The sequence below is a fragment of the Drosophila hydei genome, unplaced genomic scaffold (assembly GCF_003285905.1).
Source record: "Drosophila hydei strain 15085-1641.00,03,60 unplaced genomic scaffold, DhydRS2 tig00000001-arrow-pilon, whole genome shotgun sequence".
Taxonomy (NCBI): Eukaryota; Metazoa; Arthropoda; class Insecta; order Diptera; family Drosophilidae; genus Drosophila; species Drosophila hydei.
This window is the reverse complement of record NW_022045643.1, coordinates 15,312,867-15,373,814: the sequence shown is the minus strand read 5'-3', so window position 1 is coordinate 15,373,814 and position 60,948 is coordinate 15,312,867. Positions and strand designations below refer to the sequence as shown.

At 33.9% G+C, this 60,948-nt stretch overlaps 4 protein-coding genes across 6 annotated transcripts; 2 read left to right on the top strand and 2 right to left on the bottom strand.

Annotated features, from left to right (window-relative positions):
* Positions 1–304: 304 nt before the first annotated feature.
* Positions 305–10,247, bottom strand: LOC111592343 (lachesin). Its single transcript, XM_023304472.2, has 8 exons — positions 10,040–10,247; positions 4,122–4,197; positions 1,861–2,199; positions 1,533–1,802; positions 1,250–1,347; positions 881–1,183; positions 640–810; positions 305–506 (listed from the first exon to the last, which is right to left on the bottom strand). The coding sequence occupies exons 1-8, from the start codon at positions 10,040–10,042 to the stop codon at positions 342–344; spliced, it is 1,425 nt and encodes a 474-aa protein (XP_023160240.1). The 5' UTR covers positions 10,043–10,247; the 3' UTR covers positions 305–341.
* Positions 10,248–11,845: 1,598 nt separating this feature from the next.
* Positions 11,846–13,721, top strand: LOC111592325 (membrane-bound transcription factor site-1 protease). Its single transcript, XM_023304450.2, has 3 exons — positions 11,846–12,063; positions 12,126–12,665; positions 13,650–13,721. The coding sequence occupies exons 1-3, from the start codon at positions 11,854–11,856 to the stop codon at positions 13,695–13,697; spliced, it is 798 nt and encodes a 265-aa protein (XP_023160218.1). The 5' UTR covers positions 11,846–11,853; the 3' UTR covers positions 13,698–13,721.
* Positions 13,722–16,818: 3,097 nt separating this feature from the next.
* LOC111592347 (fat-like cadherin-related tumor suppressor homolog) lies at positions 16,819–39,342 on the bottom strand. Of its 3 annotated transcripts, XM_023304482.2 has the most exons (23): positions 39,164–39,342; positions 35,400–36,266; positions 31,816–34,393; positions 31,658–31,764; positions 31,381–31,588; positions 31,245–31,306; positions 30,663–30,818; positions 30,156–30,528; positions 28,249–29,257; positions 27,985–28,170; positions 27,560–27,734; positions 27,159–27,421; positions 25,996–26,713; positions 25,736–25,919; positions 25,205–25,645; positions 24,683–25,083; positions 24,317–24,625; positions 18,897–24,186; positions 18,545–18,823; positions 18,285–18,467; positions 18,186–18,215; positions 17,230–17,361; positions 16,819–17,074 (listed from the first exon to the last, which is right to left on the bottom strand). In XM_023304482.2, the coding sequence occupies exons 2-23, from the start codon at positions 36,234–36,236 to the stop codon at positions 16,932–16,934; spliced, it is 14,064 nt and encodes a 4,687-aa protein (XP_023160250.2). In that variant the 5' UTR covers positions 36,237–36,266; positions 39,164–39,342; the 3' UTR covers positions 16,819–16,931. The 3 variants fall into 3 exon arrangements, with proteins under 3 accessions (XP_023160250.2, XP_023160249.2, XP_023160248.2); XM_023304481.2 differs by lacking the exon at positions 18,186–18,215 and having other exon boundaries at positions 18,285–18,464; XM_023304480.2 differs by lacking the exon at positions 18,186–18,215 and having other exon boundaries at positions 39,164–39,341.
* A 2,837-nt stretch (positions 39,343–42,179) lies between these two features.
* LOC111592327 (mitochondrial import receptor subunit TOM20 homolog B) lies at positions 42,180–48,997 on the top strand. The gene is made up of 3 exons (XM_023304452.2): positions 42,180–42,449; positions 42,553–42,628; positions 48,582–48,997. Exons 1-3 carry the CDS (start codon positions 42,320–42,322, stop codon positions 48,883–48,885), a joined length of 510 nt encoding a protein of 169 aa, XP_023160220.1. The 5' UTR covers positions 42,180–42,319; the 3' UTR covers positions 48,886–48,997.
* Positions 48,998–60,948: the final 11,951 nt, after the last annotated feature.

The window sequence follows — 60,948 nt, the reverse complement described above, 5'->3', positions numbered from 1 at the left end:
TATTACATTTAGAACATTTAATAACATGGTAATACTTATGATTTCTTATTCAAAACAAAAAGTGATGATGATATAGTAATAACCAATATAATATAAATTACATATATTTAAATTGCTATATATATACATAGGTTTATACTCTATTTTTTGCGATATTTTTGACTTAATATAAGAAACTAAGTTAGAATCATTAATACTCTAACAATTTAAATGTGTTACTGTATACATCTCTTATACCAACATAACTTTTAATATCTACTAAAGTTTATAAATATGTACAATTCTAAATACATAGTAAGGCACCTTTGAACTTAATTTTTTTTTAACATAACTGAATATTTTTAAATAATAATCTTAACCGATACACTTAAAATAATGTAAGGTAAAAGTAATAGGACCATGGCGATTTCTAATCGATTACAACTTGAAATTCCCATTTTGTATTCCATATCGATGTCGAGAAGAAGATCATGATTTCGAGTATAAAATTGATGAATGTCGCTTATCTAAATAATGAAAAACAAATTTAGTTATTAAAAATTACTTTGGCTATTTCTGTAATTGAATTGTTTGTCCACCCATAAAATATATATATTTATGATCCCCTTAAAGACAGAAATGTAAAGCTTGTTCATTAACCTCATTCCATCCATATTTATTTTTAGCTTGCACTATTGCCTCATAGACAGCATTATGTTCCAAGTTGCGTACAACGTATGACATTAAATAGTGTGTGCTGTCAGTCCGGATCGGAATTGGCTTTATGTGATATTCGTGCCATTTACCAGGATGCTGGTAAGTTTCGTTCATCTAAAATTGTCAACCAAATTTGATTACGAACATATGTTTGGCTTGGATTATTTTTGTAATTAGTACTTACAAGCAGCCTTCGATATAATAATTTAATTTCATCTAGGGGTGGTATCGACTCTATTGTCCAAGTCAAGTTATAATGATCTAGAAAACCACTTAAGGCTGGTGAGATAAAATCGGCTGGACCCGGTCTTCCAGAAACCTCAATGTATTTCTTCGTACGCCCTAGCGCATTGTCGGCAACACAGCTATAGTTCCCAAAATCAGTTTGTTGAAAATTTCGGATAATAAGACTGTATCTATCATCATGAGGATACATCGAGCGTCGATCAGTTGGATCCAATAGGAACGAGTTCTGGTACCACAGCATCTATTTCCGTAAAAAAAATTAATCATTTCGTATTTCCTTTTATTATAATGTGAAAGTTTAACTTACTTCAGAATTTACATCCCCATGAACAACACATACAAGCTCTATGTCGTATCCTTCTGCGGCGTGAACCCATGCTTTCTCCACAGTAATTTCCGGAGGAGCTACAATTTAAAAAGTTTATAAAATAATACAGAAAACCTATGTGTGATTCGAATCATTGTTGCTAGATCTGAGTTTGCAGATATATCTGTATATCTTCTAAGCTGTTACCTTCAGTGACCCACTGAACTCAACAGTTCGGACTACAAATTGCATTTTGTAGAAATATACATAGAATTAGACTTACATAAAATTGTTAGCTGAATATCCATTGATACTCGTTCTTTAACACCATTGTCGGCAGAACATTGATATGTGCCTGCATGATGTCTATCGACATTTTCTAAAATCAAGGTAGAGCTGTCTGACAAATGGGTTGGTCCAGAGTAAACGTCTTTTTTGAACCAGTATATTGTTGGGACTGGATTGCCCGATGCCTTACACTCGAGTGTAACTGTGCTTCCCTTTCGCGCAGTCACTTGACCATTATGTGGAAGGGCTCTCAGCGTTGGTGGAACTGGGAAGCCAATATATTATTAATTTTTAAAGAAAATATTAGTTTTAAAAAAAAATACCTAATATTTCAACCGTGTGAACCTGATCTCGATTCTCCTGGTCTCCAAGCTGGCAAATATAGTCGCCGGCATCTTGAGTTTTAACACCGTTTATCTGAAGATTGTAGTCTGTACCAATTTTAAATCTCTGATCTCTTGAAATTTTTAAGTGACCAGCAGTGAGAACGGAAGAGCCTTTTCTCCATAGCAATACGTATGAACCAAGATTTTGAACTTTACATGGCAATTCAATTGTTTCGCCAACAATTACTTTATAAAGGTGGCCCCTAGACAAAAATTTTGGTGCTGTAGTAGGAGCTTCATTTTCTGGCAGTATAAATGATCCCTCACAAATGGACACTGAAAAAAATTTAATTTAAATAAAATTGACTTACTGAATTAAATAATTGAAATATTATGTATTGTTTTTGTATCTGTAGAAGCATGTGGTCTCCCTTCAAAATAAGGCGACTAAAGTGCTTAAACTGTGAAAAGTCAATGAGATGTCACCAATTTATTTTGAACGCTTCAAGAACAAGATCGCAGCGTGCAAAGTGAATAACTGGATGACATAAAATATTGCTATAGAAAAATATATAAATATATATATTTCAGAAAGCACAGACCGAAGAATAAGCAACAAAAATTGTGCTTAGTATGACTTCTATAAGGATCGCCCATATTGGTTGAGTGTTCGGCAGTTCTGCCTTTTAAAAATACAGAACGCGTCAAAAACATAATCAATTAGCTGCTTGCGAAAATTATAGCTCTATTGAATCATCCAATGGTTATGTATTATTTTTAGCACTATTTGTAAAATTTCAAATTAGCATGATTTCCCAATTTCTCATCATCTATTTGACAATACTCAATGTTTACAGACAATTACCGTAAGTAAAATGAAGAAAATAACCGCCCTGATATGAGATTCTTAATTGAAAGAATGGCTATCAATTCCTGCCAAGGAACTATGTAATAAGCACTTTTTAATGTCAGCGCCTAAAACTGAAGAAGGATAAGTTTCTATAGTACCAAAATGATAATGGCAAAATTAAAATGATATAATTCATTATTGTGCTGAAGTTAGCAAATGTCTAGAAACGGCATCCACTAAACGTTTTTTGCCATTAGCATTAAAAAATGTTAATTTTGTAATTTAGAGAAATAAATCGCCCATGGCAAATATTGCCATGCTCCATAGAAGAAACTTTACATATAAATATACTTTACACATATATATATATCTATAACAATCAAAACAGTTGTTTTGGTTTTAAGATCATTTTTGTATTACTAATCAACTAATTTTTTAATATATATATTATATCTTGTATGTCTTTTGAGCGAAAGTCTGCAAGTAGTTTCAGGGTTAGTCGCATTTTTGACAATATATTAAAGTGCTTGCATGTGAACTAAACTGACACATGCTCAATAGAATAGGTAACCATTACGTTATTAAACACAACGTTTGGCCGATTGGCACAAACACGCGGCCTACAGAGATAAGCCTACGCATTTTTCTTATACATGTACACACATAAATTCAAATGCGTGCATACTTTTCTATTCGAAGAATCGAAATTGCGATTGGATTGTGTTTGATTAGTCAACTGCTACGTTTTGATAAAGTGACGCCGGTGGCAGGGGCAATGTGCATTATAGAAGAGTCTGTACCAGCCGTCCTCGATCTTCTTTTTAGTTTTGTTTTGCGTGCGACATTCGCTTCCCTTGAAGTCAAATATTCAAAATTTGAAACATAAATTCATTGGTAACCCCAATTTATAAATGTTTACGGCAAACCGTAAAATACTATAGCTTTTTACAATATTTTACAAATATTTAACTCATCAAAATTATAATATTCACTTGTGTAAACAACCCCATCAAGAAATACATTGAATATACATTTATGGCCATCAATGTTATATAGTGTAAATCGATAATAACAATTTTTTTTTTATATTTATATATTGCATTAAAATCTGACAACAAAATTGTTGACAACTCCTTTGTTGTTGACTCCTCCCATGTAAAACATAATTTAAATTTTAGATTTTAAAGTTTTTAAATTGGTTACTGTAGATTGCCTTGACCGATAGATTTTTAATTGATAGTTGGTCCGCTGAACGAGTCTTAAGCTATGCAAGTAGGTTTTTTTCACATTTAAATTTAAATTTAAATCATAAGGGATTATCTCATCGGATCTTATCGGGGTTGAGGGACGCTCACACTAGTGCTTAAAAATCAGTTACAAGCATTAATATTTATTTATTTGTACTTACCTCTAAACGTAATCGTAAAAGCCAAAATATAAATGAAGAATTGCATAGTCGCCCAATGATTGCAAACGAATGTTATCTGGAGGAAAAAATAAATAATATTTTGTATATTATTGATGGGATCCCAAGCATCACTGAGATAAGTATATTCAACAAAATAAGTAGATTTAAATTAAAGTTGATAAAGAATGCATCTTTACTAAGAGTAATTATTTAATTTGTTACCATTATGTTAAGTTCCAAAAAATTGTTTAAAAAAATGCATATTTATGGACAAGTATATAATCAATCTTTTGCCTACAACCCTGTTGTAAATATAAATATTTATAAATATATATATATATATATATATATATATATATATATATATGTATATGTAAATATAAATATATATATGTAAATATAAATATATATATATATATATAAATATATATATATATATATAAATATATATATATATATATATATCTCGAAGCTCAGACCTTTAAAATAAAATAACGCTATACGAGTGTCAAAAAAAGTTCAAAATACAATTAGTAATTATAATTATATATAAATATAGAGGAACGGATTCTCCAAAAGGTAATTGGTGATATTATTGAAACATGATTCACATAGAATGTGTTAATAAAAGCAAGATATTTGAAAATTATAATTAAAATTAAAAGAATTAAAGAAAATATAATTAAATTAAGAGGAAGGAAGAGTTAAATCCAAGGACTAAAGTAAAGTGACAAAAAGCGACAGAGAACAAGGAGATATCCTGATTTAAGTCCTATCGGCATTATTTAATATTTTCCATAGTTTGTATCGAGTATTTAAAAAAATGAAAACGACACTAAGATTTGAACCCACAATTTCTACACAACGCACATCAACTACTAATTACTCCATAATTCAAAAATAACAATTAAGAAAGTTCTAGTCAGGGTGCCCGACTAGGAGATAACCGGATCCCAATCCTATTTGCGTTTATTAATATTTTCCGTAGTTTGTATCGAGTATTCAAAAAAAAAAAAAAAGAAAACAAATAAAAAACGACATTACGAGACCAGGATTCGAACCCGGATTGTTTGCGCAACGTGCACCAACTCTACTAACACCGCCACTTCATAACTAAAAAAAAAAATAAAACAATAAAAAACACTTCATCTTCACCGGTCCCGAACCATGGGTCCAGCTGCATACGAGCGCCGCTTCTACCAACGCAGCCGCTGCACCTCTTGGAAGATGAGTTGCAAATTTGTAGTTGAGTAGCAGCTGATAATTCAGCACAATTTAAACGCAATTTCGATTCTTGAAATAGATAAAGAATACACGCATTTGAATGTAGTGTGCACACGCATAGGAAAAATTCGTGCGCGTGGCGCTGCTCACATGTGCTTTAGCAAATTGGTCAAACATTTTGTTTAATACCTTCTGTTTTACTTAATGGATTTTAATGAAAATTTCAGCATATCATTTACATATTTTATAGCAGCATATGATCTACATATCCTATTAGTTTGGTTGAGATGCAAACGCCTTCACATAATAGCCCTAATTCCAACTGAACTTGAATTTTAAGAATTTGGGGAAATTTGGAGCCGGTATCCAAAATCCAACAAAAACCAAATTATATAAAATATACATAAAACTAAATACAAAATTTGGAGGCTCTAGCTCTTGACATGTTCGAGATATAATTTATATACTGCATTTCAATAATGTTTTTATTCGATAACACTTAAATGCGAATAGTTATCGAATATTTTAAACAAACTTGACCCTCATGCTATACACAGACCTACGAAAAAAAATTCCAACTCTCTAGCTCTTATAGATGCTGAGACACGCGTTCACACATATGGACAGACGGACGGACAGACAGACGGACAGGGCTCAATCGACTCTGCTTGTCGTCCTGATCAAGAATATATATACTTTATGGGGTCTGCCACGCCTCCTTCTGCCTGTTACATACATTTGCACAAAATGATTATACCCTAATTTCTCATTTTCAATGGGATCAGGGTATAAAAAGCAATAAAAAAATCTTCTTACGCAGTCAGGATAGAACCCTGGGACTAACTACCTACAACGTCACTTTACCTCTTGCGAAAAGAGTTGCAAATTCGAACTTAAGCATCAGCTAATAATTCAGCACAATTCAATCGCAATTTCAATTCTTCGAATAGAAAAAAATACACGCATTGGAATGTAGTGTCCACACGCATAGGAAAAATTCGTTCGCGTGGCGCTGCTGACATGTGCTCTTGCAAATTGGCCAAACGTTTTGTTTAATACCTTCTGTTTCACTTAATGGATTTTAATGAAATTTTCAGCATATCATCTACATATTTTATTGGCTTGGTAAAGGTGCAAACGTCTTCACATAATGGCCCTATTTCCAACTAAACTTAAAATTGTTTTGGGGAAATTTGGAGCCAGTATCCAAAATCCAAATTGCGTAAAATATACACAAAATGAAATACAAAATTTGGAGGCTCTAGCTCTTGACACGTACGAGATATAATCTATTAACTGCATTTCGATCATGTTTTTATTCTATAACAATTAAATGGGAAGAGTTATCGAATGTATGAAACAAACTTGATATGCGCGTACTATACACGGAGCTACAAAAAAAATTCAAGTCTCTAGCTCTTATAGATGCTGAGATCGACTTGGCTTGTCGTCTTGATAGAGAATATATATACTTTATGGGGTTTGCCACGCCTTCTTCTGCCTGTGAATTCATTTGCACAAAACCATTATACCCTGATTTCACATTTTCAATGGGAATAGGATTGGGAAATCACAGTACATTTTAGTCAGTACAACATGCTATGTCCGTACTCACAGCTGGGAGCTGTTAAGATAATCTGAGAGCAGGAACTTTTTCAAAAAAAGACAGAGTTCTTAGGAGAATATATTGGAACATTTTTTTAAATTAACGCGTGAACCCTGAAACGAGTTGTGTGTGGTAATTAATTTAAGTATAAAAACAATCGCCGGTTGATTAACGATGGAAAATCAAAAATATGAAGCTTATTACAGTAAGACGGTAATCGAAGATTGCGATCCTTGTTCCGATCACGCAAGGTACAATTATTGCAAAGCTTATTGAACAAAATAACTAAAATAAATAAAAAAGTAGGAAAACAGATATAATAGAAAACTGGATCAACCAAGGAAAGCCTAATGCTTTCCATCTTTTATTAACGGAATATCTGCTTTTAAAACGCAAATCTCCTTGTGTCTCATTGGTTGGCATTCCAGCCACCAGCCGAGTCAAATGGTAAGTGCAAAATAAAGTTGAAAAGTTAGTTATTCACCTCTACTTGCTGAATCGGATAATTTGTAGGTCTGTCCAGCAGAGATGCCAGTGAAGAAACAAAAGTATGTAGAAGAAAAAAAATATTTCCCTAACAGAACAATAATAGAGAACAATAGTACTATAAGGTAGCACTTTACAAATGGATTGAAAAGGAGAATATAAGACTATTGCTGTATTCCCCCAGAAACCCCATGTTTACAAAGTTGACAATCCCTATAGAGTAGTAGTCGCCACTTAAAACAGAAGTATCTTTGTCATACAGTCTCATTGGAAATCGAAAACTAAAGCTTTATAATTTCTTCGAGACGTATGATGTTGATAAAGACGGTTCGTTACTTTTGTGTTATAATTGTTATCATGTCCTTATGGCATTTTTTTAATATAGCCTACGAATGTACATTTGTTGATCCAAAATTAGAAACCCAAGTCCAAAACCCTAATAGCCAGGAAAAGTGAAAGAGTTGGTGGGGAATAGACCAAAATAGCGTAAGGCGAATAATTGCCAAGAAGCATAAAATTCGCGTTTTAAAAAGTTCCTTACGTATTCAAATTATCATACAGGTGCTTTTTATTGGCATTGCAGTATGTACCCATGGAATATCTAAACACAATCATTTTAAGTTGGAAGAAAATTTATCTTTCCTTTTTTAATTATATGATCAAATCAATCAGCTTTGTGGCTAATCACATTTTATGCATCTAATTAGCCACCTATAATTTGGCTTTTGCATTCTTTGTTAACAATTAATTTATTATACAATTTATTTATTCAAAATTGAAGACATAATAAGAGCAAAGTTTGCAAAGTATAATGAACGACATAGCCTAAATTACCATTATTATTAATTATATTTGAAATAATTTGTTTATTTTTTATTATTTATTTTCAATACATAATTTGTGGTTCCGTATACATACAAACTAAGTTCAAGGTATTGCTTTCAAGTCAAGTTGCAACCCATAGCAACATTGCAACAATTGAAAAAACATATCATTCACTATATTTTAATGATATATTTTTAAATGGAACGGTTTTTTTCTGAACTATTGAAAGAGAAATTCTGGATATATTGGTTTTGTTAAAATGTATGGAACAGTCAGGAGGAATCGTGGCAGACCCGATAAAGTGCATATATTCTTGATCAGGATGACGAGCTGCGGCAGTCCATCCATTCGCTTATAGCACGCGCAGATTAAATAATCTATAGCTATTTCAGTTTCAAAGTTATATTCAGTTCTTAAGTCGTATCACGTATGCCTTTAAAGCTAGAGTATTAAATTTAGTTTTATATTGGGAATACCAGTCCCAAACTTTACGAAAATTATTTAAATTCCAATTCAGTTACATATAAATCTAAGATAAGAAATAGTTGCTTTTTTACATATTGCTACATATTCAATAGAACAAGTAATTGTATACATGTCCACAACCAGAGCAATTGCGGTGATGATGACATGACACATTCGAGTCTTTGCCATGCCCAGGTAAGCATTCTTTTTATTAAAGTTTATAACTATACAGTGTTGTATTATTAAATACATACATATAGGGACGTATGTACAAATATAACTACGTGTCTTTTGTGTATATATGCTTAAATACTGGCCAAGGTGGGCTATCACCTAATCTGGCACCCCAAAGTACATCTTCTTTATTATTATTGTTATTTTTTGATTATACACAAATGAGAAAATGATTATACGACATAATTTGCAAGTTTGTAGACAGCTGAAAATAATAGATTTAATTCCAAAGTTACCGTAATTACAATAATTACGGGGCATTCAAAAGAGGAGAATAGTTTACTGAGGTAGAAATAGTTAACAAACAATTTAAATTGATCAATTTTGAATGAAACTTGAACTATATAATTTAAACTTATTCAATGCCATAAAGGCCATTTTAAATTCTATACATATGTATACACACATATATATTCATATGTATGCAATCTTAACCGATCATAAGAACTTAACATAACTTTAAATTAATTTAAAATGTTAAAATATTTTATATATTTAAATATGTATATATTTTATGTAGCGCAAGCTACCAGAAAAATTACACAAGTTAATAATCCGAATATATAATGTGCATATATACATACATATAACGTAGATACATATACTTACATAACTATATATGTATTTATGCACTATATATATACCTAGATATGTATGGGGTTTCCCTATGATGTATACCACTTTTGCGTAAATCCGATGATTATAATTATAAAAGTTTATTTTAATTGAAGTTAGCTTGCGAAATATGAAAAGCTTCTGAAGTTCTCTTACAGCAGCATAGATAAACATGTACATACATACATACATTCATCGAGCAAAGTTATTTTCATCAAAAATGATGCATTGGAATAAATTGCGTATAAGTATTTAAGCCTTTAAGTATATATTAGATTTCCACAGTAAAAGGCTCAATGTGATTTAAGCATACATCAATGGCAAAATTATGAGTAAATGAATATGTATCTATATGTATAATTGCATAGAGCCTTTAAAAATCCACTTATACATACATACATACATACATATGTACATGCATGTAAGAACTTGCTAAATGTGTAACTGTTAGTTTATGACTTACCATGTTGCTTTTTTTGCCACAAACTGACTTTTATTCCATTCAAGGATCTTTCTCTCCTCGATTTTAAACAAATTATTAAATATTCTTAATATTAAGTAAACAACAATCTTTATCAGTTACAAAATAGACCAATGTTTCTGGCTGACAAGTATAGTTGTATTTATCCTTAACATTTTCATTTTACTCTGCGCACGCCCAACTTTTAGATGCTTTTGCCTCTAAAGCTCTGAGAGAACTTTAGGCGGATGACTTGTATTGTTGACTCCATGACTAAATTAAAATAAAAACTGTAAATTGTATATGAGATTACTCGACTACGACATATCCTGTGGTTTTTACAACTCATCCCTTTTTATATTCTAATCTATAATCTTAGGTCGAAATGTAAGATATAAGATAAGAAATAAGTACATGCTAGAGCGTAGTTTCAACAATATTAAGCAAGAACAGATATATTCTGCTTTGAAAACCTTTGCCAAAGGCCTGTTTGAAGTGAACTTATGTTCTTTAGAATTGCATATAATCACCAGAGAGGGCCAACTGATTAGTGATAAAACTCGTATTTAAAAAATCGTATTTTCTTTGGGACAATGCTCTCTGTTTTCTTACACAAGCTAAAAAACGCATGGTAAAAGATTCTATCATTAAACTTCAGTGAGCAACAAATTAAAATAAAATAAGAAGCAAGTAAAAATGCATTAGGAACGCTCATTTTGCGTTACACAAATCATTACTATTTAATCAAGTATTTTCAAAATTTAAAGAGCATGTGAAAGGGAATGCTTCAAGCTTTTTTTTCGTTTTCTGAACAATTTTGTTGAAATTTTCACCTTCTTTGAGCATTTTTATTGCGATATTATTTCAATTCTTTGTTTATTTAAAAACACAAATATAATATTAATTTAATCCTTGCGATCTGGAATTTTCTAAAGCTAAAAAGGCCTTGAAAATATTGAAGCTTACTAAAATAAATGTTGCGAGTAAATTAATTAGTCGAGGAGCATATCATTTATTTTGCTTTAATTAATATATCTTTTCAACGACCCCAAAATATTTACATATACCTGGGTCTTTAAAGAATTCTCTATCAGTTTCATTTATCTTCCATCAACATTTTTAATTTTGCCACGTTTAGTTAGAAGAGACCCGCCTATGCGCCGCCAGCCTTCAATAAAATATCCAAAGTACTGTAAATGTACACATTCCATTATATTTTGCAAACTATTGCTACAGGGTTCTTGAAATTTGAATATATGTGAGAATATATAGGATACATATATACGCCCATAGGGTCGTGACAAGCCCTACAACTCTCTAACTTCTAAATATTAAAAAAAAATCCAACACCTATTGTATAAAATATCCTATTTCCACAACTATGGAGCATAAGCCCCATAAATTTACAATTACGTTGATGCAGACTTACTCTAAAGATGGTCCAAAAAATATTTGTGCCAAACCCGAAAACAAATATCTTCCTACGTTATCAAGTTGGCAACATTTAGAACGTGAAAATTGTTAGTGCTTATGCAATTTAACATATTATAAGCATATAATAAAATCAGGAAGCGGAGAAGTCGAGGCTTTATTAATTATTGTATGCATTTGAGACTAAATTCTAAAATCGTAATTCTTAATTAATTATAACAAAGTTTCATATATGAATTTAAATATCACATAATCTTAAAGAATAAAATGAAAACTAGTTCCATTACAATGCAACAAATATTATTTACGACGCTATCTTGGCGACCATATGCGGAACGCTGGACACACAAATTATGGTTTATTATTGTTTGTAGCATTTCTCATAAATGAGTGCACTAAAATATGTTTTTGTCATAAATGCGGTTCTAGCCATTTTTATAGCTGAATGCACTCTAAAAGAAGAAAATATCTGCACTCCTAAGGGAATACAATTTCAGGAGAAGAACGTTCCTAATGAGTTTATTGTTACATATCATTCAAAATACTTAACGAAAGTTAGAAAGTCATTTATTTTAAAAAGGCTTATAAAGGGGAATGTATGTATTATACATTTATAAATCAATGACTTCATAAAAACTACATAACATATTATTTTTAGGTATTGGAATGGTCAATTAAACCCCGCAATAATTTGGCTAGTTACTATCCAAGCGATTTTGACATTTTGTATTTATCGGATACAAATTGCACTCTAATTGAAGAAACTCTCAACTTTGTCAGGGCTCACCCCGTTGTTAAAAAAGTTTCTCGACATCATTATGTCCAAAGATATCTGTCATCTAACATCACAGACAGCTTCACATATAATATTCGCAATCCCCAAGGTGTTGCTCGGGATAAACACGTGAAGTCTGGGCATCCTCAGCATGTGACTGCATCCTTACATGCAGATGTTCTTTGGAAGCTTGGAATTACGGGGAAGGGTGTTAAGGTTGCCATTTTTGACACTGGCTTAACTCAAAATCATCCCCATTTTCGAAACGTCAAGGAGCGAACCAATTGGACAAATGAAAAGTCTTTGGATGACGGCGTAAGTCACGGGACTTTCGTTGCTGGTGTGATAGCTTCTTCAAAGGAATGTCTTGGATTAGCTCCAGATGCTGAGCTGCATATATATAAAGTTTTCACAAACTCGCAAGTAAGCAAGTTAAATCACATATAGCGACAAAAAAAAGAAATTTAACAGAAATTGTAACTAAGAATCAGACTATATATTTTCAAAGATTTTGGGCGTGTTGAATGCGGATCAAAAATAGATTACCCCTATTCTTATATTCAACACGTTAAGAAATGTTGGAAAACTTATACCTAATTCTTGTTTATCCAATTCAGTTTCATCTAATTAAGTTATGTCCCGATAACAACCAATTTCTTTTAAAGGTATCCTATACTTCGTGGTTTTTAGATGCTTTCAATTATGCAATTTACAAAAAAGTGCATATTATCAATTTAAGCATTGGAGGGCCGGATTTTATGGATTCACCTTTCGTCGATAAGGTTCTCGAGTTGTCAGCAAATAATATAATAATGATATCGGCCGCCGGAAATGATGGTCCCATATACGGCACTCTAAATAATCCGGGTGATCAAAGCGATGTGATCGGCGTGGGTAGTATCAATTTTGACAATCAAATTGCCAGATTTAGTTCTAGAGGAATGACAACCTGGGAACTTCCACTAGGTTATGGTAGAATAGGGTTAGATATTGTCACCTATGGCAGTCAAGTTGAGGGAAGTGACGTACGCAAAGGATGCAGAAGGCTATCCGGAACTTCAGTCTCATCGCCCGTTGTTGCGGGAGTCGCAGCTTTACTTAGAAGCGGCGCCTCACATAAAATAGATTTAGTTAATCCGTCATCCTTGAAACAAGTTCTAGTTGAAGGGGCTGAAAGGCTGGCAAATTATAATATATTTGAGCAAGGTCAAGGAAAACTAAATTTGTTGAAAAGTATGCAGTTACTACTATCTTACAAGCCAAAAATTAGTCTTATCCCATCTTCGTTTGATTTTACATCAAATTACATGTGGCCATACAGTAGTCAACCGCTATTCTATGGAAGCACTGCCGCTATTGTAAATGTTACGATACTTAATGGAATATCTGTAACCGGAAAAATTATAGGTCAACCGAAATGGGTTCCCGATCCTCAACATTGTGGCCGATTCCTGAACATTTCTACGTCCTTTTCAATTACGCTTTGGCCGTGGACTGGGTGGATGTCAGTCTATATTGGTAAGAGAGTTGCACAATATAAAACAAGAAAATAAAAATCATAAAATGGCAGTATTTTTCTAAATATATAAAGTATTCAGGAGAGCCAAATTAATGGCGACCTATAGCTGAGCTATGTTGTGAAAAATCGCATCATGTCATTTGCTTTTATATTTACGAATTAAATATGGCATTCATTTTATTCAAATAATGCATAATACAGCCATCAATTCAAAGAAAATATAAATCGATGCTATGTATAAAACTTTCTTTTGTTAATTCGACAGAGAACCGAATGAGTTTCTTAGTTAGTTAACGACAGCTCTCGCTTTTTATTAATTTTTTAATTTCAAACAAAGTTAATAATAACATACTGAAAATGTAAAAGTTAAACATAATAATATTATATTTTTGTAGTGGTTTCCCTGCATATTGATTAAATTTAAAGATATTAAACATTTTAGGCATTTAGACATCGAGAAGTGCAGGCGAGAGAAGTGCAATAAGTACTAAACAGATTATATTTTAATTCCAGCTGTTAACAGCGAAGCACAGAATTATGAAGGTATCGCTAAAGGGCGTATAATATTATTGATTGATAGTATCCCAATTGGCACAAATACGACTATACAAAGTGAAGTAGAGTTACCATTGACGGTAAAAATTTCACCAAAGCCGCCTCGGCACAAAAGAATTCTATGGGATCAATATCATAGTCTAAGATATCCACCAGGCTATATACCAAGGGACAATTTAAAGATTAAAACTGACCCCCTCGATTGGAGGGCAGATCACATTCATACCAATTTTCGAGACACCTATATTCATTTAAGAAACTCTGGCTATTATATAGACGTCTTAAGAGAACCTTATACTTGCTTTAACCCACTTGAATATGGGGTATTATTGATCGTAGATCCCGAAGAAGAATTTTATGACGAAGAGATTTCATGTCTGGAAAAATTTGTCTACGAAAATGGCTTAAGTGTTATTATTTTTGCGGATTGGTATAATACTACGGTAATGAGACACATAAAATTTTTTGATGAGAATAGCAGACAATGGTGGATACCTGATACTGGTGGAGCCAATATTCCAGCTTTAAACGATCTTTTGACACCCTTTAATATATCGTTCGGAGATTTCGTGGGTGAAGGATATTTCAAATTGGGCGACCATTCAATGTATTACGCAAGTGGTACAACGCTTAAAACATTTCCAAATAATCGAGATGACGTGGTTATTGGCACAAATTTAAATGATCAAGGGGAATCGGTAAGAACTTAAATTTAAAAAAATATATTTTTTAAATTAATAGTCTATTTTTTCAGATTATTACAAATGGGAAATTACAAAATATGGATTCTAAACAATTTCTACCCATAATGGGATTATTTCAAACTAATTCCAAATACCGACAGATTGATAAAACACAAATTCTAAGAAAATCTCAAGTTGACGATACCATTAAGTATCCGGATATGCCATTTGATCATCCAATTTTAAAAAATCGAATTTTACTTAATGAGAAAAGCGAAATGTTCACAGAAGGCCGTATTGCTGTCTATGGTGATTCAAATTGCTTAGATTCCTCGCACATGGAAAAAGCATGCTTCTGGCTTTTAACAACCATATTAGATTTTACAATGAATTCTCATAAATCAATGTTATTAGAAAATTTAAATCGAATTTCAGAGTTTAAGGAAGTGAAGAGCACGGCTTTACCTCTCAGAATGCCCAATAGTAATTTAAATAAGTTTTCAAAAGTGGTAAGGCATATGAAAAATCGAGTTTTGCAGTGCGAAAAACTAGAATGGATAGTGGCAACGACGATAGCAAACATTAGTAAAAGGATAGTACTGGACGTTGATACGATCGAAGGTAATATGTAACGTATGGAATTGTTTCATTTGCTAAAATAATAAATATCTGTATTTCAGGAAGTCATTCAGGAAGTAATAATATTATTGCTAATTTAAATACAGAGCTTGCCAAAATGACCTTGAATAGTGATAAACAATTTTCTGACCAAATTCACCATAATGTTAATATATCCGTTTTATTTATGATAACACTCAGTTTAACTGTTCTTATAGTTTTTGTGTTGTTTTTAAAAGGAAAAATTGGATTTCATTCATTTAAATAAAGTAAATAAATAAAAAAAAATATTTTAACTTTATTATTGGATATGAAAAGTGTGCTATTCAAGATAAGAAGACCGGAACTCTGCGATGCGGAGGTAATCCCATCAATCTATAATTATTTTAATGTATTGCAAAAATACGCGTTCTGTTTACTGTTCACTGCGCACTTTACACAGCGAATGCACTTGTGTTGCTGCAGTATATATATTGTTGAATAACTTTCGTTCTCAATAGATATTCTTAATGAAATTATGAAACAATGTCATCTACATGGTTATATTTGTACAAGTCTAAAGCACTTGAAATCTTTCACGTTTCCATCTGCCTCTTATATGCATTTAAGCAAAACTAGTATACCCTAAATTCCCATTTTCAATAAGCAGAAGAAATAATACCTGCGGCTGGACGACAATAGCAGAATGACGTACTAAACCTATGTACGTCTAGCTCAAAATGGAAATGATGCCTAATGTTGAAAAGTATAAAATATACCTTTTTTTTAATAATTTATAAATATTACAATTACAAATATTATTTTTTCTTATTATTTACATTCTCAACACCCGGCGGAATTTTTGTAATCCAAAACAAATTACTGATGGCTTCAATGACAATATGTAAAATCTTCATCGCTTTAAAATAACTGACAATATTCACTGGAATAACATGCCAAATTCTCAGATTATCTAGAAGGCCAAGAACGTCACTAACCTAACATATAAGGCATAAATGGAATTAATATGTATAGAATGTATATTGGAACTAGAAGGAATTTGTGGCTGAAACTTTATGGTGACAAAACAAAATAATTGACCTATCTAGACAGGAATTAATATCAGATTCTAATGCGTTAAAAATGTTGATTACCAACTATTTGTTATATATGTTTTACTTGCTTTTCGACTATTCAAATTTATTATAATAAAAATGCAGTATTCTTATTAAAAATATAGTTATACTTGTATAGTTTTATTTCATATAAAATCAGTAGAAAAAGAAATGGAGTCATGGCCAAAGTTAAAATCTATGTTTTTATACAATTAATATGTCATTCACTACTATATTTTCCTTGCAGCGGTTGAAAATCTTCTAATTCCGAGTCTTCAATTTCGCAAAGTCGAACAGAAATATTGCTGTCTGAACCAGATTTGCCAGCCGCATATGGAAACAGATATATTTCTTCTGAATTACCTGTAACCAAATATTAAGGTTCTTATTAATAACATTCTATTTGAATAGTTTGAAATTGATTTTTTAAATATATTACTATTTAATGTATTTTTTAAAATGATTAATCATACGAATTGTAAATAAATACATAATATAAATAAATAAATATGCATTACCGCTAATCACTCTTCTACTTGATAACTCCTTTTTCAGCATGGCTGTCTCATTATTGGAGCTTTCCGCCTCCGTGTCACTTGGAGTATGTAACGCCGGTAAATATGAATCTGGATGTCGCAAATATACTTTGCCTGGTAACAATTAAAAAAAATGGCATCAAAGATAGAGAATTTATTTGAAGGAATATTAAACATTTTTATTTCTTATATACTACGATTTTATTCTGTATAAGATAATGATATAATGTATTGTGTAAGATATAGTGTATTGTGTACTACTACAGCTAAGTTCCAGTTTCACTTTATAGAAATATGATTACAAGTTTTAAAGACTTTCGTCACAAAACTGAAAAAGGTTGTGGTTGTATTTGAGTTTTCCTCCATTTTAACTTAACAAATTTACGCTACATGAATAAACACTCATGAAATTAATAAAAAAAAAGTACGAATGCCCGCTTTCGCATAATACAAAACTTTGGAAGACATGTTTTATTCCGATCTATATATATATAAATATATAATCAGTTTTGGTAAATCAACGAATGTCAATAGGATCTTAATTTTTAGAGGAAGTGTACACTAACGTATATATATTATTTTGGGGCATCGGCTCCAAAAATGTGGAAAATACGGTGTATTTACTATATGAAGCCCCCAAAGGAGCGTAAATATTTTTTAGTGCATCAAAAGTCGAAGTCAAGAGCAACTCAATAATCTAAAGGATTAAAATATATAATATAGATTTTACGGTTTTGCCATGCCTCATAAAGATCTGGATATTAAACATATCTTTTTAGATGCGGGAGGCACTCACGAGAATACCCACAAATATATAATTTCTAGCTTCAATAGAGCCGAAATGGTTTGCGTTTATACAGACGAACGGTAAAACAAACATTGCAATGAAAAAGGAAACTGTTTTAAAAAATACGACTCTTTCACGCAGTTAAACTTACGCAAATGATTTGATTTAGATTGGAAAGGCACTGAATGCATGGAAATAAATACGTTCAGTTAATTATAAATCGGCTTGATTTTGATAATATTAATCATACCTGTATTTAGTTTGTAGTCTTCATTCTCGCTTTTATTAAATGAACTTAGCCTTGAACGGGATTCATTATTTAAATTCGGCAACATAAATGGTTGAACACAGCTTTCCATCTCTGAATCCACATATTCAAATAACATATCTTCATTTAGAGCATCTATATCTCTCGTTGGATCGATACCTTCTACTGTGAAAAACAAATATTAATGTTAAATTTAACTTTTATTAATTTCTTTGATAGTTAGGTTTATTTTTCCCACTTACCATTAACTAAATATTTCCGTTTTGATTTAGATTCATTACTGTCATTACTATGGAAGCTTGAGGAGTCTGCGACTTCTGCACCAGGAACTTCAGTTATGTCCGGTAAAGGATTGTGGCTTTTCCGCACCCAATCCGAACAATCCCAGTGATATTGCCCATTACCAGGGGAATCAACAAAACTTCCACTCGATGTAGAATGACACAATTTAGGCATTGCAACTTGAATAAGTTTTCCATTTGAAAGACGGTTAATTGGAAAGCCATAGTCTATTCTGCGTTCTGTAAATATTGATTTTGATTTGATTTATATATTCTGATTGTGGTTTTAAATAATATCCGCATGAGCACTTACCATTATTAAGTTTATTCTCGTTAAACGTTTTTAAATGAATTTGTTCACACCACTCTTGCTTATGTCCGTTGTCGTCGATTAGATTGCTTGGATTTATATTAACATGTTGATTAGTTCGATTAACTTTTTGATATTCGAAAGGTATATTTTCGAGCTCATCACCAGCGGAGCCATAACTTCGTAAAATATCTAAATTATTTACAAATGTTGTATTACTAACAAATAGGCTATCATTTATTGGAGGCGAATAGCTTATTGGTCGTTGGCTGATTTCCAAATTGCTTATTTTGGCATTAGATTTGCAAGGGTTATCCTTGTCGAGAAGAGAGTTAAGATTCGCTTGCTTCAGAGAGTGCTTATTTTTGATTTTTTCGTTTCGATTTCTGACTTTTGAAGGTGTATTTTTCTTGAAAGCTAAACAGACCAGCAATATGATGACTGTAAGGAGTACTATAGTTACGCCCGATATTATTCCACTTATATGCTCCATTGAAAAGTTTTTTAATTTCGTTGAAATAGAATTAGAATAAAGAGGATCTCCACAACTTGCACCAGTAAGAAATGACGGACATATGCAACGAAAACTACCAGCTTCATTAATACAAGTGGCTCCATTTCCACAAGGTTGATTTTCACACTCATTGACATCAATTTCACAATTTGGTCCTGTAAATCCACGGCACATACAATGTGACACACCGTCACCTTCTTCACATATTCCGCCATTCTTGCAAGGATTCGGAGTACAAAACTTTCCATATTCACATCTCCTTCCAGATAAGTGTATTGGACAAATACATGTGAAATTATTAACTGCTTGATTTTCACAGCGCCCTCCAAATAAGCACGGAGCTGACGAACACGGATCCAAATCAATTTCACAGAATTCTCCAGAAAATCGTGCATGACAAATACATTTGAAATTGTCATTTCCAACATCTCTGCAAATTCCACTATTGAGACATGGTTGGGTACCACAAACTCCCAAGCTTACAAGAACGTTTGCAGGATCACACTTAAACTCAACATTTGTGAATCTCTTCAGAGCCGCAATCGTACTACCGCCTGAAATGTATAAAGGTAAAGGCTCCATTGCAATCTTAATGTTTGCCATACATCCTATAAACCCACGTTGAATATCTTCATAGCCAATAATTGATGGATGCGGCCGAACTTCAGCTCCGACGAATATATCATTTGACTGAATATTTAATATGCCATTTACTCCAGGAGCACTACCCTGGGAAACATGTTTGTTATCAACAATCAATTTGGCACTGTTCAGAGTGCGTTCCAATGTAATAGTGTGCCATGCGCCATCGGAAATATAAATGCTTGACACACTAACGACACCTTCTCCCGATCCTAAATCGAATTTGTATTTTACAGCTCCATTTACAAGTTCCAACACATTGTAATCAACTTTTCCGCTGGCATATAATAGTGTCCCACTTTGTTGCACTGTTCTGATTTGTAGGGAGTAGGCAAATTGGTTTTCCAGTATAGTTTTCGCCTTGGCTTTATTTATTTTATAATGAGCATAACTTTTACCTCCAAATGATACTGCTGTTGATAAAAAATCATCGCAGGTTTCATTATCGCACCTGGAAGATTTGATTTCGCAAAATGAACCTGAGTATCCCTTTGGACATACACATTGATATTTAGTTGAAGATTCTGATGGCAAGCAGTTTCGCTGCGGAGGACACGGTTCTGAAGAGCATGCATTTACGGTTTCATTGCAGTCCTTTCCATCAAAGCCAGCTTTGCACACACATTTATTTACTAAACTATAAGAGGGCGCTGCAAAGCTGATGACATCTGTGTAAATAGTTGTTATATTGTTTGTCTCGATACTAATCAATTGTTTACAGATTCCGTTGACACAAATGTTTTCTTTGCTCTTGCAATAACTTGGTAAAATTTCCTCAATGATTAAATTTGAGTCGTTCTCAATTTCAATTTCTTTGCTGATAACAGCTAAACGAATTTCATCACTACTGAAGAAGGCATTTGAGTTTGGATTTATTTGTTGCTTGTGAACTGCAAATACAACATTTAAATCAGTGGAATATTGCTCTCTATTGCCCAACGAATTTCGAACTTCCTCCTGCAACGATATTAAAATCACATCTTTTGGACGACACCTCATCACGTTACGTATCGATCGAATGAAACCTTTTCTATGACTTAGTAAGAAATCGGCTGCAGATATTTTACTAAATCTAATTACGGTTGCTTCTTTGACCATTTCCATTGTTATTAGCTCAACATTAATTTTCACAGTTGTGTATACAGTAAATTTTCCATCAGTGACTGATACATTTAATTTATAAAGGCCAATATCCAAGTTAGATGATGAGAATATTTCTCCAGTTTTTTCATTAATACTGAATAGTTTTGAAGATTGATAAGTTTCGTCAATGGTTGAAGTTTTAGCAAATGTTAATTCATCATATTGATCTTGATCAGTAGCATAAACTTTACCCAAAAACGCAGTTGTAAATTCATCTTCAAACGAATTTACATTAATCTCTAAAGGAGTTAAAATTGGAGGATATTGGCTTTCCTCAATTATTTTTATTGAAACCCATGTGTCCGCGTAGAGTGGAGGCGTGCCATTATCAAAAACACGAATTTGTATTATGAATCTATCTTGCAATTTGTGATTAAACCGAGACGCTGTGCTTAGTGATCCATCTTGTTCCAGCCGAAAGAGTCCACCTTCATTTCCAGAGCGTATATCAAATGTGTAAGGTGTTGAATTGGGTGCCTCGTCAGCATCGGATATATCGAAGGCCAAAAAAACATATCCCAATGGTCTACTTTCTTGTAAAACTACGCTATAATTCGCATGCGAAAAAACTGGTGCATTATCATTTGCATCCAAAACAATAATATTGACTTGTACACTATTGCATTGAACCGGAATCCCTAAATCACAGGCTTGCACCTCCAGTACATAGTCTGAAATAGTTTCTCGATCGAGTGACCTTGCCAGGCTTATTGATCCATTGCTATTGTTTATTTGAAATTGCCTTAAGCCATCACCTTTCACAATATCATATTTTATGACCCCATTCAAGTTGGAGTCCTCATCAGTGGCTTTAATATCTATTATTGGAGTATTCAATAAACTATCTTCTTTGACACTACTTCGAAAAATGTTTTGCGTAAACGTTGGCTTGTTATCATTAACATCATCTATAGATATATTTACATTTGCGATGTTGCTAAGCGGCGGGCTGCCTCCATCAATAGCTTGAACAGTAAGAAAATAGAATTTGGTTTTTTCAAAGTCCAATGATCCGTTAACCCATAATACTCCTGTACTGGAATTAATATTGAATTTACGCTGTTCATTGCCACTTATAATAAAATATGATATTTCAGCATTAACACCAATATCTTTTGATGTAGCAGTGACTTTACAAACTTCATATCCATGTGTGACATTTTCATGTATGTGACTTGAGTACTGACGTAAGGTAAATTCAGGAGGATTGTCGTTTATATCCAAAATGTTTATGACAATATTTACAACTGATGACAATATTGGTTTCCCGAAATCTTCCGCAATGATTGTTAAATTATACAATGATATAGTTTCGCGGTCCAAGTTCTTTTCTAATTTTATAATTCCCGTTGATTTCGAGATTCCAAAATAATCACTATTTGTTCCTATTAATGAGTACCTTATCTTTCGGTTTATGCCAAAATCCTTATCAGTAGCATGAACTTTTGTAACTAACGTTTGTAGTTGAGCATCCTCTTGTATGCTTACTCTATAACTGGGCATAGTGAAAATGGGGGCATTATCGTTTATGTCATTCACAGTGATTATTATTTCAGAAACACACTCTCTTACGAATTCTTTTCCATCCTGAATATGTGCAAAAATGTTATATTTCGAAATTCGTTCTCGGTCAAGCAGCTTCGCTACTCTTAAAACTCCAGTTTCTTTGCAAATAACAAAATCGTCTGAACTCCTCCCAGATAAGTAGTAACGTAATTTAAAATCATTACTCGAGTCGAAATCCAACGCCTTTACTTTAACTATGGTCGCTCCGACCGCTATTGATTCATTTATTGTAATGTAGTAACGGGGCTTTAAACAGTATGGCATATTATCGTTAACGTCCTTTATGTGGACTTGAACATTTGACTTGGCGGTGAACTTGCCGTCTGTGGCTAATATGCTTAAGTTGTAAAATGATATTTGTTCTCTATCAAGTGGTCTTGATATAAACAACTCTCCTGTTTTCCCAATTTGAAATTGCGATTGATTATCTCCCGAAATAATATAATATTCCATAACTTGCTTTTCACTATCTGGATCTATTAGCAATAAATTTTTAAGTACAGTTCCCGGAAGCGCACTTTCTAAAACATATATATGGTCCTGAGCCAACTTAAATTGGGGTCCATTATCATTGTAGTCAATAATCTTAATGGATACTGGTACCTTTGAATCGTGTTTTGGGTGGCCGTTATCAGTGGCAATGACTTTAAGGTTAAACTCTGATTGTATTTCTCTATCCAAGGAAGATAATAGAGTGATCATTCCTGTATAAACGTCGATGTCAAAAACGTTTCGTATACTATTTGATTCATCGTCAATGTAGTATCGAACATCACCATTTGATCCACTATCTGCATCAGTTGCCGTTACTTTTAGTATTGAAGCAACTTTGTCGGTATTCTCCGCGACTTCGACATTATAAATTACAGTATCAAATTTAGGATAATTGTCATTTTCATCGGTAACATGTATATTAACATCAGCATATGCAAATAGAACTGGTAACGTTGCGGTTTCGGCTACGATTACTAGATAATGAGTTTCATTTTGCTCTCTATCCAATGTTTGCATTAGAATCAATTCTCCATTTTCCGATACTGCAAAAATTGAGCTTTCTTCTGAAGTCGAAAATTTTAAAGAATAATTTCCATAAACATGAAATTTAGTCAACACAGTTCCTGGCGATGTAGATTCTACTATTTTAAGATTGACGTGTTTTTTTTCAAAAGTAGGAATTATCACATCCGAGTTGACTATTTCGAGAGAAACCGGAATGTCATTATGCAAAGATGGCACTCCACAGTCATAAGCTCGAATGAAAAATTGTAAGACGCCTTTGTCAAGTTTTTCCGGCTCACTAATAATAACTATATTTCCATTACTTTCATTCAAATGAATTTTGTTGTCCAACATTGTTTTCATTGAGCTGGGAATAATGGTATATTTTACAGTGCTATTGATGTCCAAATCTTTATCCATAGCTTTTATCTGAAAAGCAGAAATACCTTTTTAATATTTGCAACTTTAAGATGCGGTGAAATACATTTTTGACTGTTCTGTTTGATATATTTTGTCTTGAAAATGATTTTATTTTAATATTTGTTTTACTTATACTTACTTCTAATATAGTATCAGTAGGCTTTATTGAAGAACTTATAACAAGTTTATATTCTTTCAAGAAGAATTGTGGGCTATTGTCATTTACGTCTTCAATGAAAACTCTTAGTGTAGCAAAGCCAAATTTATATCCACCATCAATTGCCTTTAACTGTACGACGTACTCATCTTTAATTTCTCGGTCAAATGTAACTTTTGATGTAATCACACCAGTATTACGGTTTATATCGAAATACTTCTTCATTTCCTCAGACGCAATTTCATAATAAACATTAGCGTATTGACCAAAATCATTATCAATTGCTTTAACCTGGAATTACAAACCAAGAATAAAACGGAAAGCCAACTTGTATAAATATATACGAACCGTAATTATTTTATGTCCATGCGGCAGATTTTCCGAAATTTTTGCTTCATACATCAGTTCCTCAAACTGCGGGCTATGGATGTTTTCAGGAACTAAAGTAATTTTTAATCGAGCAAAACTTGTGTGAACTCCATCGGAAATTGAAATATTTAAAATCGTGTTTGGTTTATCAGTGAAATTTAACATGTTTTGAAGATAAATTATTCCGCTTTGTTTATCAATGCTGTACGTTTGTAATTCGTTACCGTCGACAATTTTGTATCGCAGAAAATTTATGTCAGATATATCATTATCAAACGCTCTTGGCAATGCAACAAATTGACCGCGTGTCGCTGCTACTGACAACTTCGTATTGAACGAAGGCTCGATAAATTTCGGAGAGTTATCATTGAGATCTTTAACTGCGAACAAAAAAATATATATCTTTAACTATTCAAATATGAATTTTATTTATTTACATTTTATTTATTTATTTAAATATCACCCTAGTGTCTAATGAGCAACATTTAAAAATTGACTTACCTGTAATAAAAACATTGCATTTTGAAGATAATTGTGGAGAGCCATGATCTTTAACGTGCACAACAACGTGATGATGGTTTTTAAGTTCATAATCCAACGAAGTTTTCAAGTACAAATATCCTTCACTAACATCAATGTAAAAAGTATCGGAATTATTTCGACCATCAATCGATTCGATAAAATATGATAGTTTTCCATTTGCACCGGAATCCTTATCAGTTGCGTTTATTTTTAGTATTTGTGATCCAAATGGAATATTTTCCGGTAAAGTAATATTATAATAGTCGTTTTCGATATCAGGATAACAATCATTTACATCAATCACTGTTATGGATACTAAGACATCTGCGTAAATTCCAGAAATACTATCAGTGGCTCGAATAGATATCTCATGTATATTTTTATCCTCATAATCAAGCTCATTGACCACATACAACGATCCTAAATATATTAAATTATAAAGCATATAACATCTGTCTACTATTCGAAATATTATATAATGTTATATTAAATTAAAGTATATTAGTTTACCTGTTCTATAATCAATTTCAAAGAATTGTTCGGAACCATCAGCAGATATTGTGTAAATTAGCTTACGTTTTAACGGGCTCTCAGCTTGGATCGATACAAATAGAGTATTATACATTTCAACGTCTTCTTTCACGCTCACCGAATAAAATTGTTTTTCAAATATTGGCATAGAACGGTCAATAACCTATTAAAAAACGGAAAATATTTTAAATTTATTTATTTATTTATATTTATATTTATTTATATTTCACTAAGAATACCTTTATTTGAACCGGAACTTCTGTACAGCATGAAATTACAGCACCATCGCAGGCTGCAACTATTAAGTCGTATTTTCGGTTATGGCCTTCAATAATTTGTTTAATTGACAACTCTCCAGTTTTTCTATCAATTTTAAAAAGTTCACCATTTCCCTTTTTTAGCTCATAACGAACTTCGCCATTTTCAGAACTGTCCAGATCAATAGCTTTTACCTTCATTATGATTGTTCCCTTTGTAAAGCCAACAGATACTGAAGCATAATATGGCATGTTGACGAACATAGGGCAGTTATCGTTTATGTCTAATATAGAGATAAAAACTGAAGTGATTGCTCTGCGAATACTCGTACTACCCTTATCATATATTGTTGATTTTGCTTCAACGAAGATCTTATATATGTCTTGAACTTCTCGGTCAAACATTAGTCCAGTCGTTTTTATAGCTCCAGATGAAATTCCGATTTCAAACATTTCTGTTGGATTAAGTATAATGTATTCCACATTTTCAGCCAATGTATTTCCAATGACATTAATTAATCCTATTGTCGCAATTTTTGTTGTATTTTCAAATGTCGAAAACTCGTATATTTTCTTTTGAAATACGAAATTTGAATTAGCTATTGCCTCAATTTTAATATTTATGAGGAGAATGGTAGAATACAGTCCATCAGAGGCACGGACATGTAAAAAGTATTCATTACTTTTAAATTCGTCATTCCTAAAATGAAAAATACCAATATGATTTCAATTTATCTACAAATAAAAACATTTTATGAAAATTAAAATAAATTTCAATTTTCCCATTGTTGGTGTCTCTACATTTTTTGGTATTTAAATCTTGAATATCCATTTTGGTCAACAATTAAATATTGCCGACTGTTAGCTATCGGTAAGACGGACGGAAAGGCTTGATTTACCCATTTTGACGTTGTGATGTTAGTATATATATATATGTTCTTTATATAAACTGGGAAAGTCAAGCTTTACCGTCATTATAGTATCGGATACGTACATATTTTGTAGATTTTCATAAAAACATTAGAAAAATAATTGTCTGTTTTAATCAATTTTATTGCGTTTCGGCAATATTATGATATATATACTACTATAATATGCTATGCAATTGTTGTTAATTTAATTGAAAATATAATATGTTAATTTACCTTGTTGTTATTAATCCTGTAATTGGATGTATTTGAAAACATTCTTGGTTGTTTCCATCAACAATGTCATAACGAATAACATCGTTGTCGGCGTCATGTGCAGCAATACGGGCCACAAATACATTTTCAAAAGTTGGTAGAAACAAAGTGACATTCAGATCTCGATCTTTGAATACCGGGGGACAGTCATTCACATTATTTACAAGAATAACAACGTGAGCTTTTGTAACGGAATATAAGTTTGGTTTACCACTGTCACTAACCTATAAATTTAGAATTTACCATTAACAAAATACAAATATGTTTAAAATGAAATATATTTTTCATTCAGCTTTTTAAGTGCCGGTAAGAATATCTACAAATAAGTTGGTTTTGTATTTGCGCTTATGAACGAAACTTACCGTTACCCAAAATGAATAATTCGTCTTCCTTTCGTAATCTAGACTATGTAAAATTTCGATAGCTCCTGTGGTAGAATCAATTTTAAACATTTTTCTCGCCAAGTCATCAAGAATATTGTATTGCAACATGGCGTTTGGTCCAACGTCAGCATCAGATACATTTAGTTTTAAATGACTGAAAGTAAATGTAATCTTTAAGTATAAGAATATATGCCAGCTGAATGGTCTGCACAACTTAAATGGAAAGCACTTTAAGTAGAGTATTTGTTCTATTGGTTTTTAAAGAGAAGAAAACGTTCTTATAGAAAAAGTCTAACATATCAGGATATTTTTAATTTAACATTTTGGCCATATTTTATGGATAATCGTTAAGGATATTGCCCATGTACGAAGTAGCACAGAGTGTGCTTAAAAGAATTTCTCACCGTTTTTTCTTATCGTCAATTATATGTACATATGACCCCAAAGCAGCGGACTCCGAAACGCTTCCCATATATTCACTTTGCTGGAATATTGGATTATTGTCGTTCATGTCTAAAACATGGATTATTAGGTTTTGGTAAGAAGACAGGGAAGCCATATTTGTTCCTTTCACAGTTAGATTAAAAATTCTGAAAATAAAAACGATACATAAAAGGAAATAAAATATTAATATATTGTTATTATTATTGTGTTATATATATATTTACTTGTTTATTTCATAATCGACATTGGCGTTAATAACAATAACACCTGTGGACGGGTTAATTCGAAAGCTGTCATTGACGTTACCAGATATTATATTGAAGAAAACTGACGAAGATGATCGGGCTTCAACTTGCGTTACAAAAGATCCAATATTTAAATTTTCAAACATTTCCAGAGAAATTATATCAGTAAAAAACTTAGGAGGATCGTTATCAGACATGGTAATAATTATATGAACAGGGACTTGAGATGATAAAGGAGGCTGTCCAAAGTCTAAAGCTTTAACTTGCAACATATATTCCTGCATTTTATTGATGTCCAAAGATGCGGCCAAATATATAATACCAAATGTTGGATCAATTTCAAACATACTTCCTACGTTCCCGGTAATTATTGAGTACTGAATTTCAGCATTTTTGCCACTATCTCGATCAATAGCCATTACTTGAACAATTTTGGAGCCAATTGCAGCGCTCTCGGGAACTTTACTTTGAATAATTTTTGCTGTAAACTCGGGAGCATGATCATTATGATCATGCACATTTACTATTATCTTTGCGTAATTCCTCTTCCCTGGTGTTCCTTGATCCTTTACGAACGCAATTAGTATGTGTTGAGATGTTTTTTCAAAATCAAGTTTCTGGGTGACTATAACATTGCCACTTATGGAATCGATACGAAATAAAGTTAGAGATGATGGATCTTGTGTAGCATGTAGTTGATAGAATAATTTCTTGTCCTCATCTCTGTCAGTTGCATGTAGTTGCATAATAACAGATTCTTCTTCAATATTTTCAGATATATTAACATGGTATATCTCTTTAGTAAATTGTGGTGCATTGTCGTTCGTATCAACAACTTGAATATACAGCCACGTATGTGCTATATTTGAGCCATCAGTTACACTAATTGATAGATTGTAAGAAGTTTGTGTTTCATAATCCAAATACTTTGACAGCAGTACATTTCCAGTATCTCTTCCAATGTAAAAGTGATTTCCTTCATTTCCTCCTAATGAAAATAAAGTTCAAATTCTTTATTTATTCAAAAATTGTATACTCTGAACTTATTGAAAGTAGGAAATCATGTTATAATGGGTTTGTTATGTAACAGGCAGAAGGAGATGTGGCAAACCTCATGAAGTATATATATCTTTATATAAGCACATGAATGGAAAATTTGGCTTATAGCTCAGCTCAAGTCTGTTTCAAATATTTAATGAATATTATGAACATTATCGAAATGCAGTTGCATTATAGGCAATATTTGAAAAAGTTTGAATTTTTACTAAGCTGGCAGAAAACAACGCTAATATAATTCTAATCAACCAAACATTTTTGTCTTCCATACAAAACCAGTAAGACAGTCGGGCTGCCCGACTAGGAGATACCCGTTTTATTGCCACGTAATTTTTCAAATTGGCCAAACGTTTTGTTTAATAACCTATGTTTTACTTAATGCAAATTAGTTAATTTCAGCGTATGATCTCCATATTCTATTAGAGTATATGTCAGCTTAGTAAAAACAAAAAATTATAATATATTAAATATCCACAATATAACAAAAATAAAAATTGTACAAAAAAATACGTAATACTAAATACCAAATTTGGAGGCTCTAGCTCTTAAGCTGAAAGAGAAATAATTGAATAATTTCAAGTGTCTAGCTCTTATTGATGTTGAGATCGATGCGGTCACACATTCGAACAGACGGCAGGGCTGAATCGACTCGGCTTGTCGTACTGATCAAGAATATATATACTTCATGGGGTCTGCCATGTCTCCTACCGGTTACATACATTTAACAAAACTCTTATACACTGATTTTCAATTTTCAGTGGGCTCTGGGTATAAAAATTATGAAAATATACAAAAAATGCTGCATATATATAGAACTTTATAGAACTTACCACTGATATTAAACCATAGCTGGTCATTATCTTCATCAATTGCCTGAATTTGTGTCACCAAAAATCCAGGTTTATCATTTTCCGTCAGATCTACAATATTATTTATTGACTTCTTCGCGATTGTAGGAGAGTTCGGTGAATTTGATGATATAGGAAGGACCAGTATATTTACTAATGCAGTTTGACTCTTTTTAGGGGTCCCACTATCTTCAGCTTTAACATTAATTTCAAATTCAGAGTCTGCCTCGAACGTCTTTGTAAAAAATATATGCCCGCTAAAGCTATCAATACGAAACTTATTTTTCTTCTTTCCAGACTTTATTGAATATGTTATTCGACTGTTTTCCCCGTCATCGTTGTCAATTGCGTGAACCTAAAATTAACGAGATCCGGTACAGTTACATATAACAGGCAGTATATATTATATATTATAAAAAATATACATAATTTATGTTTTAAATCATTCTTTAGTTTAACCATAAATAACACTGTGAAACTTATACGTACTTGAAATATAGATTCGTTTATATGTGTCGTCGATGGAACTTGTACTTTATAAACACGTTGATCAAACACTGGGCTATTATCGTTAATGTCTAAAACTGATACCACCACGCGTGTAGTAGATGTCAATACAGGAGATCCGTTGTCTGATATAGATATCTGAAATTCAGTGAAAAAATAGTGTTATATCTATTTCTATATATATATTATATATTTATTAAACAAGTAAACATATAAAAGTATATGTGGGAGTGCCCGATAACGACATAACCTGTTTTTTTACCTACATACATAAAATCGCAATATATATATATACTGATCCATATAATAGATAAATCTGTTAAAAAAAAATCAACTAGTAAATGCACATTCCAAATTTAAAAACAAATTAAAATTCTAAAAAAAACTCTATCCACACCAATGTTCTATCACATATTTTGGTCACCACCTTAACTAACACTGTTATACTCAGCAACAATTCATCACAGGAATGTATATATTGGAGCTGAACATGCCTCCTTCATTATATCTTAAGAAATTTGTTATAAAATTAATTCTCTGTTATAAATTAACGGGTTTACTTACCTCTAAAATATGTTCGGCTTGATTCTCTCTGTCAAGTTTTCGTTCTGTCGTTCTAAGCACTCCTAAATATATGTAATTTATATATAATTGATTATAACAGATTTTTTTACATTTATAAATGTTTTTTTGTGTTCACCTGTGTGCGGATCTATGTCGAAATATCCAATAAGATTTCCAGAAGTAATACTGTAAGTAATTTTTTGTGATGGATCCATGTCGGGATCTGTTGCTTTGAGTTGAATAATTTCATTTTTTCCAGAGCTACCTTCTGTTACATTTACGTAATAGACTGGCTTGGTTGTCAATGGAATGTTATCATTTTCATTTTCAATACTGATATAAACCTGTAACAGAAGAATTCATTTGTTTTTTTCTTACCCACATGCATAATTTAATTACTTATAAATTCTTACCTTAACACAATTACTAAGAGGCACGATAGCATTATCCTGAGCACATAGTGTCAGCCAGTAAAAACTTTTGGTTTCCGCATCCAGTTGTGTTAAAGAATGAATTGATCCTAAAGCAGAACTTACTTTAAAACTGTTTACTAGTATCAGTTTCGTCTTACCTTGATTATTTACAGAAAAAATGCCAAGTCCATCACCACCAGTGATTGAATATGAAATTTTAGAATTAAGATCCATTGGGTCCATGTCCCGAGCGGTAACATTCATGACTAAAGTACCCTTTGGCATATTTTCCTTTATTTTTCCCTCATAAACAAAGTCTTCAAACTCTGGAGCATATCGGTTTTCATTTACATCAATTATTTCAAATACGACGGGCATGTCAACCGTTAATGATGGGACTCCACAGTCTATTGCGCTCACAACAAGGTTATGTACTTGACGATTTTCATAATTTAAATATCCGTCTGTGCGTATAGCACCAGTGTGCTTATCAATTTTAAAAAGATTCTGCTCCTGTGCATCCTCTTTCAGTGAGAATAGTATCTCTGCATTTCTCCCCATATCCTTGTCAAAGGCTTCAATAACAGCAACCACAGTCCCTCTAGGTATGTCTTCGCGAATTTTGAAAATATACTCTTGTACTCCGAATATTGGTGCATTGTCATTGACATCATTAACTAAGACATATACCACTGCTTCTGCTGATAATACAGGATACCCATAATTTTTTGCAATAATATGTAGTTCATATTTATCTGTCTGCTCTCTATCTAATAATTCATTTAGAACAATGCATCCACTAGTTTTGTTAATAACAAATTCCTTGAATTCGACAGATAGGGTATAAATAATTTCGGAATTGATTCCCAAGTCAGCGTCTGTTGCATGTACACAATATACGATAGTTCCTTTTGGTGCATCTTCTGCAAGTTGCACTGTAGCTAACGATTTTTGTAAGACAGGGGCATTATCGTTTGCATCTATTATTGTTATGGGAAGTATTTTTGAGTCCGATTTTGTCGGCTGACCTAGATCATAAACTGTAAGGTTTAAAATATATTCACTTAGCCGTTCTCTATCCAGGTAGCCAATAATCTGTAGTTCCCCACTGTCAGGGTCAATGCGAAACACCGAATCGTAATCACCATCTGCAATTGCAAACACGAGTTTTCCATTATATCCCAGATCTCGGTCTCTGGCCTCGATCACAGCCACCGTTGTACCTAATTGAATACTTTCATTTAAGGTAAGTTCTTGAGGAAAATTTATAAATTCAGGTCTATGAATGTTTTGGCCATATCGACTGGGTGTAAGTGCCAAATCGTTAACTTCAAAAAATGACACATTCCTCATATTGTTTTTCTCGGCCAATGCTAATGTTTCTGCAAGTCTTCTTGCTACACCTGTTTCTCGACACTCAAACGTTCCGTAGCCGTGCAGTATATTGCTGTGGTCCCTTGCGTAATCAACATCAAGATGTACATTGATACTCAACTCATCGGAGAAATGACTGCCATCTGTGGCAGATACTCGTAGCACTCTATCATTTACAGCAACATCCATTAAATTGCAGCCGATTGATATAGTTCCTGTGATTGAATCTAAGTTAAAGCAACCATCTTCATTTCCAGATATTGAACGATATGATATGACATCCCCCACATCAAGATCAACTGCAGAAATTGTAAATACTTCAGAGCCAATCGGCGCCGATTTTATTACTTTCCCATAACAATTAATACGCTCAAATTGTGGCCTGTTATCATTGATATTCCTTACAATAATATCTAAGGAAATTTCTGTTTGCCTTCTGTATGGTAATCCCCAATCTGATGCACGCACAAGCAGTGTATAGTTTCTTTGCATTGTTTCATAATCAATTAGGTTGGTTGTCTTAATAATTCCAGAAAAGTGGTCAATTTCAAATGGAACTTCATTAAGATTTGCTATACTATAGGATATGTATGCATTTTCCCCGGAATCCTTGTCTTTCGCTGTGAGCTTTACAACAAATGAACCGGCTAATTCATTTTCATTTATTTCTATAATGCTATTAATGTTTTCAAAAATTGGATCATTATCATTCATATCGTCGATAGTAATTTTTACTTTGGCAGATGATTGTTTCCGGGATCCAACATCCGCTTGATCAATGGCAGATACAGTTAATATGTAACTCGATTTTGTTTCAGCATCAAGTCGCTTTTGTGTATATAGCATTCCTGAATCTGGATTTATTCGGAACTCTCCTCCTTCATTGCCTCCTACAACTTCCAAATACACCAAAGCAAATTTTCCTAAATTAGGGTCGCTAACCTTAAGTCTAATAACTGGCATGTTAATCGGAGCAGTTTCCGGAATAGAAACTTCGTATATTTCTTGTGTAAATATCGGAACATTTTTTATTTCCGGAAGTATTTGTATCGTAACAGTTTTAAATGTAGATCTGGGTGGTCTCCCAAAATCTTCAGCTCGTAGTGTTAAGTTATAGGTGAAAATTTGTTCATTTAACTTTGCGAATCTATTTAGTTCAATATAATATTCATGTTTAGTAACCGCAGGAATTAATTGAAATGTACCGTCTGGATTTCCATCTAGTATTTCCAACTTTTTTATCTCCCCATTTTTTCCAATATCTTTATCATGTACCTTTACTATACCGTAGATAAGAGAATTTGGATTCGGAATCACACTCGAAAATGTTTTAACATAAATTTCAGGAGCGTTTAGATTGACCTTTAAAAAGAAATAACATATTATTTTTAAAAGTTAATTGCAGTTATTGAGTCAAATTAATCGGGTTTCCGTATGTTTTTATCAGACCCTGCACATATTGAAAATGGAAAATGTAGCTATAATTATTTTGCAAGGCCGAAGAAGGCATGAAGTATATATATATTAGTAATCAGGACGATAAGCTGAGTCTACGTCTGGCAATCAACGTTAAGCGTCCGCATATTCTCTAAACGCGTGCACACATTCACTTAAATGTGTGCATTTTTTAGATATTCAAATAATCGCAATTGTGATCGAAATGTGATCGAATTGTGATCGAATTGTGATTGAATTCAAGCAGTGGCGAGCAACGAGCGGAGTTGGTCTAGACATGTCAGACTATCAGACTATGTGAACGCAACGTTAAGTGAATACACGTGACAACTTATCCCATTTCTTTATAATGTTTTGGTCACATTGTTAAATTGTGAGCAGAAGTGCAAATTTTAAATAAATTAATTTTTGAATATTTGTGCAATTATCCGCGATTTAATATCCATTAAACTAAATACAACATTTAAAATAAACGAGATATAATTGGATAATCGTTTAATACAGCTTTATTTTATAATTATTAGTAACAAATTTAGCCTGCCCGCACTGACTGACCTTATCATTAATTTTAATTCAGACGAACTAATGAACAGACGGGCAGGACTATTGTCGTCGATCTGATCAAGAATTTATCTGCTTTTTGAGGTATTTCACACTTTATTCTGGCTATAACATACATTATAAAAAAGCTTTTATACTCTGAATTCCCATTTTTAATGGGTTCGGGTCGAAATATAAAAACTGGTAAATAATCGATCATTGAGTTACTGTTGACGTCCTCTATTGATCGCATACAAAGTATTTTAGATATTATTTTAATATTATGTTAGTTTATGAATGAACAATTCTTTGTATAACAGTGAACTTATTAAAAACAATAAATAGTAAGCAATAAACATTATGTTTTAATTACCTGTTTTACAGTTATTAAAACTTTCGCTTTGCTGGCCTGATGAGATTGTTGGTTTATAGCCGCACCCCTGTCCTTGGCTAACACAGTAAGCTCATAGTGTGAATTCTCTGCGTAGTTAAGCTGTCGTAGAATGGTTATATCTCCGGTAGTTGGGTGAATAGCGAAACTTTCGCTGTCTATTAAAAAACTATAATAGATTTCACCATTGATTCCAAGGTCAGCATCATCAGCAAGAACTTTTAAAATACTGTCATGTTTTGGAGTGTCCTCAGGAACGGTTACCGCATATTCAGTTGGATAAAATAATGGACTTAGGTCATTTCGATCTAGTACTTTTACATGAATCGTCGTCTCAGTTTCATAGATTGAATTATTTTTACCATAGGAATAAGTAATATGCGCGCGAACTTTTAGATTATATTCCTCAGTTTTTTCTCTATTTAAAACGACATTACTCGTTCGCGTTCGAATAGTTAAGAAGGCAAAGTTCCCAACAAGTCTTTCTTCAGCTTTAAAAAGTTTATCCTTATCGCCACTTATTATCCTATATTTAACATCGTACTTTGAATCTATTATAATCCCGGCCAAGTCCTCGTGTAATACTCCTTTAGCGTATGTTTTTCCAAGACTGTTTTCTGGTATTGTAACATTATATAACTGATGGCTAAAGTCTGCCAAAGGGGCCTTGCGATGAGAGAGGGTAGCTCTGACTGCATCGTCCGTTGAAAATGAAGGTTGAACAAGGCAAATAAAACTTATTAACGATGTCCACTGAAGTAACAAATACTTTTTTTTCTTAACAGTATGGGCATAAATTTTTAAATGCATATTAGACATTAGCTATTTTTTTCCACATGGTATTCAGTCCTACAAATAAACGACCAAGAATAAAAGTAAAATAATTAAGACCATTTTATTAAATATACTTGTTTTTTATATGAGAATCTTAGAAAAAGCTTATGACCATGTCATGCTTGTTTTAAATTAGAATCCACGTAGAAGATTATAAATAGTTCTGATTTTTTATACTTGTTATTAGACAAACTAGAGATGTGCACTAAAGACAAATTTATTTATGTTCCTCAAAAGGAAATTTCATAAAAATCATACAAATCTTATTGTCGCTGAATGACTAAAACCCTAATCGATGAAATAATAATATGATCAAACACATTAAATGTATGATTTTTGGATACACTGATATTTAATTAGCGAAAGCCCATGTAGCATGTAGCTGCCAGAAAGAAGAGTTTCCTACTCCACGATTGCATACATTATGATTTATGATGACTATATGAGCCGTGTTCCTTCAAGAATCTGTTTGATCGCATCGGTTTCGAAAGCTGCACATTAAAATAGTATAATTTATTTAGTATTTAATTTTTTTATTTTAATTATGAATATCTCAGCATATTGCAAACACCCTGTTTTTAAAAGTGTGGTCTTTTTACAATCTGTTTAAATGTTCTTTCATATTCTTATTTAAATACTGTATGATGGAGTTCTGGAATAGCATAGCTGATGCACAACATGATATTTGGGTGTACTTCGTAAGCTAAAACTATTTAAACTGAACCTAAATCTGAAGCTATTAAACATTGCAAATTGCTGTTTAAATGCGAACTGAAATTATATTTGGCCGTGATAAATATTTTAACGATATAGAAGTTTACTTATTTGCATATTTCTCCCCTCTTTGGAGCTAGAGTCAGTCTATTTTGCATAAGGTAATATTAAGTTCATATAGTTTTTAATTATTTAATTTTTTGTATTTCAAATTGAAGATTAATGGCAAATAGAAGTAAACAGTTTGAATTTCGAAATATATAAAAATGAAACATGTGAGTCATTTGTTAAAAAACATAATTTATCAACTTTTCAACTTTATGGAGTGTAGCGATCGCAGAGGCTATGACTAAATCTTACCTAGTCGCGGAGACTTAGATTCGAGTCCTATACATCTTGTAAATAGCTAATATGCTTGAAAAGGCAGATAAGCCCGGGTTCAGATTAACTAAATCACTTCGCATTAAACTAATAATGGCATTCGAAGCGTACTGTCTCAACGGCTAGGATTTACAATGATTCGAATCTGAAAAGTTATCACCTCAAGCCACCTAATTATCTAATGCGAAATCCATCCTTCGTTACTTCATTATTGAAAAGTAAATTGTTTTCAATTCAATTGTTTTCACACTCGGATATAGCAAACACTTCGGAACAGTGTAGTCTATTTCTTGGACACTACATCAATTTAGTTCGGGTCTAATCTTATTTATACTTATGCAAATTTTATATATTCAATATTAAACTTGAATAGTTCATAATTTTGTAATCCACACTAGGGCTTAAAACTTTATACACATGCCTTAATTAAGGAGCACTATTAATAGACATATTTTGTGCCTAGAATATGTATATAATTTTACTTTTGGATTTTTATTAAAGAAAACATAATTTAAGTTATTATTTATATTTGTTTATATTTGTATTATAGAATATTTTAATTATTTGTATTAATAATTTAGTTTTTTCTTTAAACTGTTTTAATTCAGTTTTTATACAAGATAAATTTTTCTCATTTATATTTTCACGAAAGGATATATGATATCAACGATTAAAAACTATTGCACCTGATTACAAGTCCTTTTTTTTCAACTGTTTGATATTGACTTTTATATCGTAAATATTGTTATCACTGTTATCATTATGTTTAAAAATAGAATTAAACGCATAAACGCTCGCACATGTGTGTTCACTTTTATGAAAATGATTTGCACTGTGTGAACAGTTGTTGATGTCGACTTAATTGTTGATGTTTGGCAAGAAATTGAGCCGGTGAATTTTTCATCTGTTGTTAATTGATTTAAGTTATATTGAAGTTAGAACCAGTATTCTTCATATTCTTCATGTATGGAATTTGTTAAGTGACACGAAATCCAATTTGTGATTTAGTTCATGATGCGTGGTTTTAGATTTGAATAAACCGAACTTAATAAAAATTAACACTTTCATCAATCAAAATGTATTCACTATTTTTGGAATTTTATTCAAATTTTAATGGATTATTATAAATGTTTATTTGTTATGATTAAAAATAGCATGAAACGTATGTTTGCTTGTATGTGACGTATGGTAAACATTTTACTGTATATCGCAAAGGGAGTTAATGCAGGTAGATCGGTAGTTATCGATGATTTCACGATCGCGGAGTTGCCAGATGTTATTAGTTCACATTACATGTATAGTTATGATTTACTAAAAAACATCTTCGACGCCAGTTGTAACTCAACACTTCAAAATTGGTAGCCAAGAATCTTAAAAATATATTAGCATTGAATACCGCCCGCGCTTTGACTGATAAACCCACCTGGGCTAATTTCGCAAGATTATCCATACTCATATACAATCAAAGTATTAGGTTGTACACTCATTCACACATACACATACATACCGATAATAAAAAATTAAAACAAACAAATGCAACCATTTTCAATGGCTCTGGAATTTAATGTTGCCTACGAAATCTCAAAAATGTGTTTAGCGCCTATTTATAATAATAAAGCACAGTACGTTATCAAACTACGAATTAAATTAAAAACACATTTAAACAGGCTGAGCCGCATTCATAATGTTTCTTCGCAAGAAATTCTTAATGTACATATAAATGCATTGACATATGAACATGGATTAAGACCTATATATTTTATTTGTTAGTTTGTATATGTGTACACGTGTGTATTTTTTAAAAATTATTTTCGTACTTTTTAAATATTTTTTATTTCACAGAACCCACGTCAAACACATCGCATTTGTGGTTATTAAAACCAAAACTATTGTATGTATGTAACGTAGACACAGTTCGTTCAATTTACTAAATATCGTCCGCGGCACAAAACCGCACGTATGAACCGCGCCAGAGTGTGTAACTAACTGTGGGAGTCTTGCTCGATGCTCAAACATGAGCGAACACCATCAATCCTGTTTGCCCACTTAACCAACATTAACAGACCATACCAAAGAGAACAGTTTTAATAACATGTTAACATGCTGTGTGCTTCTTAGCGTTAACTATGCGGCTGCATTAACTTTCTCTGAAACATAACATTAACAGCTTGCAACATGTGTATTGGCATGATTAGCAATACTGGGTTATGTAAAGAAGTCTGTTAACTTAACACTGTGACGTCATATGGGGAAATTGTGCGCGCGCGCTCTCTCTGTTTTAAATGAATCAACTTCGACTGTATTATTTACCTTAAGCAGCCAGAACTCGAAATCCAGAAATGTGAATAATTCGTGGCTATATTTAGATTCTTAAAATGAACAGTATAATTTTTAACTATTTAAAGTGTTATTATTTAATTGCTGCCCACGCCTTTTTTCATTTTACGGAACTGTTCACGCTGCTGCAGGTGTCAGTAGCATCTTTATTGATGGCCCATAAACGAGTATTATATTTAAGTATTAAAATAATTTTCCATAAATAAGCATTCTTTCTTATATACCATCCATTTGGGTATTAGGTCTCTAGCCAGAATCTACTTAGTTTAATTTTTAAGACAATCTGAGAAAAGGACTCACCATTTTTCTGATACTTAGAATATGTTATTAAGTACTTTTTGGTTGCTTTAAAGACTGTGGGAGCTCTGTTTAAGTGAGCGTCAAACTTCAGATAGGATAACAGAGCATTAGGCGAAAATGTGACGTCACTAACATAATTTTTGGTTAACATTGTATGCCGCACTGAATTTTTTAATAGTGGGAAATTTATATTACAAATGAATAATAATTCCCATACCAAATAAAACAGGGGCAATATAGGGATATCAAACATAGCCAGCAAAGACGCAAGCCTTATATTGCTCACATTTTCAAAGTTATTTAGACAAGAACCTAAATGAATTTCTCTTTAGCTTAATAAAATGCTGATATTAATTTTAATATGGCAACATCCTTAGATAGCCAAACATCTCCCGGATGTGCTGTCTATTAATATTTAATTTGTGTCGCTCAATATAATGTATAAAAAAATGTATTTTCCCACCTTTAAACTAAAGAAAAATAATTGCGCCAATACACAATAATAATCGATTATTCACTGCAATTCTTAGTCCATTTTGAAGAGTAGGCGATTGTCCATAACTGATAAATTTGGTTCGTGAGCTAGTACCGATATCACGTAAACTATTGTAATTGTGTAGAGTGTATTGCTTATATTTAATAAAATACGCAATCAACTACAACAGCGGACTGCAGCACCTTGCTTGGGCCTTGATACGATAAAGAGACCAAGATTAGTAGACCTACTAACAATTTCTTATATTTGCTTCGACGAACTATATTAGATAATATATTTTATCTGAAAAAATAATGTAAATTATGATAAGTAGAATCAATCAGAAGTACAATTTTGCATTAAGTCTAAGTTTTATAAAAGAACTTTTGACCAATAAAGCCCAAGTAAAATTGTACTGTCTTAAATACAATACCAAAGGAATTGGGCAAATCAGCTTTGAACCCGAACCAGCTTGACTAAAACACTAGTTCATATGCAATTATCTTACGATTAAACAGTAATCGGGACTAAGCCTTCAACCTCGACTTAACCTGATTCCATGCCTTCTATGCGGCACATTTATTTTATATTTTGATTCATTGCAAATCTTATTTTTATTATTTTTTAATACGCTGGTATAAAAAAAATTTCAGCTTACATTTCTGTTCCCATTGTCTTTAATACACAATTAACCTGGATTCTTGTGAATGCGAGCGTCGTGCATTCAAGACGGAGTTGTTCTGCTTCTTCTTCGCCCTCTTTGGTGCACATGAACTTTATATTGAAAATGGTAGTTTCTAGAATAAATGTAGTGAATAAATATTAATTAATACATATTAAAGAGTTACTAAAATAAAATAAAGTGTATTTTGGATCACGATCTATCCATGTCTGTCTGTCCATCCACAAAAGCTAGGGCCTTGAAATTTAAGTGTATACTCGTGTATACCATAAGCAGTACGAGTTTATCATGCTCTTAATGCAAAGCTTCGACGGCATCCATGGTCTGGAAGAATCTGTGATAAATACAAATTAGTCATGGTACGATTATTTTCATGGTTAATTGTGTGTGCTCACCATTCTGAGGACCATTCTGAGGATTATGGGCACTGCGTCAGCCGAGGATGCGCAAAATTCTTGACTTTATCTAGGAGTTGTCTTTGTGTTTGAATAGCGCATGGTAAAGCAATAATTACTCTTGTTACTCGATTATGACCGTTTCTACTTTCTTACTGCTTCGGACTAGTACAGTTCCGTTTTATGGGCCGCTAACCCGAGCTCTGCTCCTTCTAGCCAATCTCATATGCAACTAATAATTAAGCTGCACATAACCTCTGTATCTATGAGCTTATTCATTATGGCAACGCCGGCTACAACACCAACCCCAAAGGCAGCGTGCCTGCAAGTAGTTCCATGTTGTTATTGGACATAAGCTTATGCATTTTGTTGCTTTTGTCGGAATTGTGGCCGATGGTGACTCTAAACTCTTAATATTTAAAAGTTTTCCGACATAAAATATTTTATAAGAAAAGTAACATTTTTCTATATATCATTATAGCTGATAAAAATTGTGTTGGGAAATTGTTCTCGAAGTGTATCATACAGTTGTATAAGTAATTCATAAAAATCTAAAAATATTAAGACCTTTAGCAAACCAGTTGCAGCCATTTTATTTTAATGGAAAAGCTGTTCCAATTCCATTCAGGTTTTCATTTTTGCCAGTACACTTTTTAATATTTTTTAATATCGTGAACCGCATTTCGACGGCTCGACGATAGTTAGAGTAATCGATACTGTCGACTTGTACATCGATTGTTTAGCAGCTACAGTGCGGTTCATGGAGTAAAAGGGCTGCGAAAATATGATTGAAATAAACAAAACTGCAATTGGAATTGCAGCGGGTCTGGCTGGAACCTTATTCATTGGTTATTGCATTTATTTTGACAACAAACGCCGTAGTGAACCAGACTACAAAAAGAAAGTGCGCGATCGTAAGTAAATTCTGTATGATGCAGTGTGCATATTTTTATCTATAATATTCATATATATATATATTTATACATATATATATATATATAAATATCACTTATACAGGTCGTCGGCGTAACCGCAAGGCTGGATCTGCCAAGCAGGGAATGCCAAATTTAAATGACCACGAAGCTATCGAAAGGTAATGTTGAACTATTGAATTTCTATATTACATAACGAAGGATGCACGTGCGTGAGCTCATGTATTTACATGAACACATACAAAGCTTCGCGCACATGTACATAACATTTTTACTACAGGCTTTAAGCAGCAAGCATATGAAAGTGTTAAGTTATTTACTAAGTAAATCAATGTTTCAGTTACATATATCATAGCTGTATAGCCTAAAAAATTCTCCAGGGCCTAATAATGCGAATTTGTGTGTTACCCAGATATTTAATTTTGTAGATTTTTGTATACGAATTCAGAATAATTTGCTGTTTGGAATCATAATTGTAAACAACTAAAAATGCAATGTAAGCCTTATTTGAGGAAAACGTCAAGCACTGTTCTGCAAATGGTTGATCAAATTACTTGTGTGGTAATGTTAACGTAAGCAGAAATGTCTTAAATGTCTGCTTGGTTGGTACTCGGTAGTCAATCAATTAATGTTCAAGGGTATTTTATTATATGTGTGGATATATATGCATATATACAAACTTATACGCAGTTGCATTTATATAAATAGCATCACTGGTGTACCACACATGGCATAATATTGGTAGGAAGTAGATTTTCAGCATATAAAATAATGGATTTCATGTGGTCTTAGTATGTTTAGCGTATAACCGTGATGTCATGCCTTTCCACAAGTGATTGCCCAAGAAATAACTAGTCTGCAATTAAAGGTGGCAAATAAGGTTCTGCCTTTTCCAATGTAATCATTTCTGTGTTGGTTTTACATTACGTATCTGGATGCTGTACCGTTTTTTTTCATAGTAGTGTGTTCATATTTTAATGACGTATTTTCGATCCTTTAGTATGACTAATTCGAAAATCCAAAAGCGTCATCCACGAAGTATTATTAAATAAAAATAAAATCCATAATCAGAATACAGAATCCTATAAAATGTAAAAAGTTATTAGGACTCGAAGAACCTAAAGCAATTTTCTGTTGATTCAGTGAAAATTGCTTGGGAAAACAGCTTGGCTTCTGGTATTGTTTAGAGCTAGTCTTAAAGGTGTTAGATATAATGCGTTGAAAATGTGCATGTAGAGTATAATGATTTTGTTATATGTATTTAACAGGCAGAAGGCGGCGTGGCAGACACCCTAAAATGTATATATTCTTGATTTGGGTGACAAGCTGAGTCGGTTTAGCCCTTTACGTCCGTTCATCTATCAGTAGGTAAACCTGGAATTTTTTTTGTCCGTTTATAGCACTCGCATATTAAATTAGTTTCACAATTTATAAAGGTTATCGTTTTAATAATATCGATTAAAAACATGATCTAAATGCAGTTATTAAATATAGAACGGCATAACAGACGGAGTCGCCAAATGTAGTATTTAGTTATATGAATATTTTATACTATTATGATTTTTATTTTATTTTGGCTACCGGCTCAAAATGTTCCCAAATTCTATAGTTTTGCATCATTATGATAATAAAAGTTAAATCCATCCGGGGCTTTCAAATTACATTTTATTCATTGGAACAAACTACATAGTTCAACTGGTAAGACCAAGTCATATGCACTTGGACTATATTTGCTACGAAGCTTATTGAGTGGCGGTTTATTTTTGTCTTTAGTTTTTTGTAAGATATTTACAGCTTTGCAAATAAAACTGTCGACCTTTGAAAATCTTGACTCACGAGCATTTTTTCCTTTGATACTTACACGCCGATCCATACTACCTGTTGCCGCTAATTAAGTTTTTTCATATATTCAAGAATCAAAGTTAACTTCAATAATTGATTTTTCCCCAGAGATAAAGCTACATACTTTCCCATTGTAACTTTTTCGTAAAGACAATTTTTTTAGCCTATTTTTGGCACACATTGATCTAAATATTGATAATTGATTTTGGGGTGTTATCCTGATGGCGCAAAATATATATATACAAATATAACGGTTCTTGCATCGAATTTAATTTTTTCTGTCAGAGAGACCATATGAGGATAGCAAACCTAAATAAAAAATCTAAGCTTTTTCGTGCATTAAGAAAGTTGAAATTAGAAGTAAAGAAGTGAGTAAAAGGGTTGATGACGAGCGTTATATATATAATATAATAATCATAATTTGGGTTGGGAAAAAAATATAATTTTATTTTTTGAAGTTTAGGTAAATTAAGACTATTCCAATAGCTAAACGCTTAACAAACCTCGGCTATGAGCTCTTATAAGTCAGAAAGAAGAATATTGAAAGAGAGTATCTATCAGCCGTGATTTGTGCCACATCCGCAGTTTTAATCCCAATGTTGAGAATAACGATTATTCTTATAATGCTTACATTATTTTCAAGGGGAAGGAGTTTGATATAATTATCATAGTGGATTGTAAGCAGAGTGTGAATGCATAAGTCACTATATATAATATAATCGAGGTTTTTGAATGGCTCAATGGGACTACACTGACGATTGAGAGTTCGGCTGTAATTTATGGATGGATTTGCTGAGTGTCGTGATTTTTTTGGGTTATGCGTAAGTGACTTGATCACTCATGATTGGTCACTTAGAAATATGCAGTGTTCCCACAAGAAGGGTGTAATGTGATCTTTTGTTTTTGGGACTTTGACTGTGGGTATGTGTGAGTATGATTTGTTTAATTGTGGATGTGCCTTATAAAACATTTCTTTGAGATTGACTTAAATTTAAAAATAGCAAAAAATGTGAGGGTTTTTTAATTACAAAAGTAATAGTTATAATATCGAATATTGTATTTTGTTGTTTTTTTTTTTTCTAAAATTATTTGCTTTGTTTGGAGGTACGATAGTTATAGTTGTATAAACAAATTTAATTTTTTTATTATAATGGAGTACAATTCTTTATTTATAATTAGGAATCGAGTTGTAGTTGATTAAGGGCTAAGTGGGACTGAACTAGAGATTGAGAGTTCGTTTGTCATTAATAGGTAGATTTTCTGATAATGGCGTGATTTGAGCTATCGTAAGTGGCCTGATTGCTCATGATTGGTCACTTCGAAATATGCTGAGTTCTGGGTTCTCACAAGAAGCGTGTGATCTTTTGTTTTTGGGGCTTGGGAACTTTGGCTAAAATGGATGATGGATTAGGATCGTAAATAAACTTTGTTGATCTGTTCGAGTGTTGGTATATACATTACTGGTGGATTTACTAATTCACCATCCTATAGAGATAAGCCTGTCCTCAGGCGGGAAATGTAGGGTATAGTTATGAAATAGGTTCCGGGGGTAGTTGTTCCTCTGGTGTTGCATTGTTTTGTATATATATAATGTTTTCTGCAGATATTATGAGTAATGCAGATATTATGAGTATTTCATTAGTGTTTGATTTAAACCAAGTGGAAGTGTTAATGTTTAGAAGCTTTTCTTAATTTATATCTATTATGTGCTGGTGTTTTAAAAGTTTGAGATTGGAGATTTTTAATCTGGTTAACTACATTTCTAGTTCAATATCTTCTATATATTCAGTGAAGTGTTTTAGGTTGTACATAAGATAGTCTTAGTTTTTTTTTTCTGCTACTCGTGAGATGCTTAGGTTACTAAGGAATTCTGTTTTTATATACTGCATTTTTATATACCCATTTTATGCTTTAATTTTGATCTAGAGTTCCAAGGATATATTTATTTACTGTACCTACGGAGTTAAGTAGACCTCGCTTATTTCTTTTGATGATTTGTATTCCATTAATTTGATGGTTTAATTTTTCTACTACATACTGTATGTGGGCAATGTTTTAAAATTATTCTGCTTGTTTGAGTAAGCTTACTGTTAGCTAATGGTATCCGTAGTCAGATGGTAAGTCCTTTGTTGCTGTCTTGAATTAGTGTAATTACAAATGTTATAGTTGATATAATGTTGAATGCCTTATTATATTTTGTGTTGTTTGGAGGTACCGATATTGGTTCTAATTTGGTCACATTATTTGTTCCATAGATATTTTGGGTGTAATCTCATAGTATGTTTACAATTGTATCTTCATTTATTTGAACTCTACAGTCGTATATCTAATTATATTATTACCTTCAATGTGAATGTTGTTTTTATTTCAATTCCGGGCAATTTCATTAAATGGCTCTGTTTGTTCGTATAAGTCGTTAGAGGTAGTTTGTATTTTGGTTAGGTTTACTGTAAGATAGTGGAATTCATAGTTGGATGGTAGGTTCATTGTCCCTGTCTTGAAGACTAAGTAACCGTTTGGTGCTTTAATTTGATTATAAGTGATTTCTGAAATGAGTTGTTATATTTGCTCTCTTTAATTTTCTTTTTCCTTTTTAATATTGACTCGTAGTGTGTTGTCTGTCTACCTTTATTAGCTTCTATGAAGTGATTTTCTTCTCTATTTGTGTTATTAAGTCTGTTTTCTTAAATGGTGTAGTTGTTTTAATTTTAACTAGTCGGCGTGTTTGTTTTCTTTGTTTATATCAAAATTGATTCTGTTTTTATTGAGGTTTTCAATTTTGTTTTTCCTATTTGCTTGTAAATAAATATGTCTGCTGAAGTTCTGTTCGTTGTCAAGTGTTTTGTCTTGTGGTTGTGGGTGTAGTTTAATTTTTCAAATTCGCTGATTGTTCGGTGAAACCTTTCTATGTCGGAAATACCCTTGTTTTGCTAGTTGTGATGTTAATATTTACTTTTTCGAATTTTAGCCAGTTTTGAAGGGCTGCGCATATAAATCTGAGTCTGTCTGTATTAATTTTGGTGGGCTTCCCCACTCTTGCTCTTTTAGTTTCGAGCAAATCACGGCTTTTGACTTCTACTAAGTATCCGTATTTTTTTTAATATATGTCAATACAAGATATGAATTATTTATTATCAATTAGATAAAAGTCCATGACATATTTTTATCTAGGGTTATCTACTTCTGGACTGACTTCCAAAGTTAATTTAGTGTTCCTGTTTTCAGATTTGGGTAGATTACAAATTTCGCATTCGTTAATGATATTTTGTATTAATTTTTGGTGGTCTGCAATGCAACCCACTAGGAATCTAGGTTTGCTGTCGTTTAAAGGCTGAATGGGACTACGCTGATGATTGAGAGGTCGACTGATACTTGATATGTTATAGCGGATAATGTAAAAATATAAATTCTATATATATATAAATTTAGTAATGTATTAATTTGAGTGACAGATTCTTTATTTCCCTCGAATGCAAGCAAAAAACTTCAAAAATATTCTTTCTTCTCGCGGTATGCAATGTACAACGAAATGTAAACGCTTATTTCCGCGATCTTATTTTATGGTCCGGCGGCGGAAGCTCGGGGTCCAATTAAGTTTATTTGTCTTGTTGAAGAACCTATAATGATCCAACTTTGGTTGATATTGTGGTCGTCCGTGTCTTGTCCCGCTACGAACCGTAGCGGGATCTCTTCTTGATTGTTATATACTGATCTTGCGGATCAGCACTGAAACATAATTTAACGGCTAGTTGACTGCGCTACAAAGTTATATTGCTACAATCGGAAAGCTGACCCTATATAAGTGATAATGCGGATCTTGCACCTTGTGCAATTGTAATATATAACAAATGGTATTTACGCCAGCGTGCTGGAGTAATGCAAGTTTATTCTTATTTCAAAAATGTCAAATACAAAATTGAATTGTAGTACAAAATTGTATTTGCAGTATCTCAAAAATGAGCTCATGTGTCAGCGGAACTTGTGTGGAGCAAATGGGTTTCTTTTTTGTTTGCGGTAACTTATACATTCAACTAACGTATTTAACTGAAATACATTTTGTTATATACAACAATTCATCATTAATTTTGTGTCTGAAGAACGATGTAGATCTACTGATATACATATATATAAATCTGTAAATATTTTTATGAACATAACGTTAAACTTAACGTTGTTGGAGACTTAAAAATACCTTTATTAGTCAACTCTTTTGCCTTTGAACTTGGTTCTAATATAAATAATCTATGACTAATATATTTTTATAAATTTCAGATATTTTCTTCAAGAAATTCAGCTAGGTGAAACCTTGATAGCTCGTGGCGATTTCGAAAGTGGTGTTGAACATTTAGCAAATGCAATCGTAGTATGTGGTCAACCCGCGCGCCTACTACAAGTGCTTCAATCCTCTCTACCGGCTCAAGTATTTGCTATGTTAATAATCAAAATGCAAGAATTTGGTAATAAGGCTTCAGAATCTAGGGAAGGATTGATCACTGGAACTCGCTCGAACCAAAATGACAGCTCTATAAATATTTTAGAAACTTCCGGATCTGCAGCCACTGATGACTTAGAATAATAATTACAAATGAACAAAGGAGCCTGGCATATATATTTCAACAAAGAATAGATAAGGGCTGCATATTCTAATTTAATAAAGTTCGATACATTTGTATTGTATAAATATTGAATTTTCAAATTAACTGATTCATTATGATAAGCATTAATTTTTATAATTATTTGTTTTGACTGCATTTCCGCTAAAATATTTATCCTGAAATTAGGTAAGATCGCAATTTCCTCTAAAGTTATTTAATATTTGACATATTGTCTGAAAATTTAAGATATACATAATCGCTACATATATCATTTCGAACTCACCCCCTTTTTAAAGTCATGATTGTTAGACCCATCTGCAAATAAAATTTCATTTCGGAACTACATTTAAAAGGTTCTTGGCAGCTTTTCCCAGCTACACTCGATAGTAAAAATTGCCAATGGACCCTCTATTACCTACAATATCTTCTAGAATTTCATTTACTTTGTGTTTGCCTCCTTGTTAAAGTCGGCCAAAAGACGGCCACTGGGCCCATCTACAAAACTATCCATCGGAGCACCATTTATTGAAAAATTTGCTTATTTGTGAAGATGAAAAGTAAAGACGGCCACTGGACCCATCTGTAAAAGCTTCCTCAGAAACACCATTTATAAAATGATTGGCAGCTTTGTAAAGGTGAAACTCTGCAGTTAAGATGGCCACTGGGCCCATATGTAAAAGCTTCCTCGAGCGCATAATTTATAAAGCGATGGGCATCTTTGTAAAGGTGAACTCTGCAGTAAAGACGGGCACTGGGCTTATCTGTAAAAGCCTTCTCGGGAGCACCATTTATAAAGTGATTGGTATCATTGTAAAGGTAAACTCAGCAGTAAAGATGGCCACTGGGCCCATAAGTAAAAGCTTCCTCGAGCGCATAATTTATAAAGCGATTGGCATCTTTGTAAAGGTGAACTCAGCAGTAAAGATGGCCGCTGGGCCCATCTGTAAAAGCTTCCTCGGGAACACCATTTATAAAACGATTGGCAGCTTTGTAAAGGTGAACTTTGCAGCTAAGATGGTCACTGGGCCCATCTGTAAGCTTCCTCAGGAGCACCATTTGTAAAGCGATTGTCAGCTTTGTAAGATGAACTCAGCCGTTAAGATGGCCACTGGGCCCATCTGTAAAGGCTTCCTCGGGAGCGTAATTTAGAAAGCGATTGGCATCTTTGTAAAGGTGAACTCAGCAGAAAAGATGGCCACTGGGCCCATCTGTATAAGCTTCCTCGGGAGCACCACTGGCCACTGGGCTCATTTGTAAAAGCTTATTTCGGAGCATCGTTTATTACGATTCCTGTTTCCATTTGTTCCTACCGAAACACCATTTATAAATCAGTAAGCATTTGTGTAAATGTGAACTCAGCGGTGAAAATGTCCAGAGTCCCAGCGGACTGACATTTAGTACTGGTATGTAAACCATCATTTTTGTAACTAAACATATGTTGCAGATTAACTGAAGAGTCATTTGCGGCAGATTTAGCACATTATACATTAAGATGTTCAAGAATTAGTTTTTGAGCGGTTTTAAACAAAACTAACTATTGATAATTATGTGATGTTGCCTTCTATCGCCGAAGGACACCTCGATCAAAGCCCGCAACAAGCATATGGAATTATCGCCTGTCCATTAATGGAAAGGGTAAGTAAACTTAAAGTGCCACTGGTAATTACAAATAAAAACAATTAAATTAGTCATAACGGTTTTTATAAACAAATACAACATGGAAACTATTGTATTTTATTACTTTATTTACCTGAGATACAATTTTTTCTTTATAAGAGTGGTATGCTACAGTTTTTTTTATTTATAAATAGAATCATAGCCAATTCATCTTAGTTTTTGTTTATAGAAATTAATTATTGTTCTTGATTCATATGCTGATGATTATATCCGCTCGTACGTTGATCCCGTTGATACTTAAATCGAGAAGCCAAATCGGTAGGAAGCTATTATTTAAAGAGAATATAACAACAGTCGGCATGTCGACTAAGCTCAAACGATAATGCTGCTAGACCAGCCGCATTCTGCTGTGTCAGCACTATGCGCGATTTAGGTAGGGTCCCTCTTGTAATAAAGGCTTTTCAAGAAACACGTCTGCTTCGTTTTGATTCTTGATTAGAAGTGATTTTATATTTTTTCCAGCACTTTGCTGTCGGCGGCAGTGCTGCTCATTACTGTCGCAGCATTCTCTGTATTCGGCGGCGGCAGAATTTTTAGGAATTATGGAATTCTTACGAATTGCAGCCTGCTGAATTGTAGGTTGCTGATTCGGCTTTGCGTCGGATGTTGCATGCTTGAAGTTGTTTCTATTTTGGATTTTGGGTATATAAATTATTGAGTTCCATCCGTCCAGGGTCCGCGTTAGGGGAAGCCGTCGTTCGGAGTACAATCTAGATCAATTTGGATTATGGATTCTGTTCGTCCAGGTTCCACGTTAGTGGAAGCCGCCGATCAGAGCGCAAGTTATATCAAATTGATAGGCAGATTATGATGGGATATAGCTAAGATTTCCAAATTACAGGCCTTGTGGCTCAGCAATATATTAATCAGCAAATGATTTTAGTAACGGCAGTGTGCCGGAGCAATGTGTGTTTATTCATAAAACTGTTGTACAGAACTGAACTTAAAGTAATAATAAAAATGGAATCAAAAGCTAAAGGAGACAAAAGCTACAAAACTACAGTTATTCTTAAGCTACAAGAATTCGGTCGGCAAGCCGACTCATCATAATTGATAACGCTGCTCTTGCGACACATGCAAAGTATCAGGTTACCGCCGCTGACCGTTGTCAGCACTTGCGCGTGCAGTTGTTTTGTCTAAACAACTGAGTGCGAGGGGCACTCGTTAACTACCCCCCCCTCAGAACCATAACCGTCCTCGTTCATTTTATAGCTGTTGATGATCTCTTGTATCTTTTTTGAAGCTCGTTTTCTCCTCAGACTCTGGCAGAGGAGGATGGAACCGCTGAAGACGAGGCCGAGTCCACCTCCAGTGATGAACCAGGTTTTAAATGATCCGGCCGATGCTACTTCCCCTTGAAGTTTGTTGATGATATGAAGGTTGTGGTTGTTCATCCTCTGTAGGAACGGCATGCTCAGAATTGGTTCATGGCTAATGAAGTTGAGCAATGGTGAAGCTGCTATGCCTGGGGTTCTGCTTAGAATCTTACGCCGATTTACTTAGAACCATTTATGCAGGCTGCTCGTTCAAAGGTGACGAGAATGGTGCCGTTGACTGCATCGGTGCTGATTCGCGCTGGGCTTTCTTTTACCACCACGATGTCTCAAGTGGCTAGGCTGAGTGTAGCAACGGGCCGTGCTTCCTGCGTGTAATCCACGGGCGCAGGTGTCATGGGAGGCCAATTTGCAGATCGATGCGTAGGTTGTTATGGCGCAGCTTGTTACTGTTATGACGTCATTGTCACATTCAGCTACGGTGTCATCTTGCAGTTGAAGCACAGTTTGTTCGTGGGATACGGAGAGGATGCTGACCTTTCAACATATGAACTTAATTCTGGGATACTCAATTAGAATATGGATAATATTTTCAGACTGGAGGACCTTAATATTAGATGCTTCTATTAAACTTACTATGGGGACTTCTGTGGGATGTTCAATGAGCACAGACTTTAAATCGTCTTGGTCGAAAATTGTTGGATTTATATTGTTGGCTTTAGCAAGCGTGATTGTGAGCATTAAGTTTTGAATTTCTGTTATTAACATTCTATTTCTGGCTAGTAATGCCTCATATAAGTGTGGAGTGTCAACTAAGTCATTTTTCTTGGCTTTTATTATTTGATTAACAGTATCTGTAAGCTGGTTTATTTGCTTTTGAGTTTCAGAGTTTATTACTACCTGTCTATTGTTAGAGTCTATCAATTTTGACTCAGTAATTTTGATTCTTTCTAAATCTATGGCATCAGGTGTACCAGCCACAACCTTGAGTACTGTGCCTAAAAAATCCAAACTTCTGGCAATTCTATGATGAATTTCTAAAACGGACAAAATACTTTTAATGTGATTAGTGTCAACATCTAACAATTTTCGCATGTGAGATTGAGGAAATAATTTGGGCAATTTTTCTGTTTCTTCTACTATCTTTGTGAATTATGGGAATGAAATCGGAATGTGAATAGTCGGCGACCCGAGCGGTTACTAATGTCAGTAAGAATGGAAGTGAACAAATAAGCCTGCAAGGAAAAAATGAAGTTAAATCTATTGTATTTCTTAACTTATTATTTAACTTAAACTCGTATCATTTCAGGTTGTCCTTGTGGACCACCCTCCCTCTAATGAGCACAGACGTTCCTAGGTCTGCTTGGATCAGTTCCTCCGTGCACAGGGGTGATAGCTTGTTTCCCAGTCTCTTGTTTGACTTCACAAAGACTTTTTCCCATACATCAAACACTCTATTTTGTCTGTTCGGATTTATTTTTTCTAACTGTACTTGTTGGACTTTTTCGATCTTGTTTGCGATGGCCTCCCTAAATTCATCAGTAGATGAGTGAATTATTTCAATTGGTTTCATGCCAGTTACTAAGTGCAGCGATCTATTGTATTCTCGTGTCGCTTGTAGAATTGTGTCGTCGATCTTTTTTCCCAATTTAAGACACCTATCAATTTCTGCCAATGTACTATGAAACCATTCTACTTGGCCGTTGGAGGTACTGTGTATTGGGGGTGCATTTACAACATCGATTCCATAGTTGTTCTTTAACAGTGAAGTAATGGTTTCTGAACTAAATGCCCCTTCATTGTCACAGTAAATGATCTTAGTTTTTGGAAAAAATTCACGGCTTGTATAATTGGTCCTCTAACATCCGCTATAGTACGAGTAACTATTGGTTGCACGATTGCAAATTTCGACAACTTATCAACACATGTCAAGAACTGCTTCTTGTCGGTTGAAAAAATATCGATGTGCAACCTTTCGCCAGAGTGTGACGGAACTGGCGTCTCACCGAGGAACTGTTTCTTAGGATGCCTGTCATATTTGGAGCGGGTACAGATTTTGCAATTTGCTACAATTTCTTTCAAAATTCTATTCATTTTTGGAAAATAATACTCTTCCAAAATTTGCTTGCAATTTTCTTGTGCTTCTCTATGCGCACGGTTATGTTCAGTTATTGCTATTTCCCTCTGTTCTGCTTTATCAGGAATGTCAACTACCATTTTCTTACAGTATCGAAACTTTGTCGATGGGAAACTTTGCACTAACTCGTGCTGGATGCAAGCCAGTGTTGGGAGATCACAATGTAATACATTCACTAGATTGGGATTATCTACCGCCTTTACTTCGTTCAAGACATTGTTTTTATTCCGGTAAAATGTATTATATGGCGTGTTTTTTCGCCAAACAAGATAAAATTTCTTTTTAGAGCAAATTGGGCTTCTTCCAAAACTATTTGGTTTCTAAAAACGTTCACAGGGTTTTCCGCAGCTTCTATCGTGTAAGTTACCGATAACTCACTGTGGATTGTTGCCGCATCGGATACTACCTCACTTTGCAGCGCATTCACATTTTGGCGTGAAAGAGCGTCTGCTACGTGGTTTTCTTTACCCGGTTTGTAATAGATCTTTGCGTTATGCTCATCGATATACGCTTTCCATCTTTTTATTTTTGCATTTGGGTAGTAGTACCGTACAGGTATTGTTGTAACTTTCCAAGAGCCCACACTATGGCTAACAATTCCCTTTCGTTGGTAGCATTGTGCGACTAGCTTTCTTTAAGTATTCTAGAAATCATGGTGATGGGCCTGTTTTCTTGTGATAGAACAGCACCGATACCTTTTGCGGAAGCATCCGTCGTTAGGTCGAATGGCTTCTTGAAATCCAGTTACTTAAGAATTACATCCTCAGAAGCCAAAACGTTTTTCAACCTCTCGAATGCATCAATTTGTGAATCGTTGAATTCAATGGGAGTCTTCTTTGACATATGTTTGCTTATGGACCTATTTTCTCCTTTAAGAAAATTTGTCAAAGGTCTTGCAATTGCAGCAAAGTCTTTTATGAAGCAACGGTAGTAGCTGGCTAATCCCAGGAATGACCTCAGCTCGTATAAGCTTTTTGGTTCTGGATAATCCTGTATGGCTCTTACTTTTTCTGGATCAGTTGAGCCACCCATGGTTACTATAAACCCAAGGTATTCTACGCTTTGCTTGAAAAATTGAGTTTTTTTCTTGGGAACTCTCATGTTTGCATCTAACAAGCTCTTTAGAACCCAGTCTATATGCTTAACATGATCATTTTCGTTTTCAGAAAAAATAATGACATCATCTACGTAAACATAGCAAGCTTTACCAATTTGTTCACGCAAAACATCGTCAATTGCTCTTTGAAATATGCTACCCGCATTTTTCAAACCGAATGGGAGTCGACAGAACTCGTACTTCCCACCGTTTACAGAGGAAGACGTCTTTTCACGGTCGTGTTCAGCCAAATATATTTGATGGTATCCGGATTTCAGATCCAATGTTGTAAAATATTTGGCTCTGCCCAAATTTGCCAATATCATGGGGATGTTGGGCATAGGGTACTTGTCGGCAATGGTTCGCTCATTTAGTTTCCTAAAGTCGATTGCCAAACGCTTATTTTTGTTACCCTGCTCATCGGCTTGTCATCAACTGTACGTATTGTTGCTACTACAGACTTCGTGAATGGTAATGTCTCGTTGGAGGTTAAAAAGGCCTTTGATCTGCTCAAGATCATGCTTCTGAATTCCTTTTTTACTGTCTCTGGCACGATAATATCATTCACGTTAGTAAAATTAACATTATCACAATAATGATGCCGTAATTTCTCGGACACGGAACCATAGTTGATTGTACCACTGTCTGTATCCAAAGTCGCTCCTATTTGCTTTAGCATGTCGAAACCTATTATACCATCAAATGGCGTTAAAGAATCCAATAAAAAAAAACGAAGCTGACTTACCGAAAATGTTCATTGAACACTTCTGGTGGACTTTGTTAGAACCATGGATGGAACTAACTGTAAACTCCTGTGTCTATCAGGATTTTTAGTTTCCTCCCAGCCAACTGTCGTTCAATGAACGTTAGCGTTTCCTAAAAAATTTAACAAGTCGTTGCCACTTGTGGAGTCAGACTCTTCGTCAATCTCAGCAACTGCGGCTGTGGCGACGTTATTGTATTCAGTTTCTTCGCTATTTGGGGTATGCTGTATAGTATTTTGTGATGGTTGATGGTTTTATTTTTCTCTTTTATGGTTTTTATTTTCAGCTTTACTGTGCGGCTCACTGTTGTTTAGGAGTCTTTAAAGTCGTCCGTTTTTTCACAAATTATCGGTTTTACTTATGAGTTCATCCGCTTGTTTTAAGCCTTTGAAGTATGCTTGCATGTTGTAATAAAATAATAGCTGCCAGCTTGATGAATCGACTTCCACCTTTCCAAGATTGTCCACTAGCATCCATGTTTTGTATTTGTTAGCTTGCTTGTACCTGTAGCAATTACTATAGTAGTACTTGCTACCTACAATATCATTAGCTGGCTGAAAATCGTCGCTTATCCTGTCGGTGATTTGGCCGATCGTGTTTTCATCCGTTCTTTTGGCGAGCTGACTATTTCACCCTTATTCTGAGTTGGTAGCAAGCAGATCTTGTTTATTGATCTCTTGACCTCTCCCATATTTGTTTTTATTGTTACTACACGAATTTTATTGTCTTATCCTTTTGTAGTATTTGTTATTTTTTCCATGGGCCATAAAGCGAGATGTCTGTTTTCTTGTTTCAATAGAATGAGTTGGAATTCCATGAGATTTCCTTTTCCTTTCGGCATTTGGTTCGCTGTTCGAGTGATGCCAAGTATTCCTCCTTCCATTTTCTCCAGAAATCTCCTCTGATACGCTGCGTGTATCTCCATCTGTCTAACATCCCCATTTTTCTATTCTCCTCAAAATTTTCTGGTGATCCAATAAGTGGTCTTCCCACAATTAAAAGGCTAGGTGTCAGAATACCGTCTCCATCCGTGTCACTATTTAATGCGACAAGTGGGCGTGAGTTCAGTACAGCTTCAATCTGGCTGAGCAATGTTGTGAACTCCTCGAATGTGAAGCTGTTATCGTCGATGGCTCGCTTTAGATGATGTTTTACTGATTTAACTACAGCTTCCCATAATCCTCGGGATGAAGTGCTACTTGACCAAAATATCGAAGATGTCCTTTTGTATTTTGAGCCCGACATCACATCACAAAATTTAGACTCAAACCATTGGAACTTTTGGTTGAGGCGTCAAACACTACTCTCAATTTAGTAGTAAGGCTGCTTGGTTTGATTACTGCTTGATGTGGCATATAATACTTGCCTTGGTCTACCACTTCCATGTGAGCTAGCTTCAGATTTTGTTCCATGAAAGCACTGTATTCCGTGAACATTTGTGGATTCTTTTTGAATTTGTTCCGGGAATTTGTTCCGGGAGTTTCTTAAATCGAATCCTTCCCGGAATGGTATGGAGACTACTAGTCGGCCTTCTTAATTTTTTGTGATTGTTTTTTTGGAACACCAATTCACAATTTTCCGACTTGCTGTTGTTGCTTTCCAGCCCACAGAAACGCTCGAGGTCGTCCAGGCACATTGTTGTTGATGCGCTGATTATTTTGTTGCTTGACAATCTAGCTATATTGCCCGAGGCAATCCATCCAAGTTCTATCTTTTGTCCCAGTGTTTCGTTGATTTTCTTTACTTGTCCCAACAAGATTAAGGGAAGTAAATCAACGCCAATGACAACGTCAATTAGACTGGGCTCGTTAAAATGTGGGTCAGCTAGCTGACAGCCCATCCAATCCTTATTGACATCCAAATTATGTGATGGTGTTGATATGATAAGCATCGGTTATGAAGATTATGTTGGGGAGTTGTCTTCCTCCCTTGACCTACTGGCCTTTGGGTACAGTGGTCTTATAAAAAGATAAATGCAATTGTCTTAACGGCTTGTGCCGGAGTAAATACGACTTATTCCAATGAGTGTCAACGTAAAACTAAAACTTAAACTCAAAGTCAAAGCTAAAGCTAGAAGCAACAAGTAAGAAAGCTCTAGTCGGGGTGCCCGACTAGGAGATACCCTGATTCCAGTCCTCTGAGTTTTTTTTTAAGTTTTCCGTAGTTTGTATCGAGTATTCAAAAAAAAAAAGAAAAAAAAAATCGACATTGCGAGACCAGATTTCAAACCCGGATTATTTGCGCAACGTGCAGCAACTCTACCAACACCGTCCCTTCATAATTTAAAAAAAAAATAAAACAATAAAAAATGTTTCATATCCACTGGTCTCGAACCCCAGACCGATCTGCATACGAGCGCCGCCTCTACCAACGCGGCCACTGCACTGATTTCACGAGCTGTGTCAAATTTGAACATAAGTAGCAGCTAATAATTCAGCACAATATAAGCGCAATTTCGATTCTTCGAATAGAAAAGAATACACGCATTTGAATGTATGTGCTTTTGCAAATTGGCCAAAAGTTTTGTTTAATAACTTATGTTTTACTTAATGAATTTTAATGAAATTTTCAGCATATGATCTACATATCCTATTGGCTTGGTTGCGATGCAAACGATTTCACATAATGGCCCTAGTTCCAACTAAACTTAAATTTTAAGAAATTGGGGGAATTTGGAGCCGGTATCCAAAATCCAATAAAAATCAAAATTGCGTAAAATATACATAAAACTAAATACAAAATTTGGAGGCTCTAGCTCTAATATAATTTATTTACTGCATTTCAATAATGTTTTTATTCGATAACAATTAAATGCGAATATTTATCGAATATTTGAAACAAACTTGACCTGCGCGTGCTATACACGGACCTACAAAAAAAATTTCACGCGTTCCACATACGGACAGACGGACAGACAGACAGACGGACAGGGCTCAATCGACTCAGCTTGTCGCCCTGATCAAGAATATATATACTTTATGGGGTCTGCCACGCCTCCTTCTGCCTGTTACATACATTTGCACAAAACCATTATACCCTGATTTCCCATTTTCAATGGGATCAGGGTATAAAAACGGCCAGAGTCATAGCCGGCAGTGCCCACTCAGCATAAGACTCAGCACAAAGCTCAATATAACTGATAACATTTCAACTTGCGGCTTGCGCAAGTATCATGTTTCCGTCCCTACTCTGCAGCGGGGGCATTGCACTGATTTGTCAACGGGATGCGAGTGCGAGGGTAGCTTAATATTAAAGGGCCTAGCGTGCGAGGGTTACTTGTTAACTATTCCCCCACCAATTTCGTGAGTGTCCTCGGTCACGTTGTATTTGCTGATGGCTTTTTGTAGCTCCTTCGATGATTGCCTTCGCTTAAAAATATGATAGATGATGATAAAACAACTGCATGCGATGCTCAAGGTGATGCCAATGGTTAGCCAGCTTGCATATTTACCGGTCGACTCCAATTCTTCCTTAAAGTTCTGGATGGTTTGTAAGTTCTTGTTATTCATCCTGTAGAGTTGTGGCATGCTTAATATTGGGTCATGGCTGATGATATTTAGAAGAGGTGACCCAGCAATGCCTGGCGTCTTATTCACCATCTCGCGCCGGTTGACATATTTAGTGCCATTAACGACTGCAGAGAGCCGGAAAATAACGAGATGTGTCCCATTTGTTGCGATTTCTGGGCCGCCGTCTGTAATGACTTTCGCTGAGCTCTCGTTGATAATAATGATGCCTTCATCCATTTCTGTGATGGGCTTCAAATAGCTTGGCTGTGTGCGGTAAAACGCTACCGGCGTGGAGTGCACGGGCGCAAGTATCTTGTGTGGCTAGTTTGCAGATCGCAGCGTAGGTGGTTGTGACGTATTCGTTGACTGCTAATACGTCGTCGTTGCATTCGGCAATGGTATCCTCTTCTAGTTGTATTGCGACGTGTTGATGTGAGACAGGGAATGTTGTGATCTTCTTGCAGATGGACTTGATTCTAGGGTATGCTATTAGTATGTGGACAACATTTTCGTACTGAAGGATTTTAATTTTTGCCACTTCGATCACATCTAAAATTGTCTTTAAATCGTTATGATCGAAAATGGTAGGATTTATAATATCAAACTTAGCCAGTGTTATTGTGAGTATCAAATTTTGGATTTGGGTTATTAACATTCTGTTTCGTGCTAACATTGCTTCATATAAATGCGGGGTGTCTGGAGTGCCAGCTATTACTTTGAGCGCAGTGCCTAAAAAATCTAAGCTTCTTGCCATTTGGTGGTGTATTTTTATTACGGACAACAAATTTTTTATATGTTGTATGTCTGTGTCTAAAAGCTTTCGCATATGCGATTGGGGACACAATTCTGACAATTTTACTGTCTTATCTGCTATATTCGTAAACTCGGTTAAGTTACAGGAGTGCCTGAGGAAATCTCGTTGCTCCCATACCAACACCTTCCCATCTTCTATTGGTATGTAGCTAGAATGGGAGTAGTTGATGATCCGACTATGTGCTGTCCCTAATAATAAGAGGATCGTAAGGCTAATCCTGTAAGAGGAGCGAAAAGAAAAACGGGAGGTGAAAAAGAGTTGTGGTGCATTTTATTTCTATTTTTAGCTTATGTTGAAAAGTGTGGATAATTCTTACTTGAGATTGTCCTTGTGGACCACCCTCCCCTTAATGAGAATTGAGGTTCCCAAATCTGCTTCTATTACTTCCTCCTTGAATAATGGGGTCAACTTGTTGCCAAGCCTTCTGTTATTTTTTACGAGAACGTTTTCGCCTACCTCAAAGATTCTATTCTGTCTATCCGGGTTACACCTTGCAAGATTGTCTTGCTGCGCTTTGGTGATTTTGTCTTTGATGGCTTGCCTAAATTCGCTTGGTGCTGCTTATATAACATCTATAGGCATTTGGTTTGTGACTGCATGTATGGTTCGGTTGTATGCTGCCGTTGCCCTCATAATAAGTTCTGTCGTGTCGGAGGACATCTTGTCCATTCTGAAAGCTCTCGCAATGTCACCTAGAGTGCTGTGGAAACGTTCCACTTGCCCATTCGAGCTGCTGTGAAGTGGGGGTGCATTGACAACATCTATGTTATAGC

Excerpts from the sequence above, each read along its gene's own strand:
- LOC111592327 (XM_023304452.2), top strand. The coding sequence starts at position 42,320 with ATGATTGAAATAAACAAAACTGCAATTGGAATTGCAGCGGGTCTGGCT. Across the intron at positions 42,450-42,552 it reads CAAAAAGAAAGTGCGCGATC|GTCGTCGGCGTAACCGCAAG; the intron begins GTAAGTAAATTC and ends TCACTTATACAG. Across the intron at positions 42,629-48,581 it reads GACCACGAAGCTATCGAAAG|ATATTTTCTTCAAGAAATTC; the intron begins GTAATGTTGAAC and ends TATAAATTTCAG.
- LOC111592347 (XM_023304482.2), bottom strand. The coding sequence starts at position 36,236 with ATGTCTAATATGCATTTAAAAATTTATGCCCATACTGTTAAGAAAAAA. Across the intron at positions 18,468-18,544 it reads ACGGAAATATTTAGTTAATG|TAGAAGGTATCGATCCAACG; the intron begins GTAAGTGGGAAA and ends TGTTTTTCACAG. Across the intron at positions 17,362-18,185 it reads ATCTAAATCAAATCATTTGC|GCAAAGTATATTTGCGACAT; the intron begins GTAAGTTTAACT and ends AATTGTTACCAG.
- LOC111592343 (XM_023304472.2), bottom strand. Across the intron at positions 2,200-4,121 it reads TTTTACGATTACGTTTAGAG|TGTCCATTTGTGAGGGATCA; the intron begins GTAAGTACAAAT and ends AATTTTTTTCAG. Across the intron at positions 1,803-1,860 it reads TCACACGGTTGAAATATTAG|TTCCACCAACGCTGAGAGCC; the intron begins GTATTTTTTTTT and ends TTGGCTTCCCAG.
- LOC111592325 (XM_023304450.2), top strand. The coding sequence starts at position 11,854 with ATGAGTGCACTAAAATATGTTTTTGTCATAAATGCGGTTCTAGCCATT. Across the intron at positions 12,064-12,125 it reads AAAGGCTTATAAAGGGGAAT|GTATTGGAATGGTCAATTAA; the intron begins GTATGTATTATA and ends TATTATTTTTAG. Across the intron at positions 12,666-13,649 it reads AAGTTTTCACAAACTCGCAA|GTCAACCGAAATGGGTTCCC; the intron begins GTAAGCAAGTTA and ends GAAAAATTATAG.